The sequence below is a fragment of the Camponotus vicinus genome, unplaced genomic scaffold, assembly GCF_025532165.1.
Source record: "Camponotus vicinus isolate PSW18456_S1 unplaced genomic scaffold, iyCamVici1.0 SCAF_14, whole genome shotgun sequence".
Lineage (NCBI taxonomy): Eukaryota > Metazoa > Arthropoda > Insecta > Hymenoptera > Formicidae > Camponotus > Camponotus vicinus.
Window position 1 is genome coordinate 9,236,307 of NW_028141950.1, and position 61,359 is coordinate 9,297,665.

At 33.9% G+C, this 61,359-nt stretch overlaps 3 protein-coding genes, 1 long non-coding RNA gene and 3 pseudogenes across 8 annotated transcripts in view; 3 read left to right on the plus strand and 4 right to left on the minus strand.

Moving 5' to 3' along the window:
* Window positions 1-7,240, minus strand: part of LOC145965772 (uncharacterized) — a 9,871-nt gene extending 2,631 nt beyond the window's left edge. The window contains exons 1-2 of the long non-coding RNA XR_014436796.1: window positions 7,043-7,240; window positions 6,587-6,795 (exon numbers count right to left, since the gene is read on the minus strand). This is a non-coding gene — a long non-coding RNA (uncharacterized LOC145965772). The remainder of the gene's footprint in view (window positions 1-6,586; window positions 6,796-7,042) is intronic.
* LOC145965741 (proto-oncogene tyrosine-protein kinase ROS-like) lies at window positions 1,704-12,205 on the plus strand (annotated as a pseudogene). The gene is made up of 11 exons (XR_014436787.1): window positions 1,704-2,665; window positions 4,967-5,108; window positions 5,698-5,791; window positions 5,935-6,261; window positions 6,476-6,775; window positions 7,002-8,095; window positions 8,243-8,437; window positions 9,451-9,528; window positions 9,712-9,923; window positions 10,184-10,657; window positions 11,598-12,205. The product of XR_014436787.1 is annotated as a proto-oncogene tyrosine-protein kinase ROS-like (transcript).
* A 3,648-nt stretch (window positions 12,206-15,853) lies between these two features.
* Window positions 15,854-19,442, minus strand: LOC145965057 (uncharacterized; annotated as a pseudogene). Its single transcript, XR_014436594.1, has 4 exons — window positions 18,839-19,442; window positions 17,854-18,741; window positions 17,611-17,732; window positions 15,854-17,377 (listed from the first exon to the last, which is right to left on the minus strand). The product of XR_014436594.1 is annotated as an uncharacterized LOC145965057 (transcript).
* A 13,908-nt stretch (window positions 19,443-33,350) lies between these two features.
* Window positions 33,351-34,229, plus strand: LOC145965664 (uncharacterized). Its single transcript, XM_083089316.1, has one exon. The coding sequence runs from the start codon at window positions 33,351-33,353 to the stop codon at window positions 34,227-34,229; it is 879 nt and encodes a 292-aa protein (XP_082945442.1).
* Window positions 34,230-39,486: 5,257 nt separating this feature from the next.
* LOC145965665 (uncharacterized) lies at window positions 39,487-40,365 on the minus strand. The gene has a single exon (XM_083089317.1). The coding sequence runs from the start codon at window positions 40,363-40,365 to the stop codon at window positions 39,487-39,489; it is 879 nt and encodes a 292-aa protein (XP_082945443.1).
* A 4,032-nt stretch (window positions 40,366-44,397) lies between these two features.
* LOC145965465 (uncharacterized) lies at window positions 44,398-48,538 on the minus strand. 2 transcript variants are annotated; one of them, XM_083089026.1, is made up of 2 exons: window positions 46,060-48,538; window positions 44,398-45,684 (listed from the first exon to the last, which is right to left on the minus strand). In XM_083089026.1, exon 1 carries the CDS (start codon window positions 46,825-46,827, stop codon window positions 46,474-46,476), a length of 354 nt encoding a protein of 117 aa, XP_082945152.1. In that variant the 5' UTR covers window positions 46,828-48,538; the 3' UTR covers window positions 44,398-45,684; window positions 46,060-46,473. The 2 variants fall into 2 exon arrangements, with proteins under 2 accessions (XP_082945152.1, XP_082945151.1); XM_083089025.1 differs by having other exon boundaries at window positions 44,398-45,365; window positions 45,435-48,538.
* A 1,400-nt stretch (window positions 48,539-49,938) lies between these two features.
* On the plus strand, window positions 49,939-58,892 carry LOC145965727 (proto-oncogene tyrosine-protein kinase ROS-like; annotated as a pseudogene). Its single transcript, XR_014436784.1, has 11 exons — window positions 49,939-50,259; window positions 51,735-51,961; window positions 52,221-52,362; window positions 52,926-53,019; window positions 53,159-53,488; window positions 53,705-54,013; window positions 54,234-55,675; window positions 56,910-57,011; window positions 57,196-57,413; window positions 57,679-58,152; window positions 58,388-58,892. The product of XR_014436784.1 is annotated as a proto-oncogene tyrosine-protein kinase ROS-like (transcript).
* The last annotated feature ends 2,467 nt before the right edge of the window (window positions 58,893-61,359 follow it).

The window sequence follows — 61,359 nt, forward strand, 5'->3', positions numbered from 1 at the left end:
TGTATATATGTACACATAATTTGAAATTAATAAAAATTAGTTTTAATTTTGTCTATATTAGAAACGTGAAAAATATGGTTTTAAAAACGTTTTTATAGAAACGTTTCTTATTAATGTTTTACGATTAAAAAATATTGGATACGTTTAAAAAACGTATATAAAACAAATGTGTGCTACCTCAGGCATCATAGCATATCTTAAGTTATTTATTGACGACAGCCACGTGTCATAAAACGTTGTGTTTCGTCATCTATTGACAATGCGTAATTAAAGGTTAACTGTCCATTTGATATTAATGCTGTCTTGTTGCAATGCAGTGGAAATTAAATCAAACTTCAAATTTTGTCTCGAAAATATTATAGTTCTAAGAAGTGACATAGACGAGATGATATATTGAATCCACTAAATATTATTGTTATATGTATTATCTAACTGATATAAATAACTTATTGTTAGTTAATGAAGAAAAAATCGTAAATGGATATGCATGTATTAATACTTGAATGTTTGTTTTCTTACGATATTTATTAGATATATTCAACATGTGTACTTTTGTATTTTATATATTATATAAGAGCTGCACATTTTTTAATGTAATATTAACTATTTTGTAAATTCATAAATGTTAACACACAATTGTAATTTTCTTTTTAAGCTTTTTTTATATTATGTTTTGGAGCTTTTTCCTATTTCAAACTGTACATATAAATCTTTGTACATACATATATCATTGCTGTGGAGGGAATAAATTTTTATAAATTTATAAAATATTTGAAAATATGTCTATTATTATACATGAATTTAAAAAGAGATTATACAAGACCATTATACAAATACTTGTTTAATTATTCTTAGTTATTCTTAACACACAGTATTCTTCTTAATTATTCTTAGCAGAATGTTTCTTTAATAATATAAAAATATTTTTGAAAATAAAAATGTTGTATATCATTAAATATATGAATGGACTGAATAAGTCACAAAAGGAGACCGGAGCATTACAAAATTATTTTCAATTATATTTCACGTAATTAAAGTGTTCATCACTTTTTTAGAAAAAGTAATTAATTTATAGCGGGAGAAAGAGAGAATTTGACTGGATGCACTAATGCACACTGGCGCATATAAAAATTGTCGTATATAAAATTACAATAGTATAATTAAAATAATAAAGTAATTAATATTATATAAGTTTTTTATATTATATTATGTTATATATTATATTAAGTATATTATGTTAAGTTAATATTAAGTAAAGTTATATTATATACGTTATTATATTATATGGTTATTCAATGCAAATATACAATAACAATAACAATAATAATAACTCGTACAATTATTTTATTTATTTTAGTTATTTATTTTTTGTGCTATTGAAAATTTGTATTTATTTATACTAGAACTATTAGATTTATACTAAAAACGCTACGCTATTGATTCAAACTGCATTATATGAATGTCACAGAAAACGTATAAATCACTATTTTAAATCTATTATTACTTTTCTTATAATCAGAATATCTTTTTATATAGTAAACGTGCCTCTTATGCCAAAGGGAAGATACTCAGAAATAAATTAATATAAAAAGTTTATAATAAAATTCATTAAACAATTATATATATACATATATAATTATTTTTATTTATACATAGAACCATTTTTGTTTTATACATATATAACTTTTTTGTCAAACAATTTTTAAAGATTTTAATTATCTTTGAAATAACGCGAGTATCTCCATGGAGAAAAATAAATTACAAATGGAATGCAGCTAATAAGACGTCATGGCAACACATGATCAAATTGATCATTCGAAGTCAGTTACTATTGTGATCGCTAGCCAGAACACACTACCGCGTTACTTATCGTTTGATTCAAACTGCATCATATGAATATCACAAAAAATTGTGTACAAATAGTGGATTTTGAAAAGCATACGTAGTAACACAATCGTACGAACGAATTGTCATAATTACATATTTAATGAAAGATATAGCAAATATTGAAGTGAATTCGATTATACGCTGCGTGTGCTTGAATATGGCTGAAAATGTTACAAGATCTATAATTCTATAACTTCTTTGATCGTTTGTAATTTAATTGTGGTTATCTTTTATCGACGTTTTTCTACTATAATATTAGTGGAAAAGGAAAGCTGATAATAATTATATTCCAGTGTTCTTTATACAATTCAATGAATATGTATCATTTTGCATGAATATGTGTCATTTGTTTCTCCTAAAAAAAAATACAAATTATTTACTTACTAAGAATTCCCTAATTTAATCTTAAGATATATATTGTGATCGTGACCATAAAGAGAAATCTAAAAACATAATATTAGAAGATAATAACTTGCGATTCGTTAAAACTGAGTTTTAAAGAATTTATCGAAAATATATGTATATATATGAATTAATATCAATTCGAATAACACATCAGAATTAGTAGAGTGAGAAAAACAACTAATTGAGGATTCAACGGAAACCGATTGAGTGCAAACGTTTACGAAAAATGCAAATTATGTTTGGAACAATTTTATGTGTTTTATTGAAAAGTTTAGTATTGACAAAGGCAACTATCACGTCGAAGGATTATACCACTTCAAACAACCTCCAAAAAGAAAGTGTTTCCATGTATCCGAATTTAAATTTCACGCAGGTAAGAGATATTTTTCGCTTGATTAAGAAACAATTGAATGTTATTGCAGTTAGTAGTGTAACTAAAAATGAATGATAATAAATTATATATTCTACTTATAATAAGATAAGATAAAATAAAACAATTCAATATGAAAGAAAAAAGTATGTACGATGTTGTAAAAAAAAGATGGATAAAGTTTTGAAATTTTGTTTACAAATGGATGTTATATAGTATATTAAATTTAATTAAAACGGTATTTTAAAATTTGACTGTATTATTTTGTCTCTCTCTCTCTCTCTTTCTATATACAGGGTGTCCCATGGGATTGTGTTGAAACCAATCAGCTATCATTTGCGAATGCATGTAGTTATGGCTAAAGCTGCGTTGAAAAAAGGAAAGTCTGCAATTTTGAATGGGTATAAATTGAATTGAACAGAATGTTTGCATAGTTCTCCATCCTCAAACATTCCATTTATTGTTTTGCAAAATTCGACTCGTTTTGCCATAGCGCGTTCGGTTAGCAATTCATGCGAGGTTATTTTATACGGATGCATATTCAGGAAATGTTTTAAAATCCTGTGCAACGTTGTTTTCGATATTTTAAGCGCTTGAGCACCTTTCCGAATGGATGCATTTGGATTTTGTTCGAAATAATTCTTAACCTTGTCAATATTTTTTTCTACGGCAATAGATGCAGACGGGCCTGGCAGATCATGTCTACGGTCTTGAATTGTTCCATATTGCAGGAAATTATCGATATTTCTTTCAAAAACAACACAAAAATTGATTTTAATGGAGATTTATTGCCGAAAAATGAAGTAAATATGTAACGCATAAATTTAAATAAATGATCAATTCTAACCTCTTAAGTGTCGTTTCGCTTGTAACTTTATGCGTTCCGTACTTAGAACGAAACCCCTTAAAAGCACTGCTATATATTTTTCCTCTAGAAAAGAAGCACTCGATGAGGTAAACCTTTTCTTCCGTAGTTAAATTATTCATTTTGACGTGCTCGAACTTGCTTCTACCACAGCCAAAATAAAATTGCGAACCTTCAAATAGTCGATCGTTAACTGTAAGACCCTATCTGAAGTCACGGAGGAGCGTACCAACTCTACAGTTTCAACACAATCCCATGGGACACCCTGTATATATATATATATATATATATATATATATATATATATATATATATATTTAATTATTATTTCTAAAAATAACAATTTTTAAAATTAATGAAGTTTTCTGTCTACTCTCTGCTACATTAATATATCCAGCCGATGGCACTCTCTTCAACAGATTTTTATGTTATTTTCTTTCAATTTTTAAAATTTCTTTACTTTCCTAGATATATATAATAATATATATTGATATATAGTAAGCTTTATACTAATGTAGATTTTATTTTATGAAATTAATTTAGAAAGTTAACATCATTTCTTTGTGTTAAGGATAATTATATAATGGAACAGAGCTACTAAATATCGAGATAGAAAATCCGTCTAATAAAAAACCATTCATCAAACATTCTTCAAGTTGTATCTATTAACGCTAATATTTCGATCGACAATATATTCAATAATAATCACTAGAATTTATATTAATTTCCATTGTACATATATCCATTTATATACAATTATATCCACATATTTTTATCGAGGCATTATCGATTTATACTACCGGTTTATACTATCATTTCCAGGATTTGTTTGTGTTAAAAATATAACCACTTTCGAGAAGAAACTTGGCAAGATTATAAATAAAAGAATTTATATAATTCTATGACTAATATTTCATAACTGTAAAGAAACAATATTTTTAACCTTTTCATTCTTGAAGTACAAACGTTAATAAAACTTTAGTAATATCGGCAAATTGAAAAGAAATTTGAGTTGCGGTAAAATTGAGAAGAGATAACTAACCTATCATGAGAAAGAATCAAATCGTTACACAAAATTGTTTTAATAATTGTAAAGAGCTACATTTTCACTTGTACTGCTTGCTAAAAGCTGTTATGAATCTTCATTGACTCTCGTTAACCTATTGATTGATTTTATTTTGGACATGAGTTATGTTTGATATACAAGATGTCTTAAAAAAAATAAATAAAAATAGATTTTACAATATGAATAAAACTACATCGCATTTAATATATATCATTTAGGAATGGTATATATCAAACCGGTATTATTAAGCAAACAAAAAATGAATGGCAATTTTTGTTTAATTTTATCATTTATATAATTTAACATTAAAAGCACCAGAAACAACCGCTTCAACGATATTCACCTAATTCTTTTCGTATGTTATACTTTATAGGATATTTCAATGTCCGAGAAAAGTGATCATCATATACTGAATTTCAAATCTGACCGGAGTCATTCTGATAGTACTGCGAGAAATGCGCGAGAAGTCGATGAAGTTACACTTGCAAATATTTCTATCATTCCAGAATCTATCGGTAAGTTGCAAAAAATGCAACTTACCGAGTTGTAAAACATTAATAACAAAATCTATGACGAAAAAGTGTAAATATAATTTAAATTCAAGAGAAAGTGGAAATCAATTCTAAAAATATCTTCCAGTAGTGAGAAGAATATAAATTCTAATTCCGTTCAAAAAAGAAATAGAAAAGCATAATATAAACATAACATTGTACATAAAAATTGTCATAATTTAAGGTAAAGTCAATTTTATTAATTTGCTTCTGTGTTTTAAAGCAGTCGCAAATATTATACTTTTCTCAAACATTATACTAATTTCTTAAGCTATAGGAATTTTTCGAAAAGTACTTGTCACTTTATTAAAAGTTATTTATTCGTTTTTGCCATGAATTAACGATTACTTTTCTAAATCTTAAATGACGCAAAAAATTCTTATATTATGTTTTTAAAGGTCAATACTGTGCTAATTTCCATATTTTGTAGTTCACATTTATTTTTTCTCTTTCCTTTATTTTCACATTAAATTGTTTTTTTTCTGATTTACTGAGATAATCCACTTAATCTTATATATAATTATGTTAATATGTATGATCTTCAAATCTCTAGAAAGTAGATTGAGCAAGCCAACATCTCTCAGAGCATTTGTACAATTCGACAGTCAATTCACAGAAAAAGTAAACGACATTTTTGTGACGTTGAGGTAAGGAATCTAAATTCTCAGTTTGTATTCTTTCTTTCATTTTTCTCCCTTTTTCTTAAATTCAACGACATAAATATATCAAAATGTTAATTCCGTAATAATTTTGTTAAATATAAAATGACTAAAATTTTATTTTTTTACAGATGGAACCAATCTGAATTTACCGATGAAATAATACAAGGGTATACAGTGCAATGTTTTTTCATCGAGGACTTAAGAGAGATTCAATCCTGCGACGATGAAAATATCACAATTACAAAATTGGAACACACGGTGCACAATCTAACATCTAACACGACATATTATTTTCGAGTACGTGCGCATACTAAAATTGTTGCTGGTCCTTACACGGATTTAATCAATGTGTCGACTACACATGAAAATCCAATACCTAAATTATTACTCACAACGGATATAGGTATGGAAATATTGGACGTGGATTTAAACATTACTAATTTCTTAATGATAGGGTACGTATAGTGATAAAAAAAATAGTTATAATTATCATAAATTATTTTTAACACTAAATAAAGTTAAAGTTATTATTATTATGCACAAGTTTATTATTATCAACATTATAGTAGTAATAACTATAAAATTAGAAATCTCAACCATAATTTTTTACTATACAATTATAGTTCCTTTCTTTCAGATCAGTAATAGAATATAGCTCCTTTTTTTCAGATATGTATCATATGTCACTTATTCGATACAAGACAATTGAATTTATTGGAGTGACGATAAAGACCTAATGACATTGAAGATTAATGAAAATAATATCACAAAGATGGCTACCTTTGATAAATATGTATATCATCTCCGCATTGACTGGGTAGCAAGAAATCTATATTTCATCTCTCACTGGTTAGACTCACATATTGTAAAGTTCGACTTAACAATGTGGGAAAATGGCATAATTAAATTTGATGAGATTGACAAATCAGAAAATCATTTTTCCAATTTAAATGTATCACCGTCTATGGGGTACGTTTACTATCGTTCACCTGAAAAAATAATTTTCCATTAAAGATTTATGCAAATTTGTAATTTTCTATCTATAATTTTACGTGATTTTATAATTAAGATCATAAGTAAAAAAAAGAATAAGTTATTATATAATTATAAGAATTTTGAATTTTTACTACATACAAGTTTCAGTTTTTGTTAAAATAATGTTTTATAATAAGTAAAATAATTATATATTTTTTAGAATTTTATATTCCCTATCATACAATTCGACGAATAATATACATTATATGATGCAATATGATCTCGATGGAAAAAATGAGCAAATTGTTCAGATATATTCACTATCCTCTTGCCTGTTTCATTATGGGACGAATATTTATGATACAATAATTGATGACATGAATAATGAGGAGCCGTTAATTTACTGGTTAAATCTTGGTCACATATTTATGACAGACATTAACGTTTCTATGTGCAATGAGATTTTACACAAGGAAAACAAAAGATATAACACTTACTTCCGCTCTATGACGATTGACAAAACAAACATTTACATTTCAGCATCTAAAGCGCGTCCATATACTCAATATATCTACGTTTTGAAAAAGAAATATGCAAGTCTCAAGAGGGTCTCAAATGCAGCCGAATATGTTGAAAAGATAATAATGAGCTCAGATAAAAATATTAATAAAATTTACGCTTTTGATAAATCTTTACAACCATATCCTCCAATGAAATGCCTGACACCTGACGAAAAAGTTTATAATTTTGAAAATGTGAATGCAACGGCAAACAGCATCGTTGTGAATCTTCCGGAGCCGGTTGTAAAGAGTGGATGCAAAAAATATAATTTACCAACTACTGTATATACTATCTCCGTAAGCTGTTTAGACAACAATCCCAACAAGTCTGAGAAATTCAATGTACTGACGGCAGAGCGATATTACGAGATTCAGAACTTAACACCATTTATAGAGTACAAGTTGAAGTTTACTTTAAGCAATTTTTACTTTGATCAATTATCAATAAATCCATTCGATTCGAATGTGATACGAATAAAAACTAATTTGGGCAAGCCTAATGCACCAGAAAACTTAAGTGTTCTAGTTTTGACGCCTACTATAGCAGTAGTTCATTGGATGCCACCCAAGGAATTGAAATGCGTGGCCTACGAAGTGCATTGGAACTCACGTACATTAGTGAAACGCAACCGACAAATGAACAGACAATATATCAATATGCCGAAACGTATGGCAGACGGCAGACTTTTCACAAAGATTAACTTGTCGCTACCAGTACAAAATTACTCGATATACGTGCGTGTGTTTCCAATTGGTATGCCCCCTTTCTACAACGAGAGTTTAAACAAGATCGTTTACAAATACTCAGAACCAAACAATATTACTTTGAACGGGGTTAACATAAATAGCATGGACATTTCATGGAACCCAAACATTAATCTGACGATCCCTCCTACACTAGAGTACAAAGATATTGCAGCAGAAAAGTGGCTAACAATGGATTATAATAAAATGAATTATAACAAAGAAATAATATACCATATCGGAAATTTAAATTCGGGAACTTTATACAAGTTTCGCTTGATATTGAGATATCCCGAATATGAGGAAAATTTTACATGGCCGGCTGATGAAAGATTTATTTTTTCAACACCTGGTAAGCAAACGAAGATACTCATACAGTACAATAAGATTGCATGGATATATTGCAGAATAATTTCATTGAAACATTGCTATATTGCAAATCGATTGTGAAACTCTACTGAGTTATTGTTATAAGATTGTGATGAAGTTAAGATGTCCGCTTTTCGCAATGAAATATTGTAGCAATATTACAGTATAATATATTGGAAAGTATGCAATGTTATTGCAACCATTTAATAATATTACGTATAAAATATTTTTGTTCTCGATAGATGAATATCTTGGAAACATTTAATTAAATTAAAATTTTGATATAAATAGAAGCTTCCAATGTCTAAGATAATCATATCTAAGATAATATATTGCAAAATTATATTTAAACATAATCATATAACATAAAATGTTATATTTTTATACAAAATTACTTTAAACTCTTATTTACGAATCACTTTTTATTTTAAATGTTCTACTTACTCTTATAATGGGTAATACTTTATACACACACACACACACACACACACACACACACACACACACACACACACACATATATATATATATATATATTAGTTATAGAATTAATTATGCATTACTAATTATATTTTTTATTTATTTAAAAATTTAAAAAATCCGTTATATAATTATATTTATTTACATGTGAAAAATACATAAAAATACATAAAATACATAAAAATGCATAGAAAAATATAATGATAAATATAGTAGTATCTATTCTTAATATAATAAAAGATATATTATTCTTGAAGATTAATATCGTATTCGTACATGAAGTGAAAATATATTTGTAATATTGCAGCATTGTTGCAAAGTAGTTGTAACATTCTGTGCTGCATAGATATTATGTGCTAATTTTTTTAGATATGAATAGGCTTAAAATTTAAAAAAATTAAATTTTGTATTAAAGTTATAATAAATAAAAATAAATTTTTAAACACACACACGAAGATATTAAAATTATATTTTTGCGTAATATAGGTGTTATTTAGAATATTCCTGAAATTACAGATACAAAATATTATCTACCATTGATGTTAAGTTTTATCGTTATAGTTACTATAATCTGCGTCTGCTACTTTTATTATTGTAAGTATATTTGATTTAGGTATCGACTTGAATTGTAGATTATACATATATATCTGATATAATATCTAGAGACTTACTGAAAATAGTAATTTACTTACATAAGACTAAACGAATAAATTTACTAAAAAGCAATAGATTTTATAATACATATTATTACATAATTAACTCAAAATTTTATAACAGTGCATCGCAGAGGTAATAATGAACAACTTTTGTCTTCAACAATGATCGATGTAGAATTGGCGATTCTACATGAAGTACCTTACCGAAACATACAATTCAATAGGATTTACAATCCTATGTTACATTGTAATCCGGATGAATGTGCGATAACTATAATCGCACGTAAACAAATTAAATTTACAAAACGTCTTGGTAGCGGCGCATTCGGAATGGTAAAAATTAATTTTTTCAAGCAATGTTTCAAATTTATTTCTGGATCAACAAAACAGATATGTATTTTCTAAAGATATAAATTACATAAATTTTTATAATAGATTATAAGTAATATAAAATTTAGATGAGACAACAAACACCTTATTATACATTTTTGTTGAATTATTTAATATAAAGTAAAATATAATATTACTTGACATTAAACTATATACATTTTCTAATGAAGTACGCATGTAAATTTGTGTGAAATATTTCGCAGGTGTTTCAAGGATATGTGAAGAACTTAGAAAGATCGGGCACAGAGATATCCGTTGCAATAAAAACGCTTCGGAAAGATGCTTCTCCCCATGAGAAAAAGAATTTGTTAAAGGAAGCCAAGCTTATGAGTCATTTTCGACACAAACATATATTAAGATTGTTGGCCGTTTGTTTAGATGGGGATTCTCCTTTACTAGTGATGGAATTGATGGAAACTGGTGATCTGTTAAAATATTTGAGAGATTGTCGAAATTTGCAAGCGTCAGATTCGCCTGCTTTGCGTTTGCAGGATTTGCTCGCCATGTGCGAAGATGTTGCGCGAGGTTGTTGCTACTTGGAAGAGAAGCGTTTCGTACATAGAGATCTAGCGTGTCGCAATTGTTTAGTATCTTCGAGAAATCGCGAGAATCGTGTCATCAAAATTGGAGATTTTGGACTATCTAGAGATATTTACAAAACTTATTATTATCGCGTGGTAAATATAATTATGAAAAAAATTTAATGACTTAAAAATGAATTCTTTCGAAAATACTTTCCATTTTTTTATCATAATAGTATCCTGCATTGTTTCTTTAAGTAATATATTAGGTGTATAACTAAGTTCCCGCCGTCTTTTTACTTGAAAAATACATTTATTTTAATAAGAAAATGAACTAATATATTAATCAAAATGTAATCCTTTGTTTTCTATGACTTTTCCCATCTTTTTTGCAAAAGTTGGATTCCGCGACGATAGAACGACTTGTTTTTTTAAGCAATCCATTGATCGTTTGATGGTGCATTTTTGAACTTCTTCGTAATTAGAGAAATGTGTATCGGCGAGCACGTATTGCATTGATAGGAAAAGGTGATAATCCGATGAGGCCAAGTCTGGAGAATAGGCGGGTGCGGGAGAACTTTGCATTCGAGCTCCAATAGTGTTTCTTTTACGATTCTTGCAACATGAAGTCGCGCGTTGTCATGCAAAAGAATCACTTTACGTCAATTACTGGCCTTTTTCGCATCAATTCATCATTCAATCAGTACAATTGTTGTTGGTAGCGGTCAGCCGTGACTGTTTCAGAAATCAATCGATGAGCTTCAGCTGCAATTTTATTTAAATCAAAGCAGTGAAGAAGTATATGTCGAAAAAACAACTCATCACGTTTCATTTTAAATCGATTCAAAAAATATCTCTTTCACAAAAAATGAATCTTTGCGCACTCAATTTTATTGACAAATAACTAACTTCACTACATTTGCAGCTGGAGACATTTAATTATGAGCGGCGGGAACTTAGTTATACACCTAATAGAATATAAATAGTTTTCATTTATATATAGCAAGAGATAAATGAATGTTTTTTATTTTGCACATATTCTAAAAATGAACAAATTGAATCAGAAAATTAAATTTTTATTTAAATCATGTTATAGAAAGGAAAAGGTTTGCTTCCTATTCGCTGGATGGCACCCGAATCTTTGATGATTGGAATATTTACTTCTCAAAGCGATGTTTGGTCATTTGGGGTATTAATGTGGGAAATTACATCGTTGGGTGAACAACCTTATGTTGCCAAGACTGATGAAAGAGTGATAACTTATGTACTTGCTGGAGGCAGGTTGCCGATGACTCTTAACTGTCCGTCACCATTGTACCAGTTGATGCTACGTTGCTGGAGTGCAGCGGATGCTAGACCAAATTTCAAATTTTGTCTGAAAAATATTATAGCATTAAGAGAGAACATAGAAGATGCCTTACTGAGTCCAGTCGATACTATTTAGCCGATATAATTAAATTAATGTTTATCTTATTTTCCAAACGATTCAATAAATCTTAATGTAGAAAAAATATTTCTAGAATATTTCTAAATTGATTCTGTTATTTTCAGGTTTAATCTTAATATTAGATATATCAATGAAGATAAAAGAAATTTTTTAATCTTACCTTCCATAAAATTTTGATTATTAAAAAATATCACATCCGTTTTCATAATTGTAAACAATGTAATATAATGATATATCTAATTTGTATTTTTGAGTAATCTAAGCGAAATCTAATAATTGCATTTATATATATATGTATAAACAATATTTTTTTCAACATGGAAATATAATTAATTTTCGACATTATATATAACCGTTAATTACAAACTGATTGTAAAATTTATGAGTGAAAGAGGAAACGCGAATAATATCCTAATTAGTTGTGAATCTATAAATATAATAATATAATTATTTTTGAATTTATAATAGTTATCATGTATGAATTTCGACATCATTCGGGATAAGTATATACATATATTTTATCTTTATATTTAATGACTTACTTTATATTTAAATTATATTGATGATTACAAAAGTATGCAGTTGTAAAAACGAACTATACTTATTGCTCTATCTCCACTAGCTATATTTAATAAAGCTAATAATGTATAATATTTACACACAATTACGGTCTATCATTTCGAAAGATCACCAAATACTGACAACGTTTTATAGATATGTATAATATTTTGCATTATAAAAAATATTAAATATGAGATTATGTATACATATACATATACATATAAATGTACATATACATATATATTATAGTATATTATATACAATGATGATATATTATATGTATACACTACCTTTATTGAATTTGTAATATTTCGATATTTATAATTGATATCTATATCTTCAATATCACTTCTTAAACATCGTGATAAGAAACTCATCAAGTTTGACTTTCCAATTGTGAAGTATATTACAATGATTATTTATCAATTCACAGAAACGCGGAAGTTTGAATATCATCTTTTGTATTTGCTGAAAAATGATAGACACATAAACAAGATTTCAATTATAGAAAAGAAAATGAAAAGAACTTTACTTATTGCTTATAAAATATTGACTCATTGACTAACGTATTATTTACAAGAGTTATAATTGATCGTTATCTTCATCAATTTATTTCTTATTAAAATTAGTAAAAAAAGCTATATATAAAAAATTGCTTACCGATATATCATATAATGGATCCATTGGATGCATAATGCAACAACTCCCATTGAACATGTGCAATTGTAGAATTAATCGTAATATAAGAGATTTTATATAATTTACCAAGTTTGATACATGAAGTTACAGGAATATATCAGATAATCTTTCTCTCTCCCGAAATTTTAATAAATTAATAATAAATTAATTAATAAATTAATCTCTTTAATGAAACACATGCCATTTTAATGATTTTATTATACAAATACCACAAAAACAAAATATGACGAAAAAAAATTCTCCCTCTCCTTCTCTTCTCGATATCTTTATTAAAATTTTCTACGGATAAATTTCTATCTTCATCTTTTTACTTAGAGGATTTTTTTAGTACCTTTTTTAATTTGGAATATAATTTCTTAGACATGGTTAATTTGTTATTAGTTCTCTTAAACACGTGCACAAAATTCACAAAGATATTTTGATACTCTCCAGTTGTCACAGATTGTAGAATAATTATTATTTTCTCGCATGAGGACTTAATTTGAAAATGTAACTTTTATTACGATTAAATATTGTATACGAATTGTATAATTGTTATTAATAATTTATTGTAATCTTTTATTTAATATTTTTATTGCATGATTCTTCTTTACATGATTTTTATTGTATGATTCTTTATATTTGATATTTAATATCGAACGAAAAATATATAAGCATGACTTTTCAAAAGTATTAATACACTCGCTTATCTCAAATATTACGTCATACAAAATTAAAATAATTTTTTAGCAATGAGGTTTAAACGCAATGACTTTGGTAAACGTAATATACGTTTACATATTATTGTCACGACGAAATATGATTTTATATATATAATGTATTTATCGAAAATATGTAATAAATCGACAACACTATAATAAATATAACACTATAATAAATATAATAAATATAAATACGCTATATAAATATTTTGTTTCACACATAATGCATACAGTAATTGATATTTTCTAATTAAATAATGATAGCTTGAACCTTGATAGCTTGAAAGTATATTTTTATAAAAAAAATTTATTTTTCTCATTTATTTTAATAGATAAAAATTATGTCATTTATTTTATTGAATTGTTCTTAAAATTGTTCGGAAGCTCTTGAATTATATTTAAAATTACAATATTTAGGATATTACCTAGGACCAAAAGAATCACGAAGGACTGGATGGTCCATCATTGACTGGATTGAATTATAGATCATCGAATAAATTTTATCGTACTAATGCATGACTTATCGCGATGATATATACATGTGATGTAAAGCGCTCGAGGTGATTTATTGACGGGATGAAAAAGAGTGATAGTACAGAAAGAAATATACATCTATTGCACAAATAAGGTGAGACTCTCACTTAATTACGATTACGAGAGTAAACTAATTACGTTCGTTGTGTATCGAATAAACGTTAAGAATCGAATTACTTGCACATTTTATTGCAATCTTCATTCGACGAGTAGGATAAAATAGTATATAGTGTGGCACGTTAAAGAAAGAAAAGAGTAATTCAGATCTGGCTAGTAAAATAATAAATACAGCCGAGAGCGAGAAGCAAAAATTCTCCATTTCTCCCCAATTGCACACTATTTATCTTATCAATATAAGATTCTTTATGTTATATAGAGCACCTTTGATGTAACAAAATATAAATAAAATATATATATATATATATATACGTACATGTCTAAGCCACAAAAGTTTATTTGTATTTGTATTAAAATATTATGCATCATTTGTATTTGTATTAAAATATTATGCATGTGTTCAATCCCCTAAGAAAGCGAATAAAATAATTTCGATATAAAGTATTTACTATACATATAAAAAAACACATAATTGTTTCGAAAAAAAAATGTAATTTGCAATTAACAATTACATTTTTTTTTTCGAAACAATTATGTTTTCTTTACACCAATTGATTCCTCTCATTATTTTGTACATAAAAGTATTAAGGTAAGATAATCGAAAAATGAATATTTTACAAGATATTTTACGGTTTATGTAAAATTAAGAAATTATTTCAAGCTTCATAACTCGGAAAGTACTTAATGAAAACTAACTTAATTATAGTGTTTTGGAAAGCTCTCGAGATGAGCTAGAAGAATATATAATAAAAAATGGAGGGTTCCATTTGAAAAAAACAACTTGACCTTGAAACAACCCTCAAGGTCGCTGTCAAGGTCAAAGTCAAGGTTACTATGAGATGCTCCGTTGGATATCCTACAACTTTTGTATTAGAAGTTTTCCTCCATAACCCTTAGTTTCCAAAATTTTCGGGGGTATCCAGACTTTTTCTTAACCCTGTATATATGTTTGCCTAATTTCAAGTATTTCCTAATATAATCTTAGAACATTATGTGAGATGTTGAGGAGTGAAAAAAATTTCAGATGTATCAAATGAATTAATATAAATTATAAGTATATAAATTAAGTGTTTAATCAAATACATGGCAAGTAATTACATGTGATAATGATTGCTTCGAAGAAATGCACTTAAAGTATATGCCTAAAATATAATTCATTAAATACAAAGCGTACCGAGATGCGTAAAGGCTAATCAAGACAAGAGATTTGCAAGCTTTTTGTACAATTGATATATTAATCCGTATTTTATTAACCTTTTCTTCAGTTTTTTTTACATATATATTTACATATACTTTTGTGGCTGAGCATATAGAAAATCTCACAGGTATTTATATCGAAGAAATATATTTTAGTCATCTTGAAGAAGACTGAGTGGATCCTCGACGATCTTCTCGGCCGTTTTCTTCAGATCCCTAGTGACCGATTTCTTCACGGCCGGTTTTGAATTCGACGCGATTGTTGTCGTATTCGTCTTCGAGTCTATCGACACAGACAGGTTGCTTGCCGAAGATACAATCATCGTCGTCGTCGTTCTCGTCATCCGACGCAAACAGGGACTTGATTTTCTTGGGAACAACTTTCCTCATGGCGATAAGATCGATATCGTCGTCATCGTTGTCAATCTTCCCGCCAGCAGGAAAGGTATTGCTTGCCACGTCACGCCGAAGATATCCTTCAAGTTCGAATTCTTGGCTTGGGAATCGGCGAGCTCGTGTTTGGACTCTGGAAACGACTTGCTATCCGATTTCTGCGACTGGCCGGACGATTCGACGAACAGACTGGAATCTTCGTCGTCGTCATCGTCGAAAATGTTGTTCCTCTTTCGTCCAGCTTGAACAGAATTCGACTTTTGACTGTCCTGCTTCGTTTTGCTGAATGTCTCGCAGCGGTTTCTTCACCGTTTTCTTCAGCGGTGCCGCGGAAAACAAATCACCGCCCACATCATCGTCCGCGAATAGATCCAAGACCTTTTTCTTCGGCTCACTCAACTTCTTTGCCGAACCACTAGACAACAGACTATCATCCGATTCGGAAAACAGCAGTCCTTTGTTTTTCTTCGGCGATGTGGCGTCTTTGTGACGAATGCAAACAACTGACTAGGATCCTTTAGCGGATCGTGGCTCCGCAGTGTCACGCAGAGGATCGCTCGGCTCTTCGTTAGACTTTCCAGTCATCCCATTTCGCTCTTCGTTGACTGAACGCTTATCGTCCTTCTTCTTCGCGTCCTTCAAAGTATCCGAAGTGTCCTTAGTATCGACACCTGATCGCGTTAATTCAGAAGAATCTTGTTTAAAACTTTTGTTATTCGCTGCACTATCGATATCGATATCGTCCATCTTTCTGATCACAGTATCGATTAGAGGTTTGACAACAATGGGTGTTCTGTCGGACTGCCCATCGCCAATCGGTGAAAGTATCGGTGCCCTACCGAACAATGTATTCTCTCTTTGCGGATCCTCCGGCAAATCTGGCGGTACGTCAAACAGATCTTCTTCGTCGATCGACAATAGAGTGTTCTTGTTCACACTCATCGAGCTCTCCTTGCTGATGCTACCCAGCTCGGATTTGTCGTCCGTGGACGAAGGATCGACTGTCGAGTGTTGAACGTTATTGGCAGTCAAACGATCAGCTGCGCTGATCGACGGAGCGGAAGATAAATCTTTTGTGGACGAAAAGATGTTAGTGTGGCTTTCGTCCAAAAAATTATCGTTGTCTGCGCTGTCAACCGTATCGAAATCAATGCCGCTGTGTCGCAGTGCGGACTTTCGGGCATGTCGGCTCTGAGGACGGCGTTTTGCTTGAATTCTTACTCGGCTCTAAAAAAAAATAATGATAGCAATTAAGGTAAAAATACGAATTATTCATAATATCTCATAATAGATAGATGTCTTAATTAGTGTTTAAAGATGTGTTAGAACATAATATACTTTAAAATTTTATTAAACATTAAAAGCTACTCTTCTCCTTTTATTTTAAAAAACTTTCCTGAAATATTGTGCATCATTTAATAAAATATAAAAATTTGTTTATGTTTCAATTTAATAAATACCTTGGATGCAGTAGTAGACAATGTCTCTACTTGAGCTAGATCGTCGAAATTTATAGCAATTTCCACGTTACTAGTAGTAGAGATTGTCGTCGGATAAGAAAATTCTTTGTAGATGCTACCTTCTGTAAAAATAATTTCTTAAATTATTTCAAAATTCAATCTTTTAATTAATTTAATAAATATTCCAAATACAAAATATATTAAAATTACAAGAGAAAGAAAGAAATCTTGAATGATAATCACCCGACACACTAGGAGGCGAAATGCATCCATCGATGCCCTGATCTCCGTCATTATCCATGATGTTTTCGTCATCGTCCGTCTTGTCCTCGCTCTTCCTCCATAACGGTGATGCATCCATCGATGAGAGTATCTTCAAGTCGCCCATTTTACCCATTAGATTTTTTATCTAACCCGACACCGATTTTCGGGGAACCTGCTGGCCGTTGTGTTCTTCAGATGGCGGCAAAAAAGTCGTCCGAATGCTCAGTGTCTTTGGCGGTGAGCTCTTCTTTGTCCTGCCATCTTCCTCAGCTTTGGAGACCGTTCCTTCGACTTCATCTTTATGCTTTTCCTCGTTTATATCACTCTTTGCAATGACATTTTTGACTTCCGTAGTCGCCTTGATATCATTACTTAAGCTTGAAGATTCCAAATCTTTATTTTGCTCAGAAAGTTCCTGCACCTTCTCGATGATATCCTTTTTTACTTCTTCTTTGGATTCAGGTTTCGATCGATCATCCTCGTGAGTCGGTCCTGCGTCTTTTTTGCCGAAGAGATCGTCGTAATCGTCGTTCTCAAACAGGAGACTACGGGTTTTCGTCGCTTTCGAAAACAGCCCATCCATGTAATCCGAAGAATTGTCTTTGTTTTTCTTCTCAGTTTCCAGACTAGAAGTATTTTTGGAGACGTCGATCTTTGGTTCAACTGATGCGCCTTTCTCTACCGAGGAATGTTTCTTATTGCTCGACTTATCATTCGACGAAAACAAATCATCCTCGTCCTCAAAGAAGACATCAGTCTTACGGTCGCTCTTCGGTTTTGTCGATTTCGCGCTGGTGAAGAAGTCGCCGTCGTCGCCGTCAAAAAGACTGATTCTCTTCGACTCCATCTTCGTGTCTTGTGAATTATCTAACGATTTACATTAGATTAAAAAAAGAACAATGAAGTTTTGTCCAAATAAAACGTCATTCTACGGATCAAAGATCTCAAAACACGCTCTACTTACCGATGTTATTGCTCTTTGACTGAATATTGTTCCCGGCCGCGACTATCGAACAAATCGTTCGAGGTGTCTTTCGATTTTGATGTCACGCCAAATATATCGATGTCCGGCGCGTCTGTGCTGCCGAATATGTTATCGTCGTCAAACAGACCGCCACTTTTCGAAAGTACCTTGGTCGTTTTGTCGCTTGATGATACCGCGGCGAGAAAGTCCGTGCTCTTTTGCGACCTGGAGCCGGAGCTCGCGACGGAAAAGAGCTCGTCGCCGGAATCGGAATCGTCGAAGAGCAGCGAGATCTTCGATTTTGGAGCTCGCTTTGAGTCCGACTTGGTGGGCAACGGCGGTGGCCCGAAGAGGTCGTTTTTCTCAAACACGTCGTCCTGCAGCAACGACGAGCTATCCTGCTGCTCCTGTCGTGATTGCTGTTGCTACTGGTTATTGTTGTTGCTGTTAGCGCTCGCCGGGTTGGCAGAGCGTGTTTGCGCCGTGAAGAGGGTCGCTGGTAACACGCTCGCTGGTAACACGCTCGCGATAGATCTCCTCGGATTTCAGCCTCGTCGAAGTCATCTCCGGCTGGAGGCTCATCCTGAGGAAAGAAGAAGCTTAAGTATTTTCAATTATTTTGAGAATCATTGAACGAAAGCGGTAAATATTGATATTTATCTTTCAACTAAAACCAGAAAAATAAATGTAAATAAGATATAAATAATAATAACGATAAAAATATAACTTAACAATGTTTGAGATTATTTTTTGTGGGAGGAAGACATAATATTTTGTCTTACATAAGACGTAATGCAATCTATTAGTGCAGTCTGTAATCAAGTCTCGCGCCGTACATTGATAAAGCAAGATAAACTTATGACCTAAATAAATACTATTTGATATCAAGAATATGTGCGACATCCACATTGCAAACAGTTGATAAAGAACCTGTATATTTAAAAAAAACTTTTTTGCGAAGTTTTACGTATCTTTTCCTTACAATCTATCAAGTTATACAACAAGATGGATCGGACCAATGACTTTGGCCGGTATTCATAGTCCGTTCTTATATTTAAGTTCGTCTTAAGAACCCATTCAACCAATCAATGACCGCATTGCAGCTATTTGATTGGTTGAATGGGTTCTTAAGACGATCTTAAATATAAGAACGGACTATGAATACCGGCCTTTGATTTCGCTGTCAAAGGAAAGACACAGCAATAGACATGTCTGGACGTACACTTTTAATAAGAATTTTAAAGAGCAACACGATGATATAGTATGCAAGTGAAAATGATATGAACACATCGTGATGATAAGTAAAGCAAAGCAAACGTTAGATCGTATTGTATCAATTTTTGTTTACAATAAATTAGTCGAAAGTCAGAAGTTGTGCCATACATCAACAAGAATTAGGCAAATGTCATTTCTTACGATTTCTGATTAATTGATTTAATGATTCATAACAAGGACATACGCATTTGCAACGATACAATGGTCAATGTTGTAAAATATGAATAAATTTCGATTTTCACAACTTATTTTATTAAATTTAAAACTTATTTTATTGAAATTATCTTTCTGTGGTCATTATCTATTTATCTGAAATATTAAAGAATTATAAATTTGACTCACATAATTATTCACGCGCATTTAAAAGACGTTCTAAAGATGCCACAAGACATCATCTTTATTTTTTGTTTTAATCTTCTAAGATTTTGAGTTATTATTTTGCTATAGAACTTGTAAGAACTTATTAAAGGACAGTAACGCGCATAATGCGGTATAATGTCAAATAATGCGAAGCAATGCAAAGTAATGTGTAAGTAATTTCAGAAAAAATGCATGTATTGTAACAAATTGGAAATTTCTCGGCTTATCAATCTTAAAAGATTTTTGCTGGAAATTATATAAATATGATATATCTCATAAATGTTGATAATATATTAAAGCTATTTGTGTCGATTAGGCATAATTTCCATAAGTATTCTTGAAAAACCTTACAGTGCTGGCGCTTGTAGTAATTTCTTTACTCACTTCGTAGAAATAAGATACTCTCTGCTCTTATTTCGTAAAAATAAAATACAATATATGTATATTATAAGAGCTGAACGGAAGCTATTTTAGGCTGATTATTGCTTCCGTTTCCTGGTGTCTTTTTAAGCAAGAAAATAGGCGAAGATGAAGGTCTGTTTTGCGATCTTGTTCCTGATATGCATTTTCGCTCACACTGTGCATTTGCCAGGTAAGTTTGCGATAGCTTGATAATTAGAAAGATATATTGCTGAGAAGAAGATATGCAGATGCTGTGAAATTAGAAGTGTATTGTATCATAAGTAGTGGAGCGGCATAAAATTTGAAGAAGTTTCTGTCCTTTAAATAATCATTCCAAAAATGTTGTCAAGGCTAATGATGCTTCCAGCGTACGACGCCTCTCTACGATAAGATCTTATTTACATAGGCAGCTGTTCGTTTGGCGGCGAGACTCTAATTTTGGGTCAACGTACTCGTGGATGTTTACGCATTACTTGTTATCCGGAGGGTACAATATCAATACTCGCATAAATCCAAGTTTTATCTGTCAAATTAAATTCCTTCTTAAAATATCTCCTCGTTACATCAAGACTTTGTGATATCCTGAAAGAAAAAATCGCGTTGCTTTTAATTGATGTTTTCGAGCGTTTAATTCTCTATTCAAGAAAACCAGTTCTTATATAACGAACTTTTGATAACCGATTATCCCGACCTTCCACTTTGCAATTGATTGCAAAAATATTTCCACGAAATGCGCGACAACGATAATTGATACACGATTGATGATTTAATTTAAAAAAATTAAAAAAAATAATCGAGAAGAGTCTACTTGAGATTGCGACGTAGAGAAAGTATATGATTTCTAGAACACGATTTATTTGTCAATAAATTAAAGAGACTATGGTTTATTTTAGTTATACTGCAACAAGATGATACTCTGTGAAATAAGAGAGATATCTTATATATTATTTAACATTTGCAAATTTTACATCTTTTCCTTCTAATAAATATAATCCCTCTAAAAAAAACCTTACAAAGGTAAAAAAAATACGCCAAGTACATAAAAAATATTCTACCTTGTATGCATCTTTAATAAAAAAATTCCTTAAAAATAATTTTTTACAGTAATTTTCCCTCAAAAAATCATTTTCCTAAAAAACAAAACCTCAACAAATTATTTTCATAAATAAATATTAAAAAATAAAATATCAAAACTAAATATGAAATCAATAATTACTATTAGCCAAGTACTTAAGAGCAATTTGTAAATTTGATATAATATTTGCCGTGAAATATCAATTTTATACAGTAGAAATATTATACATAAATTCTCCCTAAGAAATTAAAACGCATTTTATATTTATTCAGAGAAAATTTATTTTTAAAATATTTAATGAGAATTAGGATTCTTTTAATTCTTAAACACTTTTTATATAATGTATGATATATAATTTTAAAAAAAGTTTTACGCAAGTTTTAAATCGCACTGTCTTTAAATCGAAGTAAGTTATGAAAACTTGGCGTGCCCGGATCGTAATCAAATACAGATTAAATATTTAATTACATAATGTCTAATATTTTACATTTTATTGGAGATATATTTGTTTATAATGTAAACAATCCGGGCACGCCAAGTTTTCATAACTTACTTTGATTTAAAGACTGTGCGATTTAAATCTTGCGTAAAACTTTTTTTAAAATTATATACATTATATAAAAAGTGTTTTAAGAATTAAAAGAATCCTAATTCTCATTAAATATTTTAAAAATAAATTTTCTCTGAATAAATATAAAATGCGTTTTAATTTCTTAGGGAGAATTTATGTATAATATTTTGTAGGACCTAAATCCAAAATTGTTGTTCTTAAGATAGCCGAAATGGATAGGGGATTACTCGGAAGTATTAGACAAGATAGATCACGCAATTAGTTGTCACCACACTTAATTTAATAATGATATCAAATTATATTTAAACGTTAACTCAATGGTATAAACTCAGTCAGATTCGTTATCGGAACTCTCTCGCGACTTTCCTCTACAACGGCTGATTTTCGAATGCCGACCTTTTGGGTCGTGTCTGTTTTGGTCCCGCAGGACCCCGCACCTCACCTATTCTCGCCACCGCCAGCCCGCTTACCAATGCCCAATCACGCTTGTTGTTAAGGGTCTCCTTCTAGAATCTTCTCGATTACTGTTGTCTATTATTATTCCGCTTACAATTCAGCCAGCCTGACAATAGGCCGTCCTCGGCCGTTTCCAACATTTTTATTAAGGATAGTCAAAATTTGAATCTTGCTGAACGCTTTCGTCGAACACGCCTACTCGATCACAACATAATAGCGAAATATTTTACATTTGATCTTGTTACAATCTATTGTTTCCGCCGTCACTCCCTATCTGGAAGAAACAATTTAATGCTCAACTAGGCTCGTTATCTCTCGCCACAGCTTAATATTAGTGGCCTCCCACGTTCCCTTGTACGGCCTTTGCGAAATCTGACAATCTTCCACGTCCGCTACCATATATCTATCATTTCTCAATCGTCTTATTACGCAATACGGTCCTCTAAAATTCGGCGCCAGCTTTCCGCCCGATGTATCGAAGTTTTTGACCATAACGAGATCACCTTCCGCATATTCGCAAACTGCTTTGCGCTTCCTATTTACATAATTCTCGTTGTATTTTTGTGCCTTTTCGATCCTTTTCGCCGCCTGCTCTAATTTTTTTAGGATTCTCTAATTCCGAGTCGTTGTGTTCTAAAACATATTCTCTTAAGGCATCGACGATCTGTCCGCGTTGCTCTATTCCGAACAATAGCTTACTAGATGTTTCGCCAGTCGCCTTATTTTTTGTATTGTTTACCGCAAATTCGATCTCGCTAAGCGCTTTGTGCCAATCCTTCCTATCATACAATTTGCCTATCGCAGGAGCCAAAATTCTGTTGTATCGCTCTACTTGTCCGTTCGCTTGTGGCGGGCCCGTGGCTATTTTTATGTGTTTAATGTTCATTTCTGACATAAATTCCTCAAACTCGCTTGAGGTAAAGCTCGTGCCTCTGAGATTAAAATTTTCGGTCTGCTGTACGCATTAAAATATTCTTTTAGACATCTAATTGTCTCGCGCGTCGCTGTTGTCTTAACTGCATAAAATTTTACATATTTAGTAAACGCATCGACAATGACAAGCACATATTTTTTTGCTGCATTCGTCCACGGGGCCAAAGTGATCTATATATACAATATCGAATGGCACTTCTCCCTTCGGAATACTATGAACAAAGCCCTCAATCTTACCTGACGGCCTCGAGAAAGCAATACATTTAATACAATTCTGTGTGTGAGCTCGAACCTTAGTCTTCATGTCAGGAAACCAGTAACTCTCCCGCAACACATCATAAGTCTTATCGACTCCTAAATGCCCGAAATCATTATAGTATCTATACAGGGTGTCAGGCAATTTTTGACCTTCACGAAGTAAGAAGGTAGATTGGCTCAAATTAAGAAGGAAGGTACACTGAGAAAAAAATTTTGTAAAAACATTGAAAATTTTGTTGAATTAACTAAATCCGGCGGTCACGGGCTGCCAACAGCATATACAGGCCGAATAATAAGATTACATAATTGTTTGAAATAATGAAAAGTAGTTAATTGAACTAAATATTATTTTAGATCAACTGAAATAGATATAGTGAGAACTAGAAATCTGTTTGGGCGAAGTAAATGAGTTGTTCTTCTGTGTATATGTTTCAATGTTTTGAGCGAATATATAATCCTTATGACAATATATCCATTAAAAACAGAATAATTTTTCGTCAAGTTAGCTAACTACTAAATTTTTATTTTAATGTCATTTCTCAAAAACTTGATCGATTTAATGTTCTCTGTATATAGATACATATATGATGGAATTTAAAAAAAATTAACTGTTTGCTTAATTACATGGAGCTCTGGAGCTCCTTGCAAAAGCTATAGGAGATGCGGCTATAATATCGCTCTTTAATCGATAAGCCGTGATTTGTGGGACCTGTGTCGCGGCCTTATATTACTGTCTTAGATGAATGTCACTTTCGGGTTAGGCGTTTTCCTTTTCGCCATCTAGAGGCGAGGCGTGAAGCTCGTGGAAGTATATGAATATTATCGTATTTAATTCAATTAATTTTGGTCTTGAAATGATACAACAATGTCGAGAAAATTCAATACAATAATTGATTCAATTAACTAAATGTATAAATTGTATTTAATTGTTTTATGATTTCTCTCAAATCATTATTTCGTTACATCAAGTTCAGACTATTAGTTGTAATATATCTTGTATCTAACTGAAGATTTAGTTCATCGTAACATGCGAACAAGATTAATAAAATGGAATATTTGATTGTTTCAAACCATCAAAATTGTTTTTCCAAATTTTTTAGTTTAACAATATGTGCAGTTACTCAGATTTTGATTCAGTTCATTCAACATATCTTTTTAGTTCCAGTAACACATAATGGTGTTCATGCAACTATACCTATTCAACTAATTGATTCAAGTGTCTCAATCACTTATTTTGTTAATTAAAACACATTTTTTGTTATTTAGATAATTTTAGCATTGAATTAACAAAATAGAAGTCAACTAAAGTTATTTATTTAATTCAACAATTCCTTTTTCTCAGTGTACTATACTATTTTGCGATATTCGCAATAATTAACGAAGAATTAATTAAAGAAGATCGGCCAATGCGCGTGGGTAGAAGCACACGACGGCGAAGGCGGTCTGACTGTAACATAATGGCGGCGCGCGGCGAAGCGGTGATTGGGGAGGGGAGGAGCGATGAGTGTGTAAGCGCGTGGCGAAGGCTCCTCCCCTCCCCAATCACCGCTTCGCCGCGCGCCGCCATTATGTTACAGTCAGACCGCCTTTGCCGTCGTGTGCTTCTAGCCACGCGCATTGGCCGATCTTCTTTAATTAATTTTTCGTTAATTATTGCGAATATCGCAAAATAGTATAGTACCTTCCTTCTTAATTTGAGCCAATCTACCTTCTTACTTCGTGAAGGTCAAAAATTGCCTGACTATTCCCTGTATAATAATTCTTGTTCCATATCATGTGGCACATAGAATAGAACTTTATCCTTTTTCTTACGATATACTAGTCCGTTTCTTAACTCGAAAAGGTTATCTTGTTCTCTTTCTAATCGTGTTTTTAATTCTTTTATTTTCGGATCTTCAACTTGACATACGGATAAATTGAACTCGAATGTGCCGTCTGAGATAACGAGTATACTGTTTACCCGACTCAAAGCATCTACATGTGGCATTCTTTTGTCCGGACGATGCTCGGTACTGTAATCGTAATTTTGTAATTCGAACGCCCACCGTGCTATTCGTGGATTAATTACTTTTTTGTTTAACGTCATAACTAATGCATTACAATCGGTAACTATTTTAAACGAAATGCCCTGTAAATAAATATGGAATCTCTTGAGCGCATATATTATAGCCAAAGTCTCTAATTCGTAGCTGTGATAGTGTGATTCTACCTCCGTAGCTCTCTTAAAAAAATAGAAAACCGGATGAAATCGCTTATCCGCTTTACGCTGCAACAATACCGCACCAAAACCTTGCGAACTCGCATCGCGATGTAATTCTGTAGGATCGTTCGGATTATAAATCGTCAATATAGGAGCTTCGATCAATTTTCCTTTTAGTAGTTCAAACGCATCTAGTTGTTTTTGTTCGAATCTAAATATCGCCTGCTTCTTAAGTAGGTCATACAATGGACCAGCAATTAGGGAGAAGTTCCCAATGAATTTTCTAAAATAAGAACACAAGCCCAAAAAGCTCTGCACGTCTCGGACATTCTTAGGGGAGGGAAAATTTTTTATCGCGACGATCCCATGATCGCTTGGACGTATTCCCCTCTCTGAGACAACGTATCCCAAAAATTCTATTTCGTCATACAAGAACCGACACTTGTCTAACCGCAATTCAAGTAAATTTCGTACTAAGAGATGGAAAACCTTGTCCAATGTCTCGAAATGCTTTCCGACAGTGTCCGTTGCTATCAGAAAGTTATCCATATACACAATAACATTCCCGCTTTTGATTAGGTCGCTAAAAATTTCGTTAACGTATCGTTGAAATCGTGCAGGCGCGTTCTTTAATCCGAATGGCATTTTTAAATATTCGTACTGCCCGAACGGAGTCACGAAAGCAGTGTATTTAATGCTATCTTCCGACATGTAAACGTGATGAAATCCGTCCTTGAGATCTAATAACGAAAAATGACGTTTCCCGTATAACGCGTCAATTTGTTCTTCAATAATCGGAAGTGGATAATTATCTTTTGCAGTAATCTTGTTTAACTCTCTATAATCAATACATAATCGTACTTTCCCATTTCTCTTTTTAACTAATACCGTTCTAGACGCGTATTCCGAATTTCCCGGACGTATGATTTTCCGCGTTAATAAATCGTCTACTATTCCGCGTAATTTATTTCTCTCATCTTGCGATAGTCTTCCCGGAGCAAAATGAAAGGGCTGTTTATTCTTGACGTACAGCTTTAATTCGGGCCTGACTTCCGGTTCTAACGGTTTTTCCGCTCGTAAATAGGATTCTTGCAACTTCTCCATAAATTTTTTCTGAATCTCACTTGATAATCGACAGTTTATATTTACTTTGTCCACTTCACTACCCTCAAACAAACTAGATTCTATATTTAATATTTCGTCCGTAAAATTTTCTTTAATCGGCTTTACCTTCGCTCTAATAAGTCCAAGATCTAAAATTCTAATCGAATCTCGTCCTAAAATGACATCGCACTACATCGCCTGGTCCAAAACCACTCTCAGCCTCATGCCGTCTGCCCTGTGATCATCAATTGAAACCCTCGCCTCTACCTGTCCGAAAATTTCTAACCTTGAGCCGTTAATCCCTTCATAACCGTTGTCTAAAATATTATGAATTAATATCGGCGGAATATATTTCGACTTAATTAAGCTAATTGGGCTGGCAGTATCTAATTGTGACTCTAATTCGCAACTAAACGTTAATCCGTTTTCGCTCATCTGCACGCTGGTACGCCTAAGGAATTCGTTGTCGCTCCTTTCTTGTCTCACTACGTTGGCGACTTGGGATGTTGCGACTGCCCTTGATGCCTCCTTCAGCAATGTCGTCCGCTTCCCCTGCGGGCAACTCTGCAACTTGTGATCCGTCGCTCCGCATTCAAAACACGAACCTCGCTCTCTCCTGTGCTTCGGACAGCTCCTTGCCAAATGTCCCATCTCGTTGCAATTATAGTATTTTGGATCCGATCCTCGTTGTCCCGTAGTCTCTCGAGCCTGCGACTCCTGTTTGCGTCCTGCGTCTGTCTTGTGAGCAATGGCGTTTTTATTTTCACGTACGTGTGAATTCTTGTTTGTCTGGCGAATCGTCACCTTCTCAAAAGCCTTTAACAGATCTTCTTTCTTCTTGAAACATTGGATGCGTGATCTCGTATAATTCCATCCGGCATGCCGTCTATTATAAAATCCGTTAGCTCGTCTTCATCAACTGGCACTTTATTTGCGAGAATTACTTTGTCATAAAAATAGTGACTAAACGTTTCACCATGACGCTAGGTCCTCCTCTCGAATTGCTTTCGCAATTCCATTTTTCCTGGTCGGTGATCAAAAATGCCTTGCATCTCCTCAAGCAAGTCGTCCACCGATATTTCTAAGTGTTCTGGTCTTGAATGGAACCACTGAAGGGCTTTCTGTTTCAATCGCATACTCGCAAGAACACGTGCCGTCCCATCGTCCAGCTGATACGTTACTCGAATCAGTTCAAACTGCTTGCGCCATTTCCAAAAGGTATCCTCCTCGCCCGTGAATTCACTCATTAACTCGGCCAAAGCCTTAATCTGTGGACGCATCATCACATTTTGGTTTGCACTCGCGCCGGTGACCTAACATTTCTCATGGCTTCCCCCGTGCACGTCTCCTGACGTAAAAACTCCAGTTCTCTTCGCATTAGATCTCGCTCGCGTCTCATGAGCGCGAATTCTCTGTCACTTAATTCTTCTCTTCTGCCTCCCGACCACTACGGTCAGCATCGTTCGCACCCCGCACAACGCGACACCGCTCCTCAACTATTGCCTCGTCCTCTCCCTCGACAATGTCCTCCACGCGCGAAAACCGTTCCACCGTCTCCTCTCTCTCCGCGGATATATTCTCCGTCGAGACTCCTCCCGCTATGAGCCTCCACGCACTGCTCGGATCAAATTCATAAAGTCTTTTCAGCAGTTCCGGCTTAGCACCTCTCTGCGAAAGACCGGCCCGCCTTAACGTTTCCTTCAATTGCAAAACCGTAAATCTTTCGCCTTCCATAAAAAAAATTTTTTTTTTTTTCGAACCGTTAACGATCCTCGATCGACACACAAGGTCAAGGACAAAGCACTTCTCACCACACGAATGTTTTCCTTCAAAAGTCGCGACTCGACAACAAGCAAGATAATTAGTAAAAATCCGTTACGATCGCAAGTTTTTCTTTTCGAGTCTCTTCTTAATTACACGAGCCGATATACTGTCCAACAAATCGTCACTGAAATGTGCGCCAATCTCGTAAATCTTGTCTCTTAATTTCTTTCCGAATATGTGAACGAATTCGAATCCCACTTCTGAAGAATTGTAGGACCTAAATCCAAAATTGTTGTTCTCAGGATAGCCGAAATGGATAGGGAATTATTCGGAAGTATTAGACAAGATAGATCACGCAATTAGTTGTCACCACACTTAATTTAATAATGATATCAAATTATATTTAAACGTTAACTCAATGGTATAAACTCGGTCAGATTCGTTATCAGAACTTTCTCGCGACTTTCCTCTACAACGGCTGATTTTCGGGTCGTGTCTGTTTTGGTCCCGCAGGACCCCGCACCAGTGATGCCAGATTCCGGCCTTTCGGTAGCATGCGTTAGCATGGAGGGGATAATAGAAAAAGACAAAACATGATTCTCTCTCGCTCTTTTCTCGCAGAGCTGCCACCCTGTATATATAAATTATATATATATCTTACTATTATATAAAGACAAAGCGTGTTTTTCTTGTCCACGCTAACTGAAAAAACTACCTTATTAATCGGTACCAAACCTTTTTTACATGATTGTGGGCATAACGGAGAAGGACATAGGATAGTTTTTATGTCGATTAATTAATTAATTAATTAATTGATTAATTATCATTTTTAGAGAGATTCTTATCTTACTATCAGTATCAAACTATTTCAAATGATTGTGGGCATGACAGCGAAGGTTATAGAACAGTTTTTATGTCAATTAATTAATTAATTAATTAATTAATTAATTAACATTTTTAACTTAAATGATTGTGGGCATAACATAATAGGTTATAGGATAGTTTTGTTAAAAAAAATTATCACTGAGTCTAATAGAACATACTGCTCAGCCTACGACACCGCTTTGTCTTTATATATAACTTTATATAATAGTAAGATGACAATTATATGTAGCAGTTTCTAGAACTGGTGATTTAGAGAGTTAATATAGCATGCCCCCTTTTTGCAGAACGCGACGGAAATAAGTACGTCACTTGCGAAACACAAAAATGCAGCTACCTAAACACAAGTTTTTTTTCATTCTTAAAATTCGCAACCGACCCATGAAATTAGGAAGGGGACTGGTAAACGGAATGTTTTTCATTCATATAATTCGCTACCGCGCTCATTGAATTATAGTACTTAAGCTATAAATTTTTCGTCATAGTAAGTTTTTTTGTATCTTATACATACAGATTGTTTTAGGTGAAGAAAAGCGAATCATTCGACTTAACATATCTCCGTTTCTCCGTTTTTCTAATAATAATAACAATATGCCAAAATCGTCGAGAAGCTCTCTTAGTCGAAGAACTGGAGATGCTAGACGACAGGCTACACTGCGGTTACATGAGACTGCTGATGAGCGTCAGTCTCGGCTCTTTAGACAGAGACATACTGATTCTATGCGTAGAGCTTCTAATATAACTCCGCAAGAAGAGTTACAATATCAAGTAGCAGCCACTCTTAAAAACCGATCGGCTTTTGAATACAATCCTCACCTTGATTATAGTCATTGTAAATACTTACAAATTGGCGCAATGGATAAAATATGCAGTCATTGTAAAGCCAAAAAATGGAAAGATGAAGCCCCTGGCATGTGTTGTGCTGGTGGTAAAGTATCACTTCCAAACATTGAGCTGCCAGATCCCCTCAAAACGTTAGTGTTAGGAACTCATCCTTCATCAAATGATTTTCTTAATAATGTAAGAAAATATAATACTTTGTTTCAGATGACCTCTTTTGGAGCGAAAATAGTTATAGAAGGAAATTTTATGCCTACATTTAAAATTCAGGGGCAAGTTTACCATCGTATAGGAAGTTTATTTCCAGCTTCTGGTAATACTCACCAATTTTTGCAAATATATTTATCTCTGATGCCGATCAAATTTCTCTCCGAAGTAATATTGTTCCAAACTTAAGTATTGAAGTAATATCTATTCTAAAAAATGTTTTAAATTAAAATAATAATTTGTTCAAGGATTTCAAGTATAATCTTGAAAATAGATCTTTATGTGATCGTGAAGATTTGAAATTGATAATTCATGCCGATCGCGTACCCGTTAATCAGCACAGAGGTCGATATAATGCACCAACTACTAATGAAGTAGCTGTTTTACTGGTTGATGACGATAAAGGATCTAGATATATTGTTTCAAATTGTCGAGATGGACGACTTCAACGAGTTTCAGAGCTACATCGCTCTTATGATCCCTTACAATACCCGCTTATGTTTCCGAAAGGTGAAGATGGTTATTATTTAACTATCGCTTTAAATGGTAATAGTGAACGAAAAGTTTCCTGTATGCAATTTTATGCATACAGACTTATGATAAGGAATGATTACGATAATTTTTTACATCGTTATAAATACCTATTCAATCAATATTGTGTTGATATGATGGCTAAAATGATGACCGAAAGATTATCATTCATTCGTAATAACCAAAAAACATTACGAGCCGATGATTATATACATCTCCGGGATGCTGTGCAACAAGATGCTAATATTAATGCTAATAATATCGGCCAACGTGTAATACTTCCCGCAACAGTAACTGGATCACCACGTTATATGCATGAGAAATCTCAAGATGCTATGACATATGTGCGCAAACATGGGCGCCCAGATTTGTTCATTACTTTTACGTGCAATCCTGAATGGCCAGAGATAAAAAACGAACTATTTCCTGGTCAAACATCAAAAGATAGACATGATCTGATTTCTAGGGTTTTTCATTTGAAAATGAAGAAATTTTTAGACATTATCATTAAAAAAGAAATATTTAATAAAGTAAACTGTTACTCACTAAGTATTGAATGGCAAAAACGAGGTTTACCTCATTGTCACATATTAATATGGTTAGAGACTAAAATAAGACCTGATGAAATTGATCTTATAATTTCTGCTGAACTCCCAGATAAAAATATTGACCCAATATTACATGAAATGGTACTTAAACACATGTGTCATGGTCCATGTGGAGATATAAATAGATCATCGCCATGTATGATGAATGAAATATGTTCCAAAAAATATCCTAAAGCATTCATTTCTGATACTCAAACTGCAGATGACGGTTATCCGTCTTACCGCAGAAGAAGTCCTGAAGATGGAGGTCAAACAGCAACTTTAAACATACGCGGTAACTTGATTGACATAGACAATAGATGGATTGTTCCATATTGCCCAGTTTTATTACGATGTTTTAATGCACATATCAATGTTGAGTTCTGTCATTCTGTACAAGCGATTCGATATATCTGTAAATATATTACCAAAGGTCCTGATCAAGCCACTTTTGTGATTGAAAATGAAAACGATGAATTGACCAAATATCTTAATGGTCGATACATATGTTCATCTGAGGTTACTTGGAAATTTTTTGATTTTCCAATTCATCTACGATATCCTACTGTTATTCACTTAGCGGTTCATTTAGAAAATCATCAACGTATTTATTTTACTGAAGAAAATATTCAACAAGTTTTCTTTGCTAAAACATTATTATATCCTGAAGTCCCTAGCTATTACATTTGGCGAGATAATAAATTTAGTAGAAGAAAACGTGGAGCTGATGTTGATGGATTTCCAGGAGTTAAAAAAGATGATGCTTTGGGTAGAGTTTATACTATTCACCCAAATCAAAGTGAGTGCTTTTATCTGCGTATGTTATTGCATAATGTCAAGGGACCCACATCATTTAATGACTTAAAAACTGTTGATGGTGTCCTACATCCGACATTCCAAGTTGCTTGAGATGCTGCAAGATTGCACTTGGATTATTAGAAAATGATAATCATTGGAAAGAGACTCTAGCAGATGCTTCTTTATGCCAGTCTTCGCCTAAACTAAGAAAATTGTTTGCAATTTTATTAGTTTTTTGTCATCCTGCTCAACCTCGCATATTATGGGACATGTTTAAAGAATGTTTCAGTCAAGATATTCTATATCAAGTTCGCCGTCAAACTAATAATTTTGACATAACTTTTTCGAGTGAAGTACTTAATAAGGGTCTCATTGAGATTGAAAATATCGTTATCGCTCTCAGTGAAAAATCTTTAAATGATTTTGGATTACCAACTCCTACGCGTGATAATCAAGAGACTATTAATCCTCATGATACAATGTTATCACAATTTTTTGATGTTAATAAATTGATGGAATTAGTACAAACAAATCTTCCTAAATTAGTTGCAGATCAACGTCAGGCATTTGACGGTATTTGTGACAATGTCAATAGCAATGATCCCAAGGTTTTTTTCTTAGATGCTTCTGGAGGTACTGGAAAGACGTTCTTAATCAACCTTCTTCTTGCTCACGTTCGATCAACTGGCAATATTGCGATTGGTGTAGCTTCATCAGGGATTGCTGCTACACTTATCAGTGGTGGAAGAACTGCTCATTCAACTTTTAAATTACCGTTGAATGTTTTGTGTGGGCAAGAATCTATTTGTTGTATTCGTAAAAATGGATCATTGGGCCAAATTCTACAAAATACTAAACTTATAGTATGGGATGAATGTACGATGAGTCATCGAGCTCATATTGAAGCTCTCGATCGAAGTCTTCAAGACCTTAACTCAAATACCAAATTAATGGGTGGTATAACTACTGTTTTCGCAGGAGATTTCCGGCAAACGTTACCTGTCATTGCAAGAGGAACTAGGGCAGATATTGTTAAAGCATGCCTGAAATCATCACCATTATGGAAAAATGTTCAGACACTTCAATTAAGAACTAATATGAGAGTTCATCTTGGTGGTGGAAATGTTGACTTTTCCTCAAAATACTGACTATTGGCAATGGAACTTCTAATCATAATAATGATTATATTTCTGTAATAGATAATAACATTGGTACTATATTATATAATTTAGATGAATTAATTTCTCATATTTATCCTGAAATTGACAATTTATTACAAAAATCGTATGAGTGGCTTTGCGAAAGATCAATAATAACACCTCGAAATGCATCGGCTTTTGAAATTAATAACATTATTTTAGACAAAATGCAAGGTACAGATAAAGAGTACAGATCTATCGATTCTTATTAATACAGAAGATGCTGTTCACTATCCAACAGAATTTTTAAATTCTCTTGATCCTGCAGGACTTCCACCTCATAAACTCCGCCTTAAATTGGGAGTACCTATCATTCTACTACGAAACCTCAATCCTCCAAAGTTATGTAATGGTACGAGATTGCAAGTAAAAAATATGCGTAATAACATTATTGAAGCGATTATTTTAACCGGCCAAGCTGCAGGAGAGACTGCTCTGATACCCCGTATCCCAATGATTCCAACTGATTTACCTTTCCAATTTAAAAGACTACAATTTCCGATAAAACTCTCTTTTGCCATCACAATCAATAAAGCACAGGGGCAGACATTTAAGCGAATTGGTATTGATTTGCGATCAGAATGTTTTTCGCATGGACAATTATATGTAGCAGTTTCTAGAACTGGTAATTTAGAGAGTCAATATATTTTATTGCCCCGCAATCAAACGGATACAAAAATATTATTTTCCCAGAAGTATTGTAATTTTCATATATTCAAAATATAACTTCACCCTTATTAAAAAAAAATACAAAAAAAAACAAAAACAAAATTAAAAAAAGACTCTTCAACTCACGTTTACCTCCTCGCGGTAAGAGTCGGACAACGGCAGAAATGATTTGTCGGCTAAAGAACGTGAACACAGTTTCATATTTCAACCCAATTTTGGAAATGATATTGATCGGCCACACTCTAATCTCGGGCGAAACCGAAACGGGGCATGCTAGTATATATATATATATATATATATATATATATATATATATATATATATAATTATACATGTAGGGAATATTTCTACGTACTATATTTGTGTCTACGCAGGCAAATGTAATAAATATCTATGTAACTATAATTATGGTTGTGCAGTCAAATATGTAAATTTCTACACACACTATATGTGTGTGTGTATGTGTGTGTGTGTGTGTGTGTGTGTGTGTATATATATACACATACACATATATATATATATATAAAATTATCACTATACATGTTCGCGAGCGGAATCCGACAGTGCAACGATAAGAACGGAAGGTCTTTCAGTGAAAAGGTGCGCGTCACGTTCACACTCAAAACAGATGTTTATTAAAGTCAAGAATAAAAACAAGTGTTCAGTGCAGTGATTGCGAGAATAAGACAGCAGAGTTTCACAGTGAGAGCGGTTTTCGCGAGCGGAATCGCGAGCGGTGTAGCGAAGGTTGCGATTGCGCAAGCGGTTTTTCTCGCGACGTTGCGTGATGAGCGGTTTCCGTATTCGTACACTGAGAAAAATCGTTTGATTGTACCAACAAGACGTATATGATTGAAGGCATTTTGGTTAAATCAAACAAGAATTTCTAATTATCATGATGAAGACTTGATTTTTTATAACTAAAACGTTTAATAGATTTTACTATAAGGATCTGGTTAATATTTTCTGGTTGAATCTATAAAATATCTTGTTACATTAACTTCTTTGCTTGCCGCTAGGCGGCGAGCCACTCTTAACTTAACTCGTATTCAATATTTGCCATGAAATGTATATAAAGAACTAGTATTAACATTAAATCCAAGGTATATTTTTTTTCTCTTACGAGCAGTAGTGCCAGAAAAAGGACGCTAGCTCTCTGATTGTGTGTGTTTGAGCTGCATCCTCTCCTTGCATCACTGTTTTATCAGTTTAATTTCTAACAAACTGAATTTAAAATAATTTATTCAATAATCTGGATGGAATTTATCCAATAATCTTGTTGGAATTCAGAATATTAAACAGACTTTTGAAATTAGATGGAAAAAATTTTAGACGACTTGGTGCTGGTGAGTTTAGTATTATTAACCAGAAAATTTGGTAAATTTAACAGGAAGAAATTAATCAGAATCATCTGGTAATTCCTACAAGAATTCTGGTTTGTCCATTTTCCAACAGACATACTGGTTGAATCTGCCAGAATTCTAATTAATGCAACCAGATTTTTTTCTCAGTGTAAGCGGTTAATCGTAGTTAAAACGGAATAGCGGTCGTTATAAGCGGTTCGATTTGCATATTATCAAAAAAGATAGCGGAAGTCCGAGTGAGTAAGCGGTCGTATAGCGAAATAGCGGTTTTAATCAGCGGTTTAACAAAAGGTGCGGTTCAGCGAAAAGTGCGAGACTTCGTCGTGCTCACGTGCGGTGCCCGTTATAAAGCGAGCAGAATCTTGGGCCCGTTGCGACATGGCCCAATAAATTTTGTACTTTAGCGGTGACCTCAGGGCGCCGCGTACAATTGGCCGCCGATGAGGTCTGACGTAGACAATTCTTTAATTGTCATGCGCGCAACCTTTTTCGATCAGCTGATTGGCAATCAGCTGATCGTGACGTATGGGCGCGCATGCCCGTACGCTACGTTGATTTTGTCGACGGTTGACAATGTTATTGCGAATGTTTATGATCAGCGTTTCTTGATCGATGAAAAAATGCGAGATAACGGGAACGGTCGAGTTTTTCTGACTGATCGAAAGCTCGAGAAGATTCTTGACGCCCGTTAAATTCGAATTCTCGAGTTATAGAATATTATTTGAAATATTACGAGAAATTTAATCCGGGATGATTTTTATGATTTTCGAACAATACATGTAGGGAATATTTCTGCGTAACTATATTTGTCTACGCAGGCAAATGTAATAAACGTCTATGTAACTATAATTATGGTCGCGCAGTCAAATATGTAAATTTCTACACACACACACACACACACACACACACATATATATATATATATATATATAAAATTATAAATTACATAATTATATTCCACAAAATGATAACTGTCTATTCTCTTTATTAAGATTAATATATAATATGTCAAAATATATTACGTCTAAACAGATTAATGAAAAAAATTTTACAATATTTTTACCTTTTGATGAATATTACAAAATTTTTCACAACCCACTTGATTGTTGTTAAGTGTCACACACACAAGTCTGTGTTTTTTATTATATAATAAAGGTACTTGGCGTCGCGACGCTACCGCGTCACTTGATAATAACCTTTAATATGTTACTTCTCTTCCTTGTTCCGCACTATAGTTTTATTTATTTACTTATTTATTTATTATTATTATTTTTATTTTTATCATTTTTATTTATTTATTATTAATCTGTGTTTAATAACCTGACTGCTTAACGTGTCACTTCTCTTCCTTGTTACACTATTCCGCACTATACATTAATAATTTCACACAACATATAACTTGTCTCTTGTTAAAGCCTTTTACATACCGTATAACCGTATACGCACGATGTGAACGCCGCTTGAGGGACAAACTCGCTTTGCTTGTGTGCGTGCGAGCATACGTACGTGAGACTGAAAATCCGGGATGACGTAAAATGTCACAATTTTGATATACGATCATTATTTCTCGGGATTGACTGCACCGATTTTATTCAAACTGGTCGCAATCGAAAGCTTATATTCACATTACATAATAAAAGTGTCGTTCTATTTTTGATTACGGTCTTAGTTTCTGAAATATCTTAATCGAAAGTTTACATGATGTGAAATTCCGGAAAAGGTACTTGGTAGCGCCGCGTTGAGAGCAGTGACTCTCATGCTCGGATCCTGTTTTTTATGTACTTGGCGTCACGACGCTACCGCGTCGCTTGATAAGAAAAATGAAGAAACAGAAAACATAGCTGAACCATCCACATCCAACAATTATGATAAAAAAAATAATTCAGAAAACAGTATAAAAAAGGAAACAAAAAAATTATATAATCTGAAATCGGAATCTAATATATCATATCCATCATCGCTACCTCCACTAACGTATGATTTACAATGCAGACTTGAAGTAGATAGTATATTGAAAGCGCAACGTTACTTCATTGCATTTTGGGGAAATCATTTGTGGCAGACTACATGTACAAAACCTTCAAAGCAAGATTATAACAATTTAGCATCAAATATTGTAGCTGCATATCCACAACTAGCTGGAGGTACAACTGCTGATAATGTAAGTATAATATACTAGCATGCCCCGTTTCGGCTTCGCCCGAGATTAGAGTGTGGCCGATCAATATCATTTCCAAAATTGGGTTGAAATATGAAACTGTGTTCACGTTCTTTAGCCGACAAATCATTTCTGCCGTTGTCCGACTCTTACCGCGAGGAGGTAAACGTGAGTTGAAGAGTCTTTTTTTAATTTTGTTTTTGTTTTTTTTTGTATTTTTTTTTAATAAGGGTGAAGTTATATTTTGAATATATGAAAATTACAATACTTCTGGGAAAATAATATTTTTTGTATCCGTTTGATTGCGGGGCAATAAAATATATTGACTCTCTAAATTACCAGTTCTAGAAACTGCTACATATAATTGTCCATGCGAAAAACATTATGATCGCAAATCAATACCAATTCGCTTAAATGTCTGCCCCTGTGCTTTATTGATTGTGATGGCAAAAGAGAGTTTTATCGGAAATTGTAGTCTTTTAAATTGGAAAGGTAAATCAGTTGGAATCATTGGGATACGGGGTATCAGAGCAGTCTCTCCTGCAGCTTGGCCGGTTAAAATAATCGCTTCAATAATGTTATTACGCATATTTTTTACTTGCAATCTCGTACCATTACATAATTTTGGAGGATTGAGGTTTCGTAGTAGAATGATAGGTACTCCCAATTTAAGGCGGAGTTTATGAGGTTGAAGTCCTGCAGGATCAAGAGAATTTAAAAATTCTGTTGGATAGTGAACAGCATCTTCTGTATTAATAAGAATCGATAGATCTGTACTCTTTATCTGTACCTTACATTTTGTCTAAAATAATGTTATTAATTTCAAAAGCCGTTGCATTTCGAGGTGTTATTATTGATCTTTCGCAAAGCCACTCATACGATTTTTGTAATAAATTGTCAATTTCAGAATAAATATGAGAAATTAATTCATCTAAATTATATAATATAGTACCAATGTTATTATCTATTACAGAAATATAATCATTATTATGATTAGAAGTTCCATTGCCAATAGTCAGTATTTTGAGGAAAAGTCAACATTTCCACCACCAAGATGAACTCTCATATTAGTTCTTAATTGAAGTGTCTGAACATTTTTCCATAATGGTGATGATTTCAGGCATGCTTTAACAATATCTGCCCTAGTTCCTCTTGCAATGACAGGTAACGTTTGCCGGAAATCTCCTGCGAAAACAGTAGTTATACCACCCATTAATTTGGTATTTGAGTTAAGGTCTTGAAGACTTCGATCGAGAGTTTCAATATGAGCTCGATGACTCATCGTACATTCATCCCATACTATAAGTTTAGTATTTTGTAGAATTTGGCCCAATGATCCATTTTTACGAATACAACAAATAGATTCTTGCCCACACAAAACATTCAACGGTAATTTAAAAGTTGAATGAGCAGTTCTTCCACCACTGATAAGTGTAGCAGCAATCCCTGATGAAGCTACACCAATCGCAATATTGCCAGTTGATCGAACGTGAGCAAGAAGAAGGTTGATTAAGAACGTCTTTCCAGTACCTCCAGAAGCATCTAAGAAAAAAACCTTGGGATCATTGCTATTGACATTGTCACAAATACAGTCAAATGCCTGACGTTGATCTGCAACTAATTTAGGAAGATTTGTTTGTACTAATTCCATCAATTTATTAACATCAAAAAATTGTGATAACATTGTATCATGAGGATTAATAGTCTCTTGATTATCACGCGTAGGAGTTGGTAATCCAAAATCATTTAAAGATTTTTCACTGAGAGCGATAACGATATTTTCAATCTCAATGAGACCCTTATTAAGTACTTCACTCGAAAAAGTTATGTCAAAATTATTAGTTTGACGGCGAACTTGATATAGAATATCTTGATTGAAACATTCTTTAAACATGTCCCATAATACGCGAGGTTGAGCAGGATGACAAAAAACTAATAAAATTGCAAACAATTCTCTTAGTTTAGGCGAAGACTGGCATAAAGAAGCATCTGCTAGAGTCTCTTTCCAATGATTATCATTTTCTAATAATCCAAGTGCAATCTTGCAGCATCTCAAGCAGCTTGGAATGTCGGATGTAGGACACCATCAACAGTTTTTAAGTCATTAAATGATGTGGGTCCCTTGACATTATGCAATAACATACGCAGATAAAAGCACTCACTTTGATTTGGGTGAATAGTATAAACTCTACCCAAAGCATCATCTTTTTTAACTCCTGGAAATCCATCAACATCAGCTCCACGTTTTCTTCTACTAAATTTATTATCTCGCCAAATGTAATAGCTAGGGACTTCAGGATATAATAATGTTTTAGCAAAGAAAACTTGTTGAATATTTTCTTCAGTAAAATAAATACGTTGATGATTTTCTAAATGAACCGCTAAGTGAATAACAGTAGGATATCGTAGATGAATTGGAAAATCAAAAAATTTCCAAGTAGCCTCAGATGAACATATGTATCGACCATTAAGGTATTTGGTCAATTCATCGTTTTCATTTTCAATCACAAAAGTGGCTTGATCAGGACCTTTGGTAATATATTTACAGATATATCGAATCGCTTGTACAGAATGACAGAACTCAACATTGATATGTGCATTAAAACATCGTAATAAAACTGGGCAATATGGAACAATTCATCTATTGTCTTTGTCAATCAAGTTACCGCGTATGTTTAAAGTTGCTGTTTGACCTCCATCTTCAGGACTTCTTCTGCGGTAAGACGGATAACCGTCATCTGCAGTTCGAGTATCAGAAATGAATGCCTTAGGATATTTTTTGGAACATTTTTCATTCATCATACATGGCGATGATCTATTTATATCTCCACATGGACCATGACACATGTGTTTAAGTACCATTTCATGTAATATTGGGTCAATATTTTTATCTGGGAGTTCAGCAGAAATTATAAGATCAATTTCATTAGGTCTTATTTTAATCTCTAACCATATTAATATGTAACAATGAGGTAAACCTCGTTTTTGCCATTCAACACTTAGTGAGTAACAGTTTACTTTATTAAATATTTCTTTTTTAATGGTAATGTCTAAAAATTTCTTCATTTTCAAATGAAAAACCCTAGAAATCAGATCATGTCTATCTTTTGATGTTTGACCAGGAAATAGTTCGTTTTTTATCTCTGGCCATTCAGGATTGCACGTAAAAGTAATGAACAAATCTGGGCGCCCATGTTTGCGCACATATGTCATAGCATCTTGAGATTTCTCATGCATATAACGTGGTGATCCAGTTACTGTTGCGGAAAGTATTACACGTTGGCCGATATTATTAGCATTAATATTAGCATCTTGTTGCACAGCATCCCGGAGATGTATATAATCATCGGCTCGTAATGTTTTTTGGTTATTACGAATGAATGATAATCTTTCGGTCATCATTTTAGCCATCATATCAACACAATATTGATTGAATAGGGATTTATAACGATGTAAAAAATTATCGTAATCATTCCTTATCATAAGTCTGTATGCATAAAATTGCATACAGGAAACTTTTCGTTCACTATTACCATTTAAAGCGATAGTTAAATAATAACCATCTTCACCTTTCGGAAACATAAGCGGGTATTGCAAGGGATCATAAGAGCGATGTAGCTCTGAAACTCGTTGAAGTCGTCCATCTCGACAATTTGAAACAATATCTCTAGATCCTTTATCGTCATCAACCAGTAAAATAGCTACTTCATTAGTAGTTGGTGCATTATATCGACCTCTGTGCTGATTAACGGGTACGCGATCGGCATGAATTATCAATTTCAAATCTTCACGATCACATAAAGATCTATTTTCAAGACTATACTTGAAATCCTTGATCAAATTATTATTTTCATTTAAAACATTTTTTAGAATAGATATTACTTCAATACTTAAGTCTGGAACAATATTACTTCGGAGAGAAATTTGATCGGCATCAGAGATGAAATATATTTGTAAAAATTGGTGAGTATTACCAGAAGCTGAAAATAAACTTCCTATACGATGGTAAACTTGCCCCTGAATTTTAAATGTAGGCATAAAATTTCCTTCCATAACTATTTTCGCTCCAAAAGAGGTCATCTGAAACAAAGTATTATATTTTCTTACATTATTAAGAAAATCATTTGATAAAGGATGAGTTCCTAACACTAACGTTTTGAGGGGATCTGGCAGCTCAATGTTTGGAAGTGATACTTTACCACCAGCACAACACATGCCAGGGGCTTCATCTTTCCATTTTTTGGCTTTACAATGACTGCATATTTTATCCATTGCGCCAATTTGTAAGTATTTACAGTGACTATAATCAAGGTGAGGATTGTATTCAAAAGCCGATCGGTTTTTAAGAGTGGCTGCTACTTGATATTGTAACTCTTCTTGCGGAGTTATATTAGAAGCTCTACGCATAGAATCAGTATGTCTCTGTCTAAAGAGCCGAGACTGACGCTCATCAGCAGTCTCATGTAACCGCAGTGTAGCCTGTCGTCTAGCATCTCTAGTTATTCGACTAAGAGAGCTTCTCGACGATCTTGGCATATTGTTATTATTATTAGAAAAACGGAGAAACGGAGATATGTTAAGTCGAATGATTCGCTTTTCTTCACCTAAAGCAATCTGTATGTATAAGATACAAAAAAACTTACTATGACGAAAAATTTATAGCTTAAGTACTATAATTCAATGAGCGCGGTAGCGAATTATATGAATGAAAAACATTCCGTTTACCAGTCCCCTTCCTAATTTCATGGGGTCGGTTGCGAATTTTACGAATGAAAAAAAACTTGTGTTTAGGTAGCTGCATTTTTGTGTTTCGCAAGTGACGTACTTATTTCCGTCTCATTCTGCAAAAAGGGGGCATGCTATATTAACTCTCTAAATCACCAGTTCTAGAAACTGCTACATACAATTGTCATCTTACTATTATATAAAGTTATATATAAAGACAAAGCGGTGTCGTAGGCTGAGCAGTATGTTCTATTAGACTCAGTGATAATTTTTTTTAACGAAACTATCCTATAACCTATTATGTTATGCCCATAATCATTTAAGTTAAAAATGTTAATTAATTAATTAATTAATTAATTAATTGACATAAAAACTATCCTATGTCCTTCTCCGTTATGTCCACAATCATGTAAAAAAGGTTTGGTAGCGATTAATAAGGTAGTTTTTTCAGTTATCGTGGACAAGAAAAACACGCTTTGTCTTTATATAATAGTAAGATTTAATAGCTAATTATAATACCTTCTCATTACTGCATGATGTGTTCATTTCTTGTTTTCACAGGAAATTGTCAAGACTCAATTAAGTACATGGATTCGAAATCATCGAGTTGTTTTGAAAAAGCAGCTACAAAAAAGAGATCATGAAGGCAAACCTATTACTCTCGCATCAGTTGATACGCCTACCTCGTAAGTTTAAAATTAAAAATGATTAAAAAATTAATAGTAAAAAAGAAAAGTAATTAATGATATCAATAATTACTGCTATAAACATTCTCTTTAGAATATTAAATGATTCTGACATAAAAAATGATTTGAAAGAATTGGGAAAAGAGTTTGTCAATATCAATGCATCACATGTAAAGCAACTTTTAAAAATTACAATGTCCGTTCGAAGGCAATGGATCGAAAAAGAATCCACTGGAATTGTTGATTTAGTAACTAAATATCCGTCATTGGAATATTATGAAATGGTATGTTACTTTATAAATATAATCTAATTGCTTTTTGTATTTTTTTTATTAATAAATATTAATATTAATATTCTGTTTCAGATGCTGTTTGAATTTTTAAATATCAAATCTATTACGGAAGAATTACTTTTTAACAAAACAAACTCCATGATCGATAAATTGATGAAATACTTTTCTGTACAGGACTTTACTGAGAAAACAAAGGCACACATCATAGAAAAATTATTTCATGAACTCCGAAATAAAAAATCAAAGAAAACATATTCTGTATTATTTACAGTAAAAGAGGTAAATTCAAGAACATTTTATTAATTGTACTTATAATTAAATCATTTCTTACTGTTCGAAAATCATAAAAATCATCTGGAATTCAATTTCGCAAATATTTCAAATTATATTCTATAACTCGAGGATTCAAATTTAACGGGCGTCAAGAATCTTCTCGAGCTTTCGATCCTTCACAAAAACGCGACCGTTCCCGTTATCTCGCATTTTTTCTTCGACCGAGAAACGCTGATTATAAACAGTGACAACAACAACATCAACCGTCGACAAAATAAGAGAGGCGTATGGGCATGCGCGCCCATACGTCACGATCAGCTGATTGCCAATCAGCTGACAGAAAAGGTTGCGCGCATGACAATTAAAGAATTGTCTACCTTAGACCTCATCGGCGGCCAATTACGCGCGGCGCCATGAGGTCACCGCTAAAGCACAAAAATTATTGGGCCACGTCGCTACGGGCCCAAAATTCCGCTTGCCTTATAACGGGCACCGCACGCGAGCAAGCGGAAGTCTTGCACTTTTCGTCAAACCGTTTTGTCAAACGTGGCGCACTTTTTTTACTGAAAGACCTTCCTCTCTTACTGTCCACTGTCGGATTCGCTCGCGAACATTTTTGGTCCTTCGAGCCGGATTTATCATCCTCATCCGCAGTTTCGTGGGTGACATCCACAGTGCCGATCAGTTTTGTGCAGTGAGTTTTCTGTAAAGACAAGAAATCAGTTACAATGAGTGCCGATCTGAAGGCTTTGTTGGAGGCTCAAACCGACATTCACGGACGAATGTCTCGCTCCGTGGACAATCTCCGCAAAATGGGGGTCAACAATATCACCCTCGGCGCCATCCAAGCTCGTCTTACCATCCTCGATAACCTGTGGGGAAAAATCGAGGCTCAGCACGAGCTCATTCTGGCGGCTCTGAAAGAAAGGTACCATGAGAGTGAGTACGCCAAATCTGATTTTATTGATGTCGCGGAGAATACATACGTGACGCAACGCAGCACGCTAGCCAGTTATGCCGAAAAACTCAAGGGCGAAACGCCTACCGCGTCCAAAAGCGAGCCAGGTCCAGAGCAAGCTCCAAGAACCTCGTTGCCGCGCATCAAACTCCAGACGTTCTCGGGCGCGTACGAGGAGTGGCCCGCGTTCCGCGACTTGTTTCTGTCAATAATCGGCGACAACTCGTCCATATCCGCAGTGGAAAAGCTCCACTATCTCCGCTCCTGCCTCCAAGGACCTGCGGAAAGTTTAATTCGTCCGTTATCTGTTACCGGGAGCAACTATGAGCGAGCATGGTCAATCTTAAGCCGACACTTCGAAAATAAGCGAGAACTTATCCGCTTCAACTTCGCCGCGTTCACCGCCGTGCCAGGATGAAGACTGAGACCGCCGACGAGCTGAGCCGAATCTTCAACGCAGTCACCACCGCCGTCAACGCGCAGGAGAGCATCGACAGGCCCATTGCCTCCCATGGGATGGACCTCTTTAACTATCTAATTGTCGAGCTCTTCGATCCACAAACTCGGCTCGAGTGGGAGTCCTCAACGTGTGACTCCATCGATCCGCCGAGCCATGACACCTTGACGGACTTCATATCCAAAAGGATACTCACCTTGAATGCCGCCAAGCCAAGGTCTGCCGCGAAGTCCGAAGACGCCGCACGGTCAGCGAAGTCGCACTTCACACAGCACACTTCCAACGCCTCCAAGTGCGTCGTGTGCAAGGGAGAGCACTCACTCATGCAATGCTCACAATTTAAGGCAAAGTCCGCGAGCGACAGGAAGTCCTTCGTGGAAGCCAACAGATTGTGCTACAACTGCCTCGGCAACCACTTCATGGCGCAATGCCAGTCAGTCAAGACGTGCGTCTTGTGCCAATCACGACACCACACTCTGCTGCATGATGCGTACCAGTCATCAACGTCCACCGAGGTCAGTTCACTCTCCGCTGTGCTGCCAAAATCAGATCGCAAGGCGACCCTCCTCGCCACCGCACGCGTGACCATCGTCGACTCCAGGGGGAAGCCTCAACCTGTCCGCGTCTTGGTCGACCAGGGATCCGAAGTCTCTCTCGTCTCGGAAGCCCTGGCACAACGCCTCCACTTGCCGCGAGCCCGCTCCTCGATTGCGATCGCTGGGATCGGAGGAACGCCATCCAGAGCCACTCGCGGCAGAGTCTCATTGAGCCTCTCTTCTGAGACGACCGGAGCTACTCTCTCCGTCGTCGCGCACATTCTGCCGTGCCTCTCATCGTACTCCGGGCCGACGGTACGAAACAAGTCCACCTGGCCGCATATCCGCGGACTCTCTCTGGCTGATCCACGACCTTTCGACCAGGATCCGATCGATCTTTTGCTCGGCGCCGACGTCCACTCAGCCATCCTTCAGGATGGACTCCGCAAGGGCCGTGCGGACGAGCCAATCGCCCAGAAAACGACTCTGGGCTGGATCCTGTCAGGAGGCAGCAGGACCACTCTCCGCTACCGCAACAGCTCCGCCAACCTCGAGCTGAACGAGCCAGTTCAGCGACCCCGAGAGCAGGGGAAGGAACTGTCCGCTCCTGACGCTCTCACACCGCTCTCACTTCGCAGTCAGTGCACGGCGGGCGGGATCCCTTGCAAAAAGAGGGCCGCCACCGACGACAGCATCCTGGCTGGAGTCCCGCAGGAGAAACTATCAACAAAAGGGTCAAACCGCACCACACTAATTGGCTGCCAAGGGCAAGGTCGCCCCGGCGAAGCCAAGATCGTTGCCGCAACTCTAACTGTGCGCGTCCACCCTCACACTAAATCTGTGAACTCACATCCGCACTTTTCTAGGTCCATCCGCAGTATTCAGCGACCGGGTCAGCCATCCGCTGCGGTGGATGACCCCAGCCGGGCTCCTCCGGGACGAAGCCTTCTGGCCACGCAACAGCCGCGACGTGTCCGACGGAGAGCTTACCGAGTATCGAGCCGTCGGATCGCTCAACGCCGTCGGCCAACCGTTCACCGAGCCCGAGACGACCCTCCGCTCTTCTCCGCTGCATCGGTTTCTGCGAGCCACTGCCGGGTGTCACCGATGGCGACACAACGTCCCACTGGTCAGCTTCCTGGGGCGTACAATACGACGCAGCCGTCACCTCCGGACACGCGAGACCGCCGCAACTTTCAAAGTTCTTTGTCTCGCGTTACTGTTCATTCATACACATTGTATATATTGTATATATTGCATCTGTCCGTCACATTCATTCCGCGTTTCGTTTATCGTGTCTGTGGCCGCGTTATCCGCAACACTACTCACCGCGCATCATCAAGTGATGAAAAAATTAATCGTCGAATTCTCGTTACACCGCACGCGATTAATTTCTAGAATCACTTGTTACAGCACTTCACATTGCGATTCGTGACGTTCACTATTCCTCAATCTCACTACACTCGCGAGATAATTCACTAAAATCTCACTGTACATTTTCTCATTATTCAACACTGTATAAATCTCATTACACTCGCACGTTACTATTCTCGCGAAAGACTCGAACGAACTGAACAACACGTGTCTTGTACCACGTCACGCATTCCATTCATGATCGCTGTCAATAATTCATCAATTGGACCGTTCGCGACATCTGCCCGCGCCCGAACACTCTCGCAAATTTCGTCACGTACTGACGAGGCGGGCGGGATGTTCGAAAATCATAAAAATCATCTGGAATTCAATTTCGCAAATATTTCAAATTATATTCTATAACTCGAGGATTCAAATTTAACGGGCGTCAAGAATCTTCTCGAGCTTTCGATCCTTCACAAAAACGCGACCGTTCCCGTTATCTCGCATTTTTTCTTCGACCGAGAAACGCTGATTATAAACAGTGACAACAACAACATCAACCGTCGACAAAATAAGAGAGGCGTATGGGCATGCGCGCCCATACGTCACGATCAGCTGATTGCCAATCAGCTGACAGAAAAAGGTTGCGCGCATGACAATTAAAGAATTGTCTACCTTAGACCTCATCGGCGGCCAATTACGCGCGGCGCCATGAGGTCACCGCTAAAGCACAAAAATTATTGGGCCACGTCGCTACGGGCCCAAAATTCCGCTCGCCTTATAACGGGCACCGCACGCGAGCAAGCGGAAGTCTCGCACTTTTCGTCAAACCGCTTTGTCAAACCGCTTAGTTAAACCGCATAGTAAACCGCTTATAACGACCGCTTACTCTCTTGGACTTTCCGCAATCTCTTAGATAAAACCGCTGATTAACCGCATTATACGACCGCTTACGAATTCGGAAAACGCTTTTATATCGCTGCATCGCTCGCGATTCCGCTCGCGAAGACCGCTGTTCCGCGAATCACTCAATCGCTGCACTAAACACTTGTCTTTTAAGTTTGACTTTAATAAATGTCACTTTTCGTTTTGTCAAACGTGGCGCACTTTTTTTACTGAAAGACCTTCCGCTCTTACTGTCCACTGTCGGATTCGCTCGCGAACACTTACTAGCATTTTATAAAGATACTGATTATACTTTATACATATAACTAAATAATTACTTAAAAATGTATCCTTATTTGGTTCTATCTTCAACTGAACATCTTAAGACGAATAAAGAAGAAGCTCCACGTGTGGTAATATACATATACATCAGTTGAAGGGGAAATTGCAGCAGCATACATCGTAGCGGACGAAGCAATTAAAATTATAATTCCGCAGCCGACTGTTTCCAAAGTAATCATAGATCTTTTATGTGTATATTATGTTTGGCATTTGGAGTACCCAACATATTACGCAAATGTTCTGGAGTATATCGATCATGAAATCCTAAATATTTCTTTTAAAAGTCGATCTACTGCTGTGGCAATATTTATTCGCAAACGTGACAATGTTTTAAAAGAATTAAATTCGGCTAATAGCGACACAATATTTTCGAAGTAAGTAAATATATTATTCAACAATCTAGATTGAATAATTTATGACATTATAAGAAGTTAATCAGTTAAAATTTTATAAAAGTTAATAAAATTTATTTTATAGAGAACTTAATACATATTTATAAAACAATAAATATATTAAATATAGTATATATATATATAAAGTAGTAAACATTAGTCCTTTATTTAAAAAATTTAGCATATGAACCGTTTATTTTTTTTAATATTTTGTTATTTTATTATAATCATTTAATTTTAATTCTAAAGTTAGATATGGTAAGGTTATTTAGAGAAAAAATATACGTGTATTTCTTTGTAAAAATAAATATATTTTTACAAATTTCAAACAAGCATTTTATTGTAATGTACCATTAATTTGAAACCTATACATTTTAAATATATTAAATTAATGCATTTAAATATGATTAATTGACACGTTTTAATGTATTAAATTAAAATATATCAAGTGCATATAAGTTATGCAGCAGGAAACGTATAAAAAGAGCTTCAGCTAATTTACGCATTTATACGTGTAAATATAACATTAAGATTTGCAGTGAGTCGAGTCGTATCCCAGCTGTCAAGTTGCGCGGACGTGTCTTGATTTCCCGAGCGAATATTATTGTTTATCCCGTTGCATTCTGGTGTTATTAAAGTTCCTGTGTTCTCTTTAAAATACGAGTTCTTATTTATGAGTGCGCGAACGTGTGCGCGAGTGAGTACGCGGGTGCCGATCTTTGTGTCGCGCGCGATCGAAAGATATCGTTCCGCGGACGCAACAATATTATAAGTTTATTCAATGCAAATAATGATAATAATAGCTCGTACAATTAATTATATTACTTATTTTAGTTGTGTATGTGCTACTGTAAATTTGTACTTATTTATAATAATGCAAAAACGGTATGGCGTTACGTATCGCTTGATTCAAACTGCATTATGTGAATGTACAGAAAATGCATAAACCACTTTTTTTAAATCCATTCTTACTTTTTTTATAATCAGAATATCTTTTTATATAGTAAACGTGCCCCTAGGATAAAGAGAAGATACTCAAAAATAAATTAATATAAAAAGTTTAATAAAATTTAAATTAAACAATTATATATACATATAATTATTTTTATTTATAGAACTATTTTTGTTTTATACATACATATATAACCTTTTTGTCAAACAATTTTTAAAGATTTTAATTCTTTTTGGAATAACGCCAAGTATTTTCGTAGAGAAAAATAAATTACAACGGAATACTAGCTGTATGCTTATTAGCTATAAGACGTCATGGTCAGAATCCGGATCTTGGTGTCGTTTTCCCCACTCCAAGTGCATGCTAGCGGCCGAACGCCGCGAAAAGCAGTACCGTCTATGCCGGTCTAATGATGGTAGCAAAGAGGGCACCGTCGCGTAGGAGAAAAATATATATATTAACATAGAATATGTTTATTTAATATTATACATAATATATAAAATAATATAATAAAATAATATTTATGTATATATTATATAAAATATAAAATAATATAATAAATTATTATATTTTCTTTTTCTACGCGACGGTGCCCTCTTTGCTACCATCACTAGACCGGCTTAGACGGTACTGCTTTTCGCGACGTTCGGCCGCTAGCATGCACATTGAATGAGGAAAACGGCACCAAGATCCGGTTTCTGAGTCATGGCAACACATGATTAGATTGATCATTCGAAGTCAGTTATTATTATGATCGAGCCAAAACACGCTACCGCGTTACTTATCGTTTAATTCAAACTGCATTATATGAATATCACAAAAAATTATGTACAAAGAGTGGATTTATATACCAATTTTTACTCACCAATAATGGATTTTGAAAAGCATACGTAGTAACACAATTGAATGTAGCAACACAATCGTACGAACGAATTGTCATAATTACATATTTCATAAAAGATATAGCAAATATTGAAGTGAATTCAATTACACGCTGCGTGTGCTTGAATATGGCTGAAAATGTTACAAGATCTATAATTCTATAACTTCTTTGATCGTTTGTAATTTGATTGTGGTTATCTTTTTATTGACTGCTTTTCTACTATAATATTAATGAAAAAGGAAAGATAATAATAATTATATTCCTGTATTTGCGATACAATCCAATGAATATATACCATTTTGCATTGTCATTTGTTCTCCTAAAAAAAGAAATAGAAATTATTTACTTACTAAGAATTCTCTAATTTAATCTTAAGATATATACTGTGATCGTGACTATAAGGAGAAATCTGAAAGCATAATATTAGAAGATAATAACTTGCGATTTTTTAAAACTGAGTTTTAAAGAATTTATCGAAAATATATGTATATATGTGAATTAATATCAATTCGATTAACACATCAGAGTTAGTAGAGTGAGAAAAACAATTAATTGAGGATTCAACGGAAAACGATTGAGTGCAAACGTTTACGAAAAATGCAAATTATGTTTGGAACAATTTTATGTGTATTATTGAAAGGTTTAGTACTGACACACACAAAGGCAACTATCACTTTTATACCGAAGGATTATACCCTTATAGCCTCCAGGAAGAAAATGTTTCCATGTGTCCGGATTTAAATTTCACGCAGGTAAGAGATATTTTTGATATACAAGATGTCTTAAAAAAAATAAATAAAAAATAGATTTTACGATATGAATAAAACTACATCACATTCAATTTATATCATGTAGAAATGGTTTATATCACCGGTATTATTAAACAAACAAAAAACGAATGGCAATTTTTCGTTTAATTTTATAATTTATATAATTTATCATTAAAATCACCAGAAACAACTGCTTCAACGATACTCACTTAGTTCTTTTCGTATGTTATACTTTATGAAGGATATTTCATTGTCCGAGAATAGTGATCATCATATACTAAATTTCAAATCTGATCGAAGTCATTCTGATAGTACTGTGAGAAATGAGCGAGAAGTCGATGAAGTTACACTTGCAAATATTTCTATCATCCCAGAATCTATCGGTAAGTTGCAAAAAAATGCATAAAACATTAATAACAAAATCTATGACAAAAAAGTATAAATATAATTTAAATTCACGAGAGAGTGGAAATCAATTCTAAAAATATCTTCCAGTAGTGAGAAGAATATAAATTCTAATTCCGTCCAAAAAAGAAATAGAAAATCATAATATAAACATAACATTGTACATAAAAATTGTCATGATTTAAGGTAAAGTCAATTTTATTAATTTGCTACTCTGTTTTAAAGCAGTCGCAAATATTATATTTCTGATTTCTTAAGCTATAGGAATTTTTCGAAAAGTACTTGTCACTTTATTAAAAGTTATTTATTCGTTTTTGCCATGAATTAACGATTACTTTTCTAAATCTTAAATGACGCAAAAAATTCTTATATTATTTTTTTAAAGGTCAATACTGTGCTAATTTCCATTTATTTTGTAGTTTACATTTATTTTTTCTCTTTCCTTTATTTTCATATTAAATTGTTCTTTTCTGATTTACTGAGATAATCCACTTAATCTTATATATAATTGTGTTAATATGTACTATCTTAAAATCTCTAGAAAGCAATTTGAGCAAGCCAACATCTCTCAGAGCATTTGTACAATTCGACAATCAATTCACAGAAAAAGTAGACGACATTTTTGTGATATTGAAGTAAGGAATGTAAATTCTCAGTTTGTATTCCTTCATTTTTCTCTCTTTTTCTTAAATTCAACAACATAAATATATCAATATGTTAATTCTGTTATAATTTTATTAAATATGAAATGGCTAAAATTTTATCTTTTTACAGATGGAACCAACCTGAATTTACCGATGAAATAATACAAGGGTACACAGTGCAATGTTTTTTCATCGAGGACTTAAAAGAGATTCAAACCTGCGACGATAAAAATATCACAACTACAAAATTGGAACACACGGTGCACAATCTAACATCTAACACTACATATTATTTTCGAGTACGTGCGCATACTAAAATTGTTGCTGGTGCTTACACGGATTTAATCAAAGTATCGACTACACATGAAAATCCAATACCTAAATTATTACTCACAACGGATCTAGGTATGGAAATATTGGATGTGGATTGAAACACCATTACTAATTTGGTAACGTCAGAGTACGTATACTGATAACAAATATAGTTATAATTATCATAAATTATTTTTAACACTAACTATAAAGTTAAAGTTATTATTATTATGCACAAGTTTATTATTATCAACATTATAGCACTAATAACTATAAAATTAGAAATATCAACTATAATTTTTTACTATACAATTATAGTTCCTTTTTTTCAGATAAGTAATAGAATATAGCTCCTTTCTTTCAGAAGATTTTTTTCTGCCGCGTATTCGATACAAGACAATAGAATTTATTGGACTGAATTTTCAGACCTAATGACATTGAAGATTAATGAAAATAAAACCACAAAAATGGCTAGCTTTTATAATAATTATCCATTTCATCTCTGCATTGACTGGGTAGCAAGAAATCTATATTTCACCTACTATCAAGAGTCAGGTTACTATTGTATTGTAAAGTTCGACTTAACAATGTGGGAAAATGGCATAATTAAATTTGATGAGATAAGCAAAACAAAAATTGATTATAAACAATTAAATGTATCACCGTCTATGGGGTACGTTTACTACCGTTCACCTGAAAAAATAATTTTCCATTAAAGATTTATGCAAATTTGTAATTTTTCTATAATTTTACGTGGTTTTATAATTATGATCATAAATAAAAAGAAGAATAAGTTATATAATTACAAGAATTTCGAATTTTTACTACATACAAGTTTCTGTTTTTGTTAAAATAATGTTTTATAATGAATAAAATAATTATATATTTTTTAGAATTTTATATCTCGATTCATACTATTGGATGAATGAAAAAAATTATATAATGCAATGTGATCTCGATGGAAAAAATGAGCAAATTGTTCAGATAAATTCATCCTCTTGCCTATTTCATAATAGGGTTTTTTTTAATGACAGAATAATTGATAACATGAATAATGAGGGGCCGTTAATTTACTGGTTAAGTCATTATCATATATTTGTGACAGACATTTCTATGTGCAATATGATTTTACACAAGGAAAACAAAAGTGATAACGTTCAATTCCAATCTATGACGATTGACAAAACAAACATTTACATTTCAGCATCTAAAGCGCGTTCACATACTAAATATATCTACGTTTTGAAAAAGAAATTTGCAAGTCTCAAGAGCGTCTCAAATGCATACAAATATGTTGAAAAGATAACAAGCTTAGATGAAAAGTTTTATGATATTTACGCTTTTGATAAATCTTTACAACCATATCCTCCAATGAGATGCCTGACACCTGACGAAGAAGTTTACAATTTTGAGAAAGTGAATGCAACGGGAAACAGCATCAGTGTAAGTCTTCCGGAGCCGGTTGTAAAGAGTGGATGCAAAAAATATAATTTACCAACTACTATATATACTATCTCCGTAAGCTGGTTAGACAACAACCTCAACAAGTCTAAGAAATTCAATGTGCAGACGTGCGAATGATATTACGAGATTCAGAACTTAACATCATTTACAGAGTACAAGTTGAAGTTTACTTTAAGCAATTTTTACTTTGATCAATTTTCAATAAAACCATTCGATTCGAATGTGATACCAATAAAAACTCATCCGTGCAAGCTTAATGCACCAGAAAACATAAGTGTTCTAGCTTTGACGCCTACTATAGCAGTAGTTCATTGGATGCCACCCAAGGAAATGAACTGCGTGGCTGTGACCTACGAAGTGCATTGGAAGTCAGTTACATTAGTGAACGGCACGCAACAAAAGGGCAAACAATTTATCAATGTGCCGAAACGTATAGCAGACGGCAGATTTTTCACAAAGATGAAATTGTCGCTACCAGTACAAGATTACTTGATATACGTGCGAGTGTATCCAATTAATTTCAGCGATTTCTACAACAAGAGTTTAAGCAATATCGTTCACATATACTCAGAACCAAACAATATTACTTTGAGGGGGGTCAACATAAATAGCATGAACATTTCTTGGATCTCAAACATTAATCGGACGATCTTTTTTACACTAGAGTACAAAAATATTGCAGCAGAAAAGTGGCAAACAATGAATGATATTAAAATCAATTATAACAATGAAGTAATATACCGTGTCGAAAATTTACAATCGAGAACTTTATACAAGTTTCGCTTAATATTGAGGTATCTCGAATATGAGGAAAATTTTATATAGCCGGCTGATGAAGGATTTATTTTTTCAACACGTGGTAGCAAACGTGGTAAGCAAATGAAAATACCCATACAGAATAATAAGGTTGCAGATATATTGAAGAATAATTTCATTGAAACATTGCAATATTGCAAATCGATTGTGAAACTCTGCTGAGTTATTGTTATAAGATTGTGATGAAGTTAAGCTATCCGCTTTTTGGAATGAAATATTGTAGCAATATTACAGTGTAATATATTGGAAAGAGTGCAATGTTATTTCAACCATATTTTTGTTTTTGATGGATGATTATCTTAGAAACATTTGATTAAATTAAAAAGCTTGATATAAATAGAAGTTTGCAATATCTATGAATCATATCTAAGATAATATATTGCGAAATTATATTTAAACATAATCATATAACATAAAATGTTATATTTTTATACAAAATTACTTTAAACTCTTACTAACGAATCACTTTTTTTATTTTAAATGTTTTTTATACTCTTATAATGGGGTATATATATATATATATATATATATATATATATATATATAAAGATTATAGTTATAGAATTAATTAAACATTACTAATTATATTTTTATTTAAACATTTTAAAGATCCGTTATAATTATATATATTTGCATGTGAAAAGTACATAAAAATGCATAGAAAAATAGAATGATAGATATAATAATAGTATCTATTCCTAATATAATAAAAAGATATATTATCTTTGAAGATTAATATCGTATTCGTACATGAAGTGAAAATATATCGTAAAATATATTGTAACATTAATATAAAATGTTATCTATATTTTAATAAAAAAAATAGCAATGCTTATCTTTATCTTAGAATTATATTTACTCGACTGATATTATTACTTACTATGCCATTATTTCATTTGACTTCTGCAAAAAAGTAAAATTCATCGGATATATACAAATATAAAAAATATATTATTACATTATTTTTATAAATAAATTAAAGAATGTTATAATTTTAAAATGTTTCTAAAATATAAACATCATATTGCTAATGTCTAATTCATTGTTAATTTATATTTCTACAATGTTTCCGTAATGTTGCATTGCAATTTGTAATATTGCAATATTGTTGCAAAGTAGTTGTAACATTCTGTGCTGCATAGATATTATATTATTATTCGCTAATTTTTAGATATGAATAGGCCTAAAATTAAAAAAAATTAAGTTTTGTAATAAAGTTATAAGTAAAAATAAATTTGTAAAAACATACATACACGAAGATATTAAAATTATATTTTTGCTTAATATAGATATTCAGAGCACTGCTGGAATAGCAAAAGAATATTACTTATTATTGATGTTAAGTTTTATCGTTATAGTTACTATAATCTGCGTCTGCTACTTTTATCGTTGTAAGTATATTTGATGTAGGTATCGACTTGAATTGTAGATTATACATATATATATATCTGATATAATATCTAAACATTTACTGAAAATAGTAACTTACTTATATAAAACTAAACGAATAAATTTACTAAAAAACAGCAGATTTTATACATATTATAACATAATTAATTCGAAATTTTATAACAGTGTATCGTCAACGCAGAGGTAATAATGAACAATTTTTGTCTTCAACAATGACCGATATGGAATTGGCGATTCTACATAAAGTACCTTACCGATACGCTCAATTCAATAGGATTTACAATCTTATGTTACATTGTAATCCAGATGAATGTGCGATAACTAAAATCGCACGTAAACAAATTACAATTACAAAACTTCTTGGTAGCGGCGCATTCGGAATGGTAAAAATTAATTTTTTCAAGTAATGTTTCAAATTAATTTCTGGATCAACAAAACAGATATGTATTTTCTAATAAAGATATAAATTACATAAATTTTTATAATAGATTATAAGTAATGTAAAATTTAGATGAGACAACAAACATGCACTTTATTATACATTTTTGTTGGATTATTTAATATAAAGTAAAATATAATATTACTTGACATTAAACTACACATTTTCTAATGAAGTACGCACATAAATTTGTGTGAAATATTTCGCAGGTGTATCAAGGAAAGGTGAAGAACTTAGAAAGATCGGGCACAGAGATATCCGTTGGAATAAAAACGCTTCGGAAAGATGCTTCTTCCCATGAGAAAAAGAATTTGTTAAAGGAAGCCAAGCTTATGAATCTTATTCGACACAAACATATATTAAGATTGTTGGCCGTTTGTTTAGATGGGGATTCTCCTTTACTAGTGTTAGAATTGATGGAAACTGGTGATCTGTTAGAATATTTGAGAGATTGTCGAAATTTGCAAGCGTCAGATTCGTCTGCTTTGCGTTTGCAGGATTTGCTCGCCATGTGCGAAGATGTTGCGCGAGGTTGTTGCTACTTGGAAGAGTTGCGTTTCGTACATAGAGATCTAGCGTGTCGCAATTGTTTAGTATCTTCGAGAAATCGCGAGAATCGTGTTATCAAAATTGGAGATTTTGGACTATCTAGAGATATCTACAAAAATGATTATTATCGCGTGGTAAATACAATTATGAAAAAAATTTAATAACTAAAAAATGAATTCTTTCGAAAATATTTACTTTCCATTTTTTTATCATAATAGTATCGTGCATTGTTTCTTTAAGTAATATAGAATATAAATAGTTTTTATTTATATGAACAAGAGATAAATGAACGTTTTCTCATTTTACACAAATTCTAAAAATGAACAACTTGAATCAGAAAATTAAATTTTTGTTTAAATCATGTTTTAGAAAGGAGAATGTTGGTTTCCTATTCGCTGGATGGCACCCGAATCTTTGATGATTGAAATATTTACTTCTCAAAGCGATGTTTGGTCATTTGGGATATTAATGTGGGAAATTACATCGTTGGGTGAGAAACCTTATATTGCCAAGACTGATAAAGAAGTGATAAATCATGTACGTGCTGGAGGCAGGTTGCCGATGACTCTTAATTGTCCGTCACCATTGTACCAGTTGATGCTACGTTGCTGGAGTGCAGCGGATGCTAGACCAAATTTCGAATTTTGTCTGAAAAATATTATAGCATTAAGAGAGAACATGGAAGATGCCTTATTGAGTCCAGTCGATACTATTTAGCCGATATAATTACATTAATGTTTATCTTGTTTTCCAAAAGATTCAATAAACCTTAATGTAGAAAAAATATTTCTAGAATATTTCTAAATTCATTCTGTTATTTTTAGGTTTAATCTTAATATTAGATTTATCAATGAAAATAAAAAAAATTTTTTAATCTTACCGTTCATAAAATTTTGATTATTAAAAAATATCACATCCGTTTTCATAATTGTAAACAACGTAATATAATGATATATCTAATTTGTGTTTTTGAGTAATGGAAGCGAAACCTAATAATTGCCATTATATACATATATATTGTGACCGTTAATTTATTAAGGGCTAATGACATTAAATGACCGGTGATAATGGCCCACGGCACACCTTCGGCGCGATCTTCTAATATAAAAGAAAAGTGTTTCTTCTCCAAAGTAAAATATATGGGCGCCAGGTGCGGGAATCCGCACCACTCTAATAAAATTTAACGTATCGGCAGTACACACGAAAAAAATGCAAAGCTCTCAGAAAAACCGCGACGGACGCTCGGCTAGCCCCGTCTCGAAATTGGTAGAGGGGCGGTCCGTTTTAATAATTCACAAGGAAGGATCGAGAATATAAGGTGGCTGCAAATAAAACATAATATTTTAGTAACAAGAATTAATATATTTAACATATGAATAAATTTCAACGGCGGACAGACTCGCGTAGATGTAGAACGATTTTATAATATTGATTATCAGATTATTAGCCGGCAGCGACGGGCCGGCATTCGAGCGCGATCACCGCAGTATCACGTGTCACGCGGCAGGAAGAAAGCGTAAAAGAAAAGTCCCGGAATTCCGCGCTAAACGAAACTTGTTAGAGTTTCGGCAGCTACGAATTCCCAAATAATTTTTAATAATGAACACCGCGGTTTTGGCTCCTTTAATGACATCCGTCTGTCGCAAATAAAATAATTAATTACAATAGTAGATCTACTCGCCACACGCACAGTTAACAGAATCGATTATAGATGAGAGTCGATTATTCAGATCTACTGCTTTAACGAAAGAATTGAGCGACTACTAACGTATCTAACATAGACGGTTGAATCTAGACATGAAAAATTATAAATAACAATAAAGTATCAAACGATTTGAGCCTCGGAAATATGCGAGCCGACGCCGCGACGTAGTTGCCGGTTATCGAGTATCGCAATCGCCTTTGTGCGTGAGCTCGGTTACAGTACTTTTAACAGACAAAGTTTTACAGCTAACAGTAATAATTGTACAAATAAACATTTACAGTGACTGTCGGCGCGCAACTGGAGGAGAGGGCACTTAATTTTACGAAAGCTCGAACAAAGTCTTTCGGCCGGCCGTCGTACTCTAAGACGCAAATATCGAGAACGCAGAAAAGGAATTTCACAATAAATTTAATGACGGCAGCTATACGGCACCGACATTGTTCGAGCTAATTCTACCTGAATTATTTAACAAAGACGGCCAGATGGGGTCGACGCTTGTCTCACCGGTGACTCCTTGCGATTCTCCGTGCTCTCGGCATCCACGTGTCGGATCGATAATTTTGGGCCGTCGTTCCCTTCGCCGGTCCGCCGAACAGTGGCGAGCGGAAGGCCCGTCGGAATCACGCTAGCAAATTAATGCGTAACTAGGCCACCTGTGGCGCTTCCGCAACCCTCAGGATCGTCGTGTGGCCCATTTAATCCTGCGGCCTTCAGGGCTGTACATGTGCTTGTCGCACCCCGTTTCCTCTTTTATTTTCCATAATTCCTCTCGTCGAGGCCCGTCAGGAGGGATACTTTCGGCAGCCACTCGCCGTTATTTAGAATGTTCTTCTTTAGCGCTGTTCCGGCCGAGATGACTCCGACTCGGGGTCTCAGTGTCAGTTTTCGTCCGCTGGTTGGCCTTCCCCTCAATTGTTCCCCGTATCTGCTGGACATGTTTACAGGGGCGGCAGCGGTAGTCTTAAGTGGACTTTATTATTGACGCAATTAAATAATAATACTTAGCTTGGCGTGTTCCTTTTAGTCGGCGCCTCCGCTCGCCCGTTTCCTTGTATCCTGTACTTCTTCCTCAATTTTGAGCCATCGGATGAGATCCCGTCAGCGTTTCCCATCGTGCCCGCTCTTAAGCCTAATCTTAACGCTAACAAATAAATTTGTACGCACGGGAGGCGAGTATAATCTCGCCTCCAATAGCCGCTCTCTCCCTAAATTAGGGGAGAACGAGGGCCCAAATTCATTCTCGGTCGGATCTCGCGATCCTTGTGACGGACCGCCAAGTGTCACGTCACAATATATATACTATTATTTAAATTAATTCGACGTTAATGAAGCGTATCGTCGTTGAATTACTACCAAAATCATTGCTTTCGGAAATTGCCAGGAAAACCTGGGATTAGTTCCAACCTTACAATAAAAATTCCCAATTTTTAACAGGGCACTAGACGTCGCGAATGGATCTCACAAGAACCGGTGAGAAATAATCCATGATGAAAATTGTTTCGACTCCTCGGCGGTACGAGTCACGCAACTTTCATTAACGTTTATTTAACGGAAGGAACAACGATAACTCTTTTATTAAAACGACAATCTCATCTAAGAACGCGAAAAGAACGCGAGAAAAACATAGTGTTTTCGC

Excerpts from the sequence above, each read along its gene's own strand:
- LOC145965665 (XM_083089317.1), bottom strand. The coding sequence starts at position 40,365 with ATGTTTAAAGAATGTTTCAATCAAGATATTCTATATCAAGTTCGCCGT.
- LOC145965465 (XM_083089026.1), bottom strand. The coding sequence starts at position 46,827 with ATGGCTGAGTGGACGTCGGCGCCGAGCAAAAGATCGATCGGATCCTGG.
- LOC145965664 (XM_083089316.1), top strand. The coding sequence starts at position 33,351 with ATGTTTAAAGAATGTTTCAGTCAAGATATTCTATATCAAGTTCGCCGT.